General features: G+C 36.6%; 4 protein-coding genes across 6 annotated transcripts in view; 1 reads left to right on the forward strand and 3 right to left on the reverse strand.

The window, feature by feature from the left end:
• Window positions 1–5,048: 5,048 nt before the first annotated feature.
• On the reverse strand, window positions 5,049–6,516 carry LOC131427037 (sex-determining region Y protein-like). Its single transcript, XM_058589918.1, has 2 exons — window positions 5,671–6,516; window positions 5,049–5,607 (listed from the first exon to the last, which is right to left on the reverse strand). Exons 1-2 carry the CDS (start codon window positions 6,512–6,514, stop codon window positions 5,387–5,389), a joined length of 1,065 nt encoding a protein of 354 aa, XP_058445901.1. The 5' UTR covers window positions 6,515–6,516; the 3' UTR covers window positions 5,049–5,386.
• Window positions 6,517–13,324: 6,808 nt separating this feature from the next.
• Window positions 13,325–30,625, reverse strand: LOC131427039 (titin-like). 3 transcript variants are annotated; one of them, XR_009229232.1, is made up of 3 exons: window positions 30,314–30,625; window positions 13,982–15,638; window positions 13,325–13,839 (listed from the first exon to the last, which is right to left on the reverse strand). XR_009229232.1 is itself a non-coding variant. In XM_058589920.1 (3 exons), the coding sequence occupies exons 2-3, from the start codon at window positions 15,634–15,636 to the stop codon at window positions 13,787–13,789; spliced, it is 1,611 nt and encodes a 536-aa protein (XP_058445903.1). In that variant the 5' UTR covers window positions 15,637–15,638; window positions 30,314–30,625; the 3' UTR covers window positions 13,325–13,786. The 3 variants fall into 3 exon arrangements, 2 of the variants coding, with proteins under 2 accessions (XP_058445903.1, XP_058445904.1); XM_058589920.1 differs by having other exon boundaries at window positions 14,079–15,638; XM_058589921.1 differs by having other exon boundaries at window positions 14,054–15,638.
• Window positions 30,626–49,043: 18,418 nt separating this feature from the next.
• On the reverse strand, window positions 49,044–59,703 carry LOC131427043 (SWI/SNF-related matrix-associated actin-dependent regulator of chromatin subfamily A containing DEAD/H box 1 homolog). Its single transcript, XM_058589925.1, has 8 exons — window positions 59,277–59,703; window positions 57,525–59,023; window positions 57,318–57,464; window positions 57,097–57,254; window positions 50,354–50,501; window positions 49,970–50,284; window positions 49,717–49,900; window positions 49,044–49,653 (listed from the first exon to the last, which is right to left on the reverse strand). The coding sequence occupies exons 1-8, from the start codon at window positions 59,347–59,349 to the stop codon at window positions 49,523–49,525; spliced, it is 2,655 nt and encodes an 884-aa protein (XP_058445908.1). The 5' UTR covers window positions 59,350–59,703; the 3' UTR covers window positions 49,044–49,522.
• A 5,467-nt stretch (window positions 59,704–65,170) lies between these two features.
• Window positions 65,171–71,505, forward strand: part of LOC131427044 (glycoprotein-N-acetylgalactosamine 3-beta-galactosyltransferase 1) — a 21,266-nt gene continuing 14,931 nt past the window's right edge. The window contains exon 1 of the mRNA XM_058589926.1: window positions 65,171–65,470. The gene's annotated coding sequence lies outside the window, so the exon portion shown is untranslated. The remainder of the gene's footprint in view (window positions 65,471–71,505) is intronic.

Consider the following 71,505-nt stretch of genomic DNA (forward strand, 5'->3'; position numbering starts at 1 on the left):
GTTTTCAGATGTTCCACAATTATATTTTAATTTTCAAAACACATATTTTTGTAGGAGGTTGCATATTTTTATGTTCTTAAACTTAATAGTTTATGTACAAATTAATTACAAAATGCAGCATATTCAAATATCAATATCTCAAAAAAGTAGAAATATGGAACCAATTTTACAACGTTTGAAGGTATGATCAAAACACTTAAATTTAAAAAAAAATTAAAAAGTATGTCCTAACATTCCCGAATATATATGTAGCACTAGTATTCATTAACCGTGCAGCTTAAATTCAATATTGATCAAAGTAAGCGATCAAAGAAGCAAAAAATAAATTCAAGCATTGTTGAAATTGGTTCCACATATTTCTACGTTTTTGAAATACCGTATTTTAAATTAATTTGTCCATAAACTATTTAGTTTGCTTGATTGGAGTAGTTTTGATTCTAATTTAGGAAATATTTTACGTTTTTTGTTTCGCCCGTTTAAGTGATGGTATAAAATTTTCAACACACAAGACACCGGAAGTCGGATCCGAATGAAATTGAGATATTTTGTAAGTAATTTGGAATTGGAATTTTACACTGATCATCCTATAATTCCGAAACAGGAAGTCGAATCCATATGAAATTCAGGAGTTTGGTAAAGGACCATATTTTCCTTTACTTAGTACACATATTTTCCTTGTTTTGCACATTTTGCACATTGTTATACTCCTGGTAGTTTTCGGATGAACAAGAACATCCTCATAATTCATCACAATGATCCGATTAATTCAATGTAATTAACACAGAAAAGCAACTCACTGATATCATCGGATCTTGTTAGTTCACTTTGTTACGTTGGTAGACCTATATTCCAATAAGGTTTGGATGAACAAGAGCTTCCAGAGATATTATCACAGTATGCCAATTTGCTGCACATACCGCTCACAAAAGTCACGAGTCACGTGTTTATATCTGATTTCTTTTCTCAAGAGAATTATTGGATATCTACGATATCAACAACATTCTATGAAACCTAACAATTCCGTAAGGCACATTTCACAGTATTCAATTTACTGAAGCACGTTGGATGATTAAGGCGTAAAAAAATTCTAAAAATATTCTTCATCATGAATAAATAAAAGTTGTTGGAATTTGTGGCTCGTTCTGTTTTTCACCTGCACTTCACTATAGACGAATTTTTATACGTCGTTTGGGTTCTATCAGAACTATGTGAAATTTGAAAGTCAAACGGTGATATAACTCATAATCTCATGTCTCTTTATATGATCAATAAAACAGTGTCAACATTTCGCCTTTTGCGTTAGTAACAGAATGAGAAGAAGTAAATAAGCTTGTACGTTATACCCCGTTTAATATTGCGAAATTAATGAAAAGTCCCTCCAAAAAAGCAAGTACGAGATGAATTGTTTTTCTTCAGAACCATCTATAACATTTCTTGAATTATTCTTAGAAAGAAAGAGTGAATTCCAACAAGTATTATGAGATATCAGGTTGAGTATGATTAATTCTTTCTATCACACTATATCAAGAATATATGGTTATAAAAATCATTAATATATGGTTGGTGATTCATTGCATAGGGCGCTGCGCTTATATGGCAGTTTTTCTACCTACCTGAGTTCAAGATGAAAGTGGAATCAGTGGTTTAGATACGACTTGATACGACTCATAATATTGAGGTTCATGTCTAGATTATTCACATGAGTAAAATACAAGTATTTTGTCCAATATATAGCGGAATGAGATGATTTAGATTGCAATCACTAGTTTACCAAGTATTTCCCTTGTTAGGCCATTTTTTTTAGAAACATGTGACCGATGATGAGCAACCATAAGAATCTCATAAGCCAATAGATTTTACGGGTGCCAATTATAAACCCAATTATTATTATTATATAATGGACAAAAAAGTATCCTTTTTACTGAATGTGAGCGAATCGAGCCGAATTATAGGAGTATCTAAGTTTCAAATTCATGATAGTTTTAATTTCTTAGCGTTATTCGGTTACCAAATTTTTGTTTTCTAGATTCTTATTGTAATTCATTTATTATTTCATTAAACGTATCCGACTTATCATTCACCAGATTACTGCTCTACACACTATTGAAGAGTTTAATACGCAGTTATCAATAAGTTTCAAATATTGAACAAAATAGAACAGCAGCGTATCATCTTCATTCCACCCGATATCATTTCACCACAACTCTAAGATGCGCCATCAAATCGTTTCTTGTTATGCAGTAAAGCCATGAACACACCGCCCTTGTTTATGCAACATAATACCGTTTATAGAAATGATGTTGAGGTGTATACGATTAGCTGAAAAAGCTTACCGCTTTGTATACCGTCAGGCGTAATTTTACGAACAAACGGCAATTTCTTACAGATAGATTATACTGATGGTGAGTGTAATCGAAAACCATGTAAGGAAAAGAATTGAGACACAAATTTTACCAGGTGCTGATTTTTTTTACTCAAAGTCTGTGTAATGAGAAAAATAAAATCAACAAAGAGGTGTAATATGTTTAGCTTTATCAATTTTATTGTAAAGTAAGAAGAAGTTCTCTTTCAGTTTCTTTTCTCAATAACGTCAACATTGCGTTTAATTGCTCATGCTATGAGAGATGAGAGTTACCTTCTGTGGAAAAATATCAATTAAATAATTAGGTAGCTTCTCGATGTGATCGTTTGAAAATGTCTACCAGACACAAAAAAAAATGTTTTCCAATAATAATACAGTGGAAACCACATTTTCGAAGAAAATATTCCAAAAAATTTAGATATTTAAAAATTTTTAGTGTTTTTTCGAAGGCATTCTATAACATGTCCTTCGTAATAATATTTTTTTGCAATTTTACAGTTCACAGTCAGGCAACAAGTTAGATGTTACATGATTGGACAACGGGCTGGGAAAAATACGGATGAGTTCCCGACATATTTGGTCGAAGTTTTGGAAAATACTGAGAGGATGGTCAACTAAGGACTGCTCTGTGGTAAGTGGTGCTGTTGAATTTAATAGCTGTATGAAGTCTTCTTTCAATTTTCTGACAAAGTGCAACAAGTTTGGTTGGTTCATCGGCCTTTTGATTGCTTGAAAGCTGCTGATCTGCTAATTAAACAATGTTGAAATGGTTGTTTTTTATTTTTAGAACACTGAGGTAATTACTGATCTTTGTCAAAGAGAACGCTTTATGCGTTTCTAATTTGAATGATCTGATCCGCTTTGCTGAGATTATCATTAGAAATAAAATAATGGTTCGGGGTTAAGGTGCTTCTGTTGTAAGTACCAATGCCAGTGATCTCAATTTTTGATACGACAATGTAGTATATTTTCAAATTTATACCCTGGATAGCAATAAGAGCTCATCTCCTACAGGAAAAGCATCGAGAATATAAAACATTTTTTTCTCGGTTTCAAAGAAAAGAAATTCAATTTAAGGCCCGTGTATTGGAAAATCTTTACTATTTCGCCACTCATGTAACTAGAACTTAGAACTAATACACTGATTAAGGTTGCACATATCGCACGGAAATACTTATCTGTGTTGTGACCGCTTCAAAAAATAATTTTTGATATTTTTTCTTCATTAAGTTTCTTTCGTTAAATACCAAAAAGAAATGGTATATAAATGTGCCACAATAAAAAATCAAATTAAAAAAAAGTACAACATTAACAACAACAAAAACGACGAGGTAGAAATGGACGAAGATGCGAACGGTGATCCATTATCCCCTCAATTCTAGCTGGATAGTAATAAGAACTAGGAATGGGATAAAACCGTTCGTTTTGAAGAACCGCTCAGAGTTTGACTGTTCTACCGAAAGAGCTAGTTTTTTAACCGTACTATCGTTCTTCTGAAGTGTTGAAAATAATATGAGCACAGCAAATTATATTTTGTAGTGAATACTAATTTGTATGTATTTGAACCAATAATCATTTTCTTTTGGGTACATTTAGCGACAGGTAGCGATTGCATGCAACTTCTACATTATTCCTGAGCAGCCGGCGACCGTTCTGAAAAATCAAAAACAAAAAATTATTTAGATATCCGCTCTCCCATTTCACTGACAAATCGTAAGCGATATACTTTTTTGCGAGCAAAGCGCCCTCAGGCGAGTTTTCATCGAATCTCGTTCATAGAAGTAGGGGAAAGAAATATCAGATTCGTGCGCGCCAAAATAGCAGCATTGCGCACCCATACAATCGACATGATATGTTCAATGTGATGCCGTCCGATGTCATAACTGAACTGGAGATTAATTTTTTTCTAAGCTGGCAGAGTCTGGAAAAATGTAGTTAATTGGTATACTCTCTCAAAGACTTCGATTACTTCCATTTTTTTCCGCAAAGAATAGAGAACTGCCATTTTTTAAAAAGAACTTCAGTTCACTCATTCTTCTAGTGGAACAAGTTCCTTTGAGTCGTTTGCGAACGGATTGCCCGTCTCTAAAAAAACACGCATTTTCTCTAATAAAAGGGTCACAACGAGATCTAGTAATAAAAATTACTTATTAATCTTAATAACATACAATGTAATATAACAAGCCGATCCAGTTGAGCTTTTAGGGTTCCGAGTCGTGTCAGATAAATGAAAAATATATATATATATAGAGCAAAGATATAAATAATCATATTTCATGCCTTCAACTACCAACGATTATTTCACGTATCGACAATGATATACTCTCATCGTGTAAGTGGGTCAAAGACAGTAAAATAATAAAACAAGTGAAAAAGTTGAATATGCTATACCTGGCTTCGTAGATGTAAATCGCGATGAATAAATTTCTAAAAATAGAAAGAAAAAAAAAACACTGGAATTCACAAGAATAGAAACCAGTTTAATTTACAAAAAGGCATACAAACTAATGCAGCATTCGTTACCTACAGTTATAAATCCAATCTAACCACAAAAATTCAACACACGACAATCGATAATCCGAAACAACGCGGAAAAGCCTTGAATCGTCAGCGAACCATAGCACAAGCTAACATAACCACCAATGAAGAAATGTCGGCAAATGAGAAGAAACAAAACTACAATGCATTTGTCATGGTTGGCAAATTATGAATTCTACAACCCCTTCAATTTATTGACCATTCGAGCCGTTCGTGAACATGTCTGCTTCAATTGGCGTTGACTAATCTTGCATTGTAGTAAAACAGGTCACATGAGAATTTTATTACACCTTCCGGTTATCAATTAAACCAGTTTGCTGGTTACTAGATCACTAATGGATGACTAATTCCAATCATCGGTAAACAATTCCGCTGATGTGTCAAATGAACATACTTCAAAAATACCTATCCGCTAGTTAGCTTACGATCTTAATCTAATAATTGTTGCGTGTTGATTCCGCTTTCCATGCAGTCTTTCCAGATAATTTAATGCCATTTCCATGGACCGCCTCGGTGGAATCCAGGGCCGGGAAAATGATGGTCGTGGTCGTCGTTGTCATCGTGATCGTGACCTCGATGATCATGATCATGGTTATGATTGTGACCATCGCCATGGTTATGCCAGTGAACCCACGGTGGAGGCATTCCAAAATGATTTCCTTGATCATGATCCTGGAAATCAAATTTGGGATGCCACGATCCGGATCCTGTAAATAGATTGAGTAGTGCTGTGATATTTAATTCTTGTTATGAAATAGCCCCGTGCTTACCCGATCCGTAGTCGCCTTTCCAATTGTTTTTGCTGAATGGAATGGTTGTTTGAAGATTTACTTCATGTCCAGTACTTTTTTCGATTATCAAAGTACCATGATTAAAAATTTGATCAGGTTGAATTTGAACATCCTGAGTGTCATTTATGACACCGAGCTCAGGCTTGAAATCATTAATTGATTCTTTGCTTTGTTGAGACTCATTTGATTGGGAAATGTCTTCCTTCCCGTAGCTTGCTGAAGCATGATCGTTAACTTGGTGAATGTCCTGGTCTTCTTCTTGTTGCTGATGTGAATCGTTTTTGTCTTTCTCATTAGAAAAATCGGAATCATTTTCATCATACACACGAATCGTAGTATCTTCCTTAGAATGGCTGTCACTGAAATCACCGGTTTCTTGTTCTTTTTGCTGTTCGTCACTATTCTGACTATTTTCATTACTCTGGTCCAGTTCGTCAGACACATCCTTTGTAACACCTGATTGTTTAACATTACCTCTCGAATCTACTTGTGTTTCACGAACGTCCGCCTGTTCTTCAAAATCTTCCTTCTGTTTGGGAGATGCCAATGCTGAAGGGGATCTTGTACTAGCCGCCACTTGTGCCGCAGGCAATGGTTTCACGGAAGCCGTAACTTCCTTATCATCGAGTAGCACATCCTGATTCAAATCCAGTAGAAAGTCAATCGTTTTGGTTGCTTGTGGCGCTGGTGCCGCTGACGTCAATGCCAGCGCTCCTAGCCACAGGACACATATAAACTTCATAACTGCGAACCGATTCAGAACTGAACGCACTGAGCTCACTTTCTGACTTGTACAAACGCGTAAACACGATCGACTGAGCATTCGAACTATATTGGTTAGTTTATATACGGCGCGTATGTGCACCTAAGGAATGGCTAGTGTTGTTTCTAGTCTAGTTTAACTATTCATTGATTGGTTGACGATTCAGATGAGCTAGTAGGAAGTAGAAGTCATTGCAATTATTCGTTGCACAAAACGAACGCATGTCTTAATAGGTGCGAAATTAGATTTTCATTTGGAAAATTATTTCTGCACGCTTCTTCCCGCGCTAAAAAGCTCACCTCAATCAAGAAGCAACAAATTAAGCATCTATGCTCTCCGTGTTCGGTAGTGAAATTTTTCAGCACTCGCATAAAACCACCGAACCCCCATGGTTGTATTAATTTAAGCTTAGAACATCAACTATTTAGCGATTCCTTGGAAATTATTCTGTGGCTGGTTTTTCCATCGATGATAGATTTGTTCGAATATTCAAATGAGTAAATTCTTGTTCTAGCTTCTCGAGCAGTCAAACCAAGTAATCTGATTCACTTGATATAATATGTTAGTTTGAGTACTTTATATATATACTTAATGTTTAATGCGTTTCAAGCAATTGTCAGATAAATAAAATTTGTCATTAGTTTGGTTCACTTGCAGTCTGTACACTAGATAACTAGAAGGTCGTAGCATAGATCTTAAAATAATTTTTTCATAATTTAGTCCATTTTGACAGTTTTTACAATACCAACATAAGCAAATACTCTCTCGTCGACTGTATAAGCTATCAGAAGAGGCTTGTTAAATGATTAGCAAATCCCAACCAGTAATTGACACGATGATAAAAGTTCAACTGTTACATTTTGTCCAGGATAACTCGTTGAAAATCTTCAACACTACAGCCTCGATAAGTAAAAAAATATTTAGCTCTTCTCTATGAAACATTTTTCCCAGTGGGAAAGGTTCTTTTTGGTGTTTGGAATCGGAAACCAGGGCAAGTTTAACCGAGGTCAGTTTGTATGAGCATCAACTAACTAGACAATTCTGTACATTTTCTACGTTTTGTGTATGATCACTTTATAGGACGGTTATAAATTTTAAATACTCATTGTCCTATAATTCGGAAACCGCAAGTTGGATCTCAGTCAAATTCAAAAATAGACTATGAGATTGAAACTCCTTTTATTTAAATCAAAGTTTGTGAAAATTGGTATAGCCATCTTTGAGAAATCAAAATGAGGTGAAGGTAGTATTCGAACACAATTTCTGCGGTTTCCGCAGATTTCAGTACCGGGAACTGGTACTAAAATATGTTCCGGTATTACAGCGCGATAAGTTTAAAACTTTCAGTTTCAATTTTTAATTTTTTCACAAGTGATGTCAAAACGAGGTGCATTTTTTTATGAAACCTACTAGTAAAATCATATACTCAATTTCGTATAGTGTGCAGGGTTGCCACATTTAAATTAATATTTCACAAAATCTGTAAATTTGAATCGGAGAAACAAAATGATTTTTTTTTACCTTTTTTTATATATATAAAAAATAGGTATGGAATTCGCTCAAATTTTCGAAAAATTTTCCGAGGCCCGGAGGGCCGAATGTCATATACCAATCGATTCAGCTCGTCGAACTGAGCAAATGTCTGTGTGTGTGTGTGTGTGTGTGTGTATGTGTGTGTGTCTGTATGTGTGTTGTCAACTAAGAGGTCGAGATCTCAGAGATGGCTGGACCGATTTTGATCAAACTAGTCGCAAATGGAAGGTCTCCCCGTCACCCAAAACGCTATTGAATGGTTTTGAGATAGGATGTTTACTTTTTGAGTTATACGGAGTTTTGTGTCAAAATTTTCAGTTTTTTGACACTATCTGTCACAATTGACCTTGAAAACAGAATATGTTTTTAGACTTAGATTCCGCACGGTAATAGCTATCCAACAAGCCATAGTTTGTTAAAATCCGTCCATTTTTAACGGAGATATCAATATTTTTGTGTCAACGACTTTTCCCCTTATTCCAGCAGTAGAAGTTTTGAGCACTGTATGACAAAGAAATGCTTGGGAGCAACGGAAAACACGATTTTTATACTGTGACATACAATTATTTCTAAGTGCCCAAAAGACTGTGTACAGCATCCTTTTTCATGACAATTTGCCTTGGACCGATTTTAGCACGGTTCGTTTTTGGCAACATAATCGTTCGAATATGGCATTTATAAACCAGATGATATCAGCATTTTCGAGTTGAAAGTAATTCCATAATTATATTGATTTAAACTACTTACAGCAATAAAAGCTGGAAGAACATAACTTCCATATACCATACGACTCAGTTCGTCGAGATCAGCAAATGCGTGTATGACAAATAATTTCACTCAATTTTTTCGGAGATGTCTAAACCGTTTTCTACAAACTCAGATCCATATGAAAACTAGTATACTTCCAAATTTGGATCCGACTTCTGATTTCGGAACCACAGGATGACATGTGAAACGAAATTAAAATAATGCAATTCATTTTTCTCGTAGATGGCTGAACCGATCTAAGATTCAAATGAAATCTAAGAATCATCTATGATTCAAATGAGAGGTCTTAAAATCCTATAAATATTAGTCAGATCCGATTTCTGGTTTAGGAGATACAGGGTGATTAGTATAAAAATGTTCAATTCACATAAATTAATCAGGTTTATCGGGTTTGCTAATTTGGATAGTCGATTACCAAATGAATTTATTTCAGTTTAAGCGGTATTCTTTTTTGGATTCGGAATGTACCCCCAAATTTTAATTCGCACTACAATTTCTCAAAGATGTCTACACACTCCTCAGGTGAATTCATCTGATTTCGGCTACACCGATCTTAGAACTCCGGATCCAGTTTCGAATCGTTTCTCAAAGTTTAATCATTTTTTCAAAAAGGCCAAATCGAACTTCAAAAACAGAAATTCAAATTAAAGGACTTAAGGTCCCATACAAAATTGGTGAATTTTATCCGATTCTGGAATTACAGATGATGATTTTTTTAAATTCATGCCGATATAGAAGATGTAAATTGTTTGGCGTATTAATTTATGGCCATTCGAATCATTTTGGGTTATGCTAGTTCCTGAATACCAGCTCTGGAAGTACCATAAAAAATGACGAAAAATTCTAAAGTGGAACTTACTTCGACATCTCATGGAATGTTCAATCGAATGTCACACGTTAAGATTGAAATTCGATACGATTTGCAGATTCGAAATTACAGGGTAATTAGTGATTGAAATCTCAATTTGCCGTTTGAAACGACGATAATTAAAATAATGTCATGAGAACTAAAACACCTAAGAATATCCATGCAAAAAAACACATGCGGATTGATAAAAAAAGGTATCATCTCACTGCTAGGTGGATTAATCACGTTTTTTCAAATCAAATCGAGGGATCGGTTGTAGCGTGATGGATTAGTCGATGCCTTTCATGCAGCCCAGCTGGGTCCGATTCCCAATCCCGAACTTAGGGTTAGAAAGTTTTTCTGGCCCGAAGAGGCGAATGACCTGACCTCTATAATCGAAACAAAAAAAAATCGAAACTAGAGCCGAGTACATAACATTATTATTTCAAAAAAATGTAATTCTGGCTCTTCATCAAAAATGTTCATTTATTCCGCCTGGTCTCCTAGTGGTGCTGACACATAACTGAAGCCAAAATGGTTCGGCGGTTAAAGTCGCATAAGTGATTTTTTCATTTACTAGACTATGTAAAAATACCGCAAAAAAAACACACAAAAGTAAATGCTTCCATACTTTCATACTAGCTATCCCAGAAAATTCCAATCCGAAAATTTAATACAATGTGGAAAGTTAGATGAAGAAAGTATTCTTTCTGAATTGAACACGGAGAAATACAATTATTTGATATTCAGAATATTTTAAATGTCAGCAAAACTGATGTGAACTTCATCATCTTTCATTTTTCATTCATACATATTCAATTTCAATGTTATATTAGGGCAATTGTATGATTCTATGGAACGAAATTTTCTGTAAAACTGCTATTTCGGTGTAATGACCTTCGGTGAAATGACCATGACCCCATCATAAGTGGAAACAATTTAAAAAAATTATCAAAAGTGACCTTTCTACAAACAACAAACGTGCACTGCCCACATGAAACGAAACCCGGTGAAGAGTAGGATGCATTCTACGCGCGGCTAGAGCGAACTTACGACAGCTGTCCACGGCGGGATATAAAACTCCTAATCGGCGACATGAACGCTCAAGTAGGCTGGGAGGCAATGTAAAGGTCTGTGATCGGGCTGGGTAACAAATGACAACGGCCTACGATGCGCGAACTTTGCAGCCTTCCGAAGAATGGTAATCCGAAGAATCTTTTCCCCCGCAAAGATATCCACAAAGCCACCTGGAGAATAACATACCTGATCAACATACGGAAAATCAAATCGACCACATTCTCATCGACGGTCGATTCTTCTCCGACGTCATAAGTTTCCGCATTTATCGCAGTGCCAACATTGATTCTGACCACTCGCGGTTTAAATGCGATCAAGACTTTCGACGGTGCGTAACACCCGAAGCGCACGAACGCCCAGACTCAATCTTGAACAGCTACCTAGCGTTCGTATTGCCGAGGAATACGCGCATCAGCTAGAGCTTGTGCTACCAACGAAAGAGCAGCTTGGTAGCGGCGACTCTAGAAGATGACTGAAGGAATATAAGGTCCGTCATATGTCGCACTGCTGAGACCATACTAGGTACAAGGTTATCGAATTGATTGAATGACTGGTTTGATGGCGAATGCCAGCAGTTGGTCCAAGAGAAAAACACAGCAAGGGCAAGGATACTGCAATACCGCACGAGAGCAAACGAGGAACGATACAAACAGGCGCGGAACAGACAGAACTCGTTTTTTCGGAGAACACCCACGCACACACCTTTACATTGACTTCAAAGCGGCATACGACACAATCGATCGAGAACAGTTATGGCAGATTATGTACGAAGACGGTTTTCCAGATAAACTGACCCGATTGGTCAAAGCAACGATGGACAGAGTGTTGTGCTACGTCCGAGTATCTGGGACGCTCTCGAGTCCCTTCAATTCTCGGAAAGGGCTACGGCATGGTGATGGACTCTCTTGTATCTTGTTCAATATTGCTTTGAAAGGTGTAATTCGAAGAGTGAGTATCGACACGAGTGCAACGATCTTCCGAAAGTCCCAGCAGCTTTTCGCCGCTGACGACGTTGATATTGTGACACGCAACTTTGAGAAGATGGTGGAAACATACATCGGACTGGTCAAAATGCCTCAATTACAAAATACATGAGCTAAATATAGCTCTTTTCTTTCGGCACATTAGTAATAAGTGTTTTGCAAGTAGCATTTATGCTACAGTTGAACTGTTTAAGTTTCGCCTTAGTGCATAGCAATTTAAATTGAACTGCTTAGTGCCCAGTTCATTTTAACCTGCTCTGCACTAAGGCAAAACGTAAAGAAAAGTATGAAGAAAAATTATGACTTTATCTACTGGCATCTATTTGGGAAACCAACCTGTAGCGAAATGTAAAATAGGAATGGATCTAGGCTTAGATTTCTTCTTCAAACTTTGGGAAGCATTATAATTCAATTCAAGCAAAACTGTGTAAGCCTTTTTAAACACTTCAGCTATCACTAATAGTACTGTTGCTGTACCGTTTAATTCTACTATGTCACGTCATTACACTCTCACAAAGTAACTATTTTCACAGTCACTATTTTCACAAAAGTGTATCAAAGGTAATAATACAGATACGTATTTCGGAATGTTATTTACATCCTTCTTCAGTGTATCGGTTTTAAAAGTTTAATAAGTTATTAAACCGATACAGTTTGATACACTTTTGTGAAAATAGTGACTGTGAAAATAGTGACTTTGTGAGAGTGTAATGACGTGACATAGTAGAATTAAACGGTACAACAACAGTACTATTAGTGACAATAATTTCCTAACAGCTCAAACTGAAATCTAGTGACTTCAGCTATATTATCCAGGGTTTTTACATATGGTAAATATTATAAACAATATATGTTAGCCTGATTTTAGAATACTGCGAAGAACGTCGCATTATTATCGAAAAAAAAAAACTACAAGACAATAACGTCAAAAGAAATCCTGTCAATCAAATGATGCACTAACGAGAATTGTCAATTGATCGATTTAACTATGTTCAGAAACCAATTGAAACCAAGACTCAAACCAAACCATGGAAATAATGAATAGTACATAAGTAACATCGTCCCATGGTTTGTGGTTGAATGCATAGGGCCATGGTCTTACATACAAGCCAGTTGTCGTATTTTTGAGTCTTGACCTGGAAGAATTCTTAGTGTCATTAGGATTGTAGCACCAGCCATGTAATGGTCCTGTACAATATGAATCGGCTACGAAGTATTTTGATTCAGAAGGTCAAATTCTACAAAAAGAATGTAATACCACGGCATCTTCATCATCGTAAAATATTGTCAAACAATTATCTGTAGTCTACATTTGTTCGACGAATAAATAAATTAATAAAAGTCGTGTGCACTAAATAAAATTAAATATTTGCTATTTACAAAACTTGTTTTGTAACTCTCGATAAGTCGCCCAAGTTCCGCCTTCTACGTTTTAGCTACATATTATTTATTATGCACATTGCTATAGCTTGAATTTGTTCGACAAATTTGTTACATATAAGTTACTGTCATCAAAGTTTAATAACTTCAGATGCTTGTGTCGTTGAATTTATAATTTTGATTAAAAGTCATCTATCAAAATAATCTTCAAAGAAGGACCGTTGAGGACACGTTGTGTGGTTTTCAGTGTCAAAACTTATAATAAAAGCAAAATACTGAACATCTTATTCATTATCGAGCTGTATTTCGTTTCACTTAAATTAGCCTAAACAGAATGTTACATGATAATTCGTATTGGCCGTATAGATTGATAGTACGAATGCATTTAATCCGCCAGTAAGACCCAATCAACATAATATAGTAACAACTTACAGTTTTCAAGATCTAAATTGGCCTTATTTCATCCAATAAATGTGCTTTTTATGATACACTTTGTTTCAAAAAAGGTATTATGTTGTAGTGTTACTACTTTGTTTTGATCGGGCCATTCATGACATCAAAAACTCAAATGCACTTAGCTTATTACGTAGGATCAACTTAACCTAAGAGCCTAAAAGGTAAGCCTTAAAACGAAGATCAATCCCGTCTACAGGATCAACAACGTGTCTATTGGCAAACTTATTAGAATTACATTCAGCAATAGGTTAATAATTTTGCCAAGAGTTCCCAAATGCTCCTTGATGGTTACGCTTTATGCTGTTCTTGTTGTAGACGCTTCCGATACCCTCGAATGTTAGCTGTAAAGAAGATAAGGCGTTAGAGTACTCTGTTTAAGGCATTTTTGCTTGCAAAATGCGGGTTAGCAGACTAGTCAAGTCCCACGAAATTAGCAAACAATCAAAGTATTCTAATGTTACACTATCAATAAACAATGTTCACCTCTTAGGATTACTTGTTAGCAAGAAAATAAACAGCAAGGATACCACAATCGAATCAATTCTTCTCATTTACATTGTATTTTGTTTTTTGTTCGAACCTGGCAACTTCTTTTTTCCCTTGCTTTTGCTTTCGGGTTTGACTGGGACTGGGGTAGTTTCAGCAGTAGGCGTTTCGATTATTTTTTCTTGTTCGACTGTCAACTTCTTAACTTCTTCGGATGATTTAGCGGCAGAACTGTCACCGTCACTCTTATCTTCAACTTGTTTCGTTGGGACTTCACTTTTGGTGCTAGCTTTGATTGAACTCCCATCGACCTGTTCAGCAGGTTCAGCTTTAACTTTAGTTTCCGTTACAGGATTTTCCACAATGGGTTCCGATAATTTTTGAGTATCTGGAATTTTTTCAACGGTAGCCACGGCTGCAATCGGAGCTGCTTTTACCACAACCACTGGAGCTACGTTTTGTTCAACTTTTGAAACATCCTCAACTTTTACCTCTGGCTTTGCTTCAACAATGAACACTTTGGGTTCCTCTTTGTCTGATTTGACGCTGTCACGCTTATCAACGGCCGATTCTGAAAGAACTATATCCAATTTGGCCGGATTGTCAGCCAACTTTTCTGTTTGTTGTTCTGTAGATTTGACAACGGGTGTCTGTTTTACGGAATCAATGTCTTTTAGTTCTACTGGTTCGGGCTCATTCGCTTTTACAACTGATTTCGTTTCTTTATTTTCTTCGATAACTTTTGGTTCCTCAACAATTGTTTTAGCTGGCTCGGGCTGCTCTACAGTTTTAATTATGGCTTCTTCAATCTTTGGTTCATCCTCAACCACTGCAACTGGAATTGTCTTATAAGCAGGCTCTGCTTCAACTTTCGTATATTCCTTGGGTAATTCTTCAACAATTGGAACAATTTTCTCGTCAGTAGCACTTCTCAATTCCTCCTTGACCTCCGTATCCTGATTGATCACTTGATCGCTCTTCAACGATTCTTCGACTGCTTTAGCAAAGGTAAGAACAGGAACTGATTCAATTGGTTTTTCGGGAATAGCACTATCTTCTTGGCGTGAAGTAGATTCATCCGATATTTTACTATCGTCTCCTGCAGTATCGGTCACAACCGGAACAACTTTCTCCTCCTGCTTTTCTTCCGGTTTAGTTTCCACCGGTTGTGAAACAATTGCTACTTTCTTGGGAACTGACGCGTCAATAACCGAGGATGCATCAACAGTTTGATCAACAATTACTGGAGTAGATTTTTCAACTTCGGGATCACTTTCTGCTTTCTTTACTACATAGACAGCTGTTTTTGGGACAACAGCTGCTATCACCGGCTCTGCTTTGATGTCTGCAACTTTGACAGTTTCTATTGGTTTTTCCTTTTGTTCATGAATTTCTGTAATCTCTAGAGTGGCCGGTATCTTGGAAGTTGTCGGTACAGCTTTAACTTCAACATTGATTACGATCTTCTCAGTCTCCAAAACTTCTTCGTCTTTCTGTTCGGTCACCTTCTTTGTGGGCCCTGCAGCCACAACGGGGACCGGGTTCTGTTCCACTACTGGTGCGATTTCGGCCTTCACTGAGTCTTGCGGCATCGGAAAAGCCAGCGAGACAGCGATCACCGTCGCTAGCACCGCAATTCGGAGAAGTTGCATAGCTGAAATGAAAAGATATAGTTCATCAATTGCGAAAAGATTATTGCTTTTTTTTCAATGTATATGTGCAATTGTTATCAAATGTAATTTGTATTGAATATAATTTAAAAACCAAAAAAGAAGAACCATACCAGTACTCCGCTTAGCTTTTACATTAAGCCCATTAACTTGAATTTTTAATTGCAATAGAATTTGGATAATAAATACTACGCATGCGTTCATATAATTCTCGACGATTACACAATAATCGTGCTACTCAGGGTTAAAACAAAAATGTTTATGTATCGACTAAAAACAAATAAATCAATTTACCAGCGAAGCAAATCTGTTTTTCTATGGTTTGGTTGATTAACGGACGTACTTTGTGATTCAATGATTCACGGTTCAAATCGCGGCAGCCACTTTCAGTATTTTTTTTTATTTCAATGAATTTCACGTCATGGAGTTTCACAATTACATAATATTACAATTACATAATATTATGTACGTGAATTTGCATGAACTGCGACTCTTCATTTATGTGCATCTTATAAGATGTATTTGAAACTTTGATGCACAATAAATAAATGAATAAAGTTTCACGAAATCGATTAACGTTACGACGCTATGGCAGATTATGCACGAATATGCTTTTCCGGATAAACTGACGGGATTGGTCGAAGCAACGAAGTGTTAATGTGTTACGTTCAAGTATCTCGGACGGTACTTGATTTTGATTTTGCGACACATAGCTTTGAGATGACAATGAAAAAATACATCAGACAGAAAGAAAACCAAAGCTAGAATCGAGGTGGCTATAAATGCGTCGAAAACAAAATACACCAGGGAAAGAACCTCTAGGAAGCGAATCGGCTGCGGTCAAAATTATGAAATAGTGAAATATTGCTTTGACAATGAGTAAACATGGTTTTCAATAAAGTCACATGGCAAAATATTATGAAATTTGCAGATTACATGGAACCACAATCCATAAGAACCCAATTGGTAAAATCAGTAAATTTTACAAGAATGACCTATATCGATGTCAAACATATTGCGCCTTTACATTACATTGTTTCAGCACTTAAAATTATGACAGAATGAATTCATTATAGGCCTACTGTAGTTTTTCTTCTGCTTTTTTACATACTAATATTTCTATCATGGAAAAGTTTACTCAATGACGTGCTCGAGAACTGTCAACAAAATTGAGACAAAATCTGATTAATTATCCCAAGTACAATTTAAGATCGGTTATGAACTACCATCAACACTTGTAACTGGAAATACCGGACTCCATGAGGAATCAGTTCAAGGGCACCAGGTTGTCAGATAGTCGTTAAACATAATCTAAATCTGCTACGGAAAGAACCAAATTCAAATTCTGATTAGCTGTTCCCATTTAAAATGATACCAAAAAAACAGGGCTACGTTGAGCGCCCGGATGTCATTTATTTTATTTTGACCACGTTCTGTTTTTTTTTTAATTTTAAATCTGCCTGCTTATGCCCACAAAATGGTCTACTAACGACATTCTGGTGCGTCAAGCGAGACATTAAAACTATTCAATAGCGACCCTCATTTTACGAATAAGATGTGTTGCCGGGTTATTACTGAAGTTCAAAGTCTTTCTGATGGTCAAAGCAACCCAGCGATTGAAAATGGACGATTGCAAGATCTTTTGTGTATTTTTAGAGGCGTGTCCAAATCGAGAATCTCACAGTTAATGGATAAAACATCTTAATTCATGAACCACTGACCCGCGATTCCAAACGGCCTTGAAGGACGCCTCTGTTGATGACGTTTTACTGCGACTCGACATTCGGCCTAATAATACCTTTGTTTATCATTTCGACTGCAGCAGCTGTATGCTTCTTTAAATGGTAAGCAACCAAGTTGTTAACTTTTTCTTACATTTGCCTTTTTTGTTGTTGCATACCGACTCGACACTGGGAGAAGCAAGCGAGAGCCGAATTCGCGATGCATAAGCATTATCATCTATGTTATATCATGCCGGCTCATCACATCACGGACAATATGTTGGCGTGATGAGATTGATAGCCCAAATCAGGGGCGACCGCTTTCGACGAGGAACTGTCTTAGATTCGGATAATTTTCGGTTATTGAATTAATTCAAGAAACGTGCGGCGACAAGAAGATGGTAATTGTTAGATTTCGGAAAATTGTTCGTGATATTTATTTTCTGAAAACAAATCGATTTTATAACAGAACCTTATACATTACATATAGACAGACATGTAGTAGAAGATAATTCTCTTATTTTATCAGTGTTTTCGAACAAAACAATTACTCCTTACAGGAAGCTTAAAATTATTTTTTTCAATTCACTAGTATAATAATAAATTAATGGTATCATGAACTCACTCACTACTGTTTTTGCCTTTCTCAATAATCACTGTGAAACCCGACTTTTGAATCGAATTTTGATTTTCATATACCATTTGACTTAATTCATCGAGTACGCAAAATCTTTGTGTGTGTGTGTGTGTGTGTGTGTGTGTGTGTGTGTGTGTGTGTGTGTGTGTGTGTATGTGTGTATGTAAAAAAAATGTGTTCTTGATTTTCTCGGAGATGGCTGGACTGATTTTCACAAACTTAGATTCCAATGAAAGGTCTCTTGGTCCCATAGGTTGCTATTTAATTTTACCCGGTTCGAGAGTAACGGGATAAAACATGAAAAAAAGAAGAAAAAGTGAATTCAGTTTTCTCAGAGACCGCTTAACCGATATTCTTCAACTTAGATTCAAATAAAAGGCCATGTAGTCCCATAGGTTACTATTAAATTCCGTTTAGATCGGACTTCCGGTTTCGGAGTTCTGTAGTGCAAAATGAAGTACTTAGTGGTTCCGGAACAACAGGTTGAGATGTGTTAAAAATTTTAAATCGTCATTCAGAGCGGAAATGCAAAAAACGACGAATTCCTTTTAACTTGGGTCAAATCGGTTAAAAACTTTTTAGTTCTTATTCAATATACAAAGAAAAGTCTTTTGAAGAATCCCTCAGTAATATTAATGAAAACATGAGACGTTCACGGCATACAGCAATCATATAATCATTAGCGTGCCCTGATGCTCAGTTATCTAGTCTGTAAATATATGCACAGCAAGGTTCTTTTGAAAAAAAAACTCAATAGATCAGGTACCGCAAATCCATATTCAATAAACCTCTGTTATCCTCGATCTTATTGTTGTATTTTGATTTTGATGCTGAGTTTTAGACCAATAAATCAAAAATTTCAGTTACCATAGGAAACATTCGAACAAAAAAAAATCTCAGTTACCTCGGGTGTGCCTCGAAGCAGCCTAAAATTATCACTCGCCGACGATTTCAAATTATTTCAACTCAGCAAAGATACTGTTGCATCGTCATTTTTGAAAAAATAAAAGAAAATAATATCAGGAATACTGTAACTTAATTAGTTTGTTATAAATAAACAATTGAAGTTTAAACATTTGAAGTGGAGCCTCGCCTTTCTAAAGTTATTGTAGCGTTGAATACTGAATTTTATAAATAAACGTATTTTTCTGTAAATTTCTTTTACTATAATTTTTTTACTTTATGATAAAAAAAGAACCGAAATTTTCATTTTAAAATTCCCGCGCTTGTCCAATCGGTGAACTTTTATTCTCTCAACGTTGGCAACACTTTTATACACATTCTGTCAAATTTTGACGCATATCGTACGATTAGTTTTTGTTTGGCGTCTGTACAAAGAAGTTGAAAAATTTTCGTGTGGCGATTTTTATAATGGATGGTTTCGGCTCGCCTTCGAAGCGCCATTCGGTCGATTGTTGTGCGGTTCCGACGTCATATTCATAGATCCACACATCATCACCAGTTATGATGCATTCGATGAATGTGGGTTCATTATCTGCGTTGGAAATCATCTCTTTGGCCACATCAACACGACGCTGTTTTTGAATGAAATTCAGCTTTTTTGGCACCAGCCTAGAAGCGACGCGTTTCAAACCCAAAACATCAGTTAAAATGTGTTCGGCTGATCCATAAGAGATGCCCAACAATACAGCAATCTCTCTAATCGGTACAGAACGATTTTGCAATACGATTTGCTTCGCCGATTCAATGTTTTCTTCAGTAACAGATGTTGTTGGGCGGCCAGGGATCTCATCATGATCCAAGCTTGTACGACCACCTTTGAAGCGTTTATACCACTCGTATGCCTGTGTTTTTCCTAGACACGATTCACCAAAGGCCTTTACTAACATTTTCAACGTTTCGGAACACTTAAATTCGTTTGCAACACAAAATTTGATGCACGCACGTTGTTTTAAATTTTCATCCATTATAAAAATCGCCACACGAAAATTTTTCAACTTCTTTGTATAGACGCCAAACAAAAACTAATCGTAATATGCGTCAAAATTTGACTGAATGTGTATAAAAGTGTTGCCAACGTTGAGAGAATGAAAGTTTACCGATTGGACAAGCGCGGGAATTTTGAAATGAAAATTCCGGTTCTTTTTTTGATCATAAGGTATATTGCTGCATTAAAAGCTATTAGTGATTACTTGAAAATTTTAGACATATTTAAAAATTCCGAAAATCGATATATCACGACTTACTCTATCGATTTCGGTTCCGGATATATAGCGATATAAATGGAGTAAGCTGCTTTGTATCACACTTTTTCTATGCTCTCAATTTTCTCAAAGATGAATTAAACGATTATAACAACCTTAAACTCGTTTGGAAGTTTGTATTCATTCATCAAGTTTGAAAATCAAATGGCTAACGCGGTCTTTACCAGAGAAAAAAAACGTAACCGGTAAACTACACATATATGCAATTCAATTGATGGTAAAACCAATTCAACAATCTTGAGCTCGTTTGAAAGCAACTATTGAGTTCGATAAAGATGAAGATCTAAGATCAAATAACTGACACTTCCTCTTCCGCAGATATCAGAATAATAGTATAAGTGATGGAACCGGCTTAACACACTTTTTCTATACGCTCCATTTCGTTGGATATGGCTGAACAATAAACAATCATAAACTCAATGGAGAAAATGTCAGATATGTGCAACTTAGTTCAGAAAATCCGTTCAAGTGTATTGGAATGTAAAAACCGGATGAAAACATTGAGTGTAAAAGCCGGACACAGATTTCGAGATGCAAAAATCGTTTAAAAACATTCTTTTTTTGCAGGAAACTGACAAATATTTTTGAATGCAAAAAACGGCACACAAACTTAACCGAATCTTCATAAGCAAATGATTTTATCCGGTTCGGTTCAACTAGAAGACAAATGTTTTATGAATACGCGAAAACTAAAAATTTTCATTTCAAATTTTCTTTAGTCGGAAGCTAAAATTTCCACCAGTTGATGGTTTTCGCGAGATCACGAAGGTCTTAGGGCTCAATGTTAATTTTGAATTTGAAAAAATATAAACAAATCTTGTTCTTATATTTGAAAACATAAATAAAAAAATAAATTCAAAAAGAATCCTTTACTCTTTCTGTTTAACCTAAACTTCTGAAAACGGCCAAACTTAGTAGGTTAGTTACACTTAGATTAGAATTTTTCAAAAATCAGTGCCATTCAACCGATACACTCTTCAAAATCTCTGAAACCAAATGCATTTCAAGAATCGAATGATATATTATATGCAGTAGAAATTTGGCAGAACATTTTACTTTGTTCTTCCGAAAATCCCTTGTAATGTACACAGCTAGAAAAACTCGTGTACATTTTCGCTTTTTGAGAACGACATATTCGATCGTCAAATATGTCTCATTTTTATAGCTGATTTAACTCATATTTATGTCATTCGGACATATTTTTAAGTGCTGAAGCATGTGCGCTTACACGCCTGTTTGAAATCATTCACGTAAAATTCAGTCATTTTAAGCATTACGTTCTTATGAGTTATGTTATATGTGGATTTGCGTCACCTATAAATTTCATATTTTTTTGCTGTGTAGTCTGGGACAGATTTATTTAGACTCTAGCAAACCAAAGTCTTAATATTACCACAGAGATGATTTCAAGGTGTGTAAGAAATGTAACGGTTGTTTGGCAAAGTGATCACAAATTAGCAAATAACCCACAGAAGCGCTTCGTGCAGCCTAGAGATCGTTTAAGGGCTCTTGTGTTCGAGCTGGCATACTATTCATTCATTATTCATTTGCTGTAAGCTCTGGAGTCAAGGAAGTCATTTAGGACCGTTTATATTCTAACTCTGTCTCATAGACCTCAACTTCACTATGATATGGTTTTATCGAGCATTCGCTAATGACTTCAAGCTATATCATCTGATAAAAGATAATGTGAAGATATGTGATTTTGGTAAGCTCAATTGGATGCTTTTGCGAAATGGTGTTATATACTCAAAATGATACTGAGTGCTTCGTTATGAGCTTCTCCTGAAAGCGCTCAACAATTATACATGACTACCAGAGCTAGAAGAAGTAATTTTCAATGATTCAAAATGACGATAAAAAATGTCACTCTTAGCTTCGCTTGGAAAATATGAGAACCAGATTCATGTCCAGTCAACGACATAAGCGGAACAGTAGTTTCAAAATTGTGTTCTTATTTACCCTTTCAGACATTTCCGATTTCCAGTGCAAACGGTATACTGTGTAGTGTTGATATTCATCCGAAGCTTCTGTAGTAGTTTTGGTTTCCAAATTGGTTCTGGGGTGTAATTACTTAGATTTGTCATATTTTAGACACTTTTTATAGCCAAATGTCACGAATTTTCATTATATAGATGAAAAAATAAGAATTGAAATTTGACTGATACTCCCTGCAGACGTTATTTTGGTTTCGTCTTATCGTAAGGAAACGAGTGACGTCAAGACTTATATTATCTTTTTTTTACAATGAAAGACGAAAATACTTCGTCTCTCTTCGTTTGTGTTGGAAGCGATCATTCACAAATACGACGGTAAAACAACGAATATGAGGCTGTATTGGATACTTTCATTGAGAAAACTCTGATGACTACAATCTCTCGCAAAACGTGAATCCTTTGTAAAGAAAGCAGGAGCTATTCTTGACCACACACTTGATTTCCAAAATCACGTCGATTACGTAATTGTGATTTTGTTGACATACATTGCTTGAAAGCTCTTTATTGTGCAACTAGTACGATCAACTCTTGACATCAAATTGACATCGATCTTGTCGAAGCCATTGAACGTAAATTTAACAGATTCACACTCCCCAATCTACCATGGAGAGATCCATTCAAGCTTCAGAGTTATGAGGATCGCTGCCGGATAATTGTTTTGGAATTGCTTTCTGTTCGAAAGAATGTCACAAGGTTGTTTTCATCGCGGTTCTGATATGCGTATCGACTGTTCTGATCTCCTATGGACATAATTGTACTCCGAGAAAGTAAATTCCATAGCAGACAGTGATCTAAATTAAGTTCTTATGTGCGGTTTTTGCATTTTACCAGTTTTTAAACTATTTTTGGCATCAGCTACGCAGCCTTAGCATACCGCGTGGCAACGATAAAAGCGAGATAAACAATGAAATCGTGCTGCTAATTGATATATCATATTGCTCTTAAATCGCCGACTCCACATGAAAAGCAGGTCATTGAAGCCAGAACTTTATCGGGAACAACACGTCGGTAAGCTTTGAATCCGCTCATAAATCTAGGAACAGATAATCAAATTTGAAGCTTATTTAAATATTTGATTTATTCTCAAAAGATGATCGCGAAACATACATGGTTACATATTGATAGAAGAAATACTGAATCGAGTGTAAAAAATTGATCCACTAAAAGCGCCTGACGTTAGCCGTAAAATGAGCGTCACACTCAAACCTGAACTTCGAAAATACGAATGATTGGTTCATGCATACATCTAAAGTAAAAAAATACTCTATTATGCCAGCTCACTAACCAACTGAATCATGAAAAATTCTCAGCATTTTTTCCTAAAGCTTTAGTCAGTGGCGAGCATTCTTAGTAGCTTTAATTAGCATATGGTAGTCAAACTGGTTTAGTAGAGAACAGCATTGATCTATACAATCGTTTGTATACAAAAACACAATAATAATAACCCGTTTACTAAACACTAATCAGAGCGAAGTCTGAAGTCTGAAATGAAAACTAGTGAATGAATACAAGAGATACGGACAGAGAGACCGGCAATCGAGGGTCCAAACAGTTAGGTACAAAGTACTATGGGGCTCATTCACCGTCTCTTGTTCTCCATGAGAAATCTCCCGTGCCCGACTTTTAGTAATACATGTGCTACAACATCAATAAAGTGCAAACTGCATTCAAAGCTGATGTTGACCGAAAATTCAATGTTTTCGTATGCGACGTTCAGGTGGTTGTTGGGTGAATGAAGGTTCAGATTTTGATTGACGTCGGTTTTCAGGTCTATGGATGAATAAGTGATTGAATTTGGAAACAGACAACAACTTGAGCTAAAATGTATGTTACGAGTTTTCTAAGTAGTATTTTGATTAGCAATTCAGTTGAAGTTGTTCCTTTTGTTGTATCAGTCTGAGCAAAAACTTTGTGACAAAAAGTTAATGTTTTCGGCTCAGAATATGTCGGATATCAGAAACTTGTTGGACCAGTCTCAACTCTACAACGTTGAATTCACGTTTTTTGACAAGAAACGTGTTTCTTTATCGATACAACAAAAAAATTCTCCGCAGAAAACAGTCACATATACGTGCGGCTCGATTCAAGGAGGAGCATCATCAGAGACTGAACAGAAATGTCTACAGTCAACTTGGCAATGGTCAATGTTAGCATCAACTAACTACTGCTATTACAAACAATATTGAGTGATACATTGACCAATGATTACAGTCATTTGATCCTGGCAGTTTGATGCGATAGATGAAGAAAATAATTGTTCTGTGTAAATCACTTTACTTGACTTGGACTAGTCAAACCACAATCGAAGATTGGCTTATGATTTCAAGAAGTGCCAATATCCCAAATACTAATAGAATTTCAAGCGTGGCGGTTTTCACGAAATGAAACGAGATTAAGAAATGTTTCGATTAGCATTTGAATGACATTTTGCGGAAGCTACAGCATAGAAATAGTGTTTAAAAATGATGTGTAACCTTTTCATTAAATTCATAGGATTTTCTTGGCGAATTTAATAAACGTTTTCTTCGCGCTTCGAAACTTTACGTTGTCAAAATGAAACTATCAAAACAGAACCGTTTCAGAAAAATGCATATTTTTGCCGCAATTTATCAAAAACACAAAATCGCGTGCGTTGAGAAATTCGTATATAGACATACATTTTTCATGTTATCAATTCGAAAGCCATCTTTTCTGGTTACAATTTTTAGAAAATCGAAATATTCTTGAGTAGAGAAGAAATTTACAAATACGTTTTCAAAAAAATGTAGATGAAGATTTTTATTCCGTTGGTCCATAACAGTGAAAAAGTTGTCGCTATTTTAGGTATTAGTGATATTTAAGGATATGTATTTCTATGGAAGATTCTTTCAAAATGCACAAAAACATCGCGATTAATACAACGTAGTAAACGATTTCTTCGTTAATAAATCGTTAATGAACGTAAAAATAAATTTCGGTTGCTGCCGCCTTCTACGTTAGTAACAGAATGAGAGGGTGCGAAATGATTTGTATGTCAGAGTAGTCATCACAACACAATTTTGGGTGCAACACGCAAAGTTTCTGTTTCGTTGTATGTGAAAATGACAAGTTTGTTTTTGTTTTATGCCGATGGAATTCTAGTGTAATTCAAACGCCAAGACAATAAAGTTATCATTTACACTTAAGGAAATCGTGTGGGAAGTGTTAAAATTGTTATAGTTGGAATATTTCTATAACAGACAGGAGAGCTTTGTTATCGTTCCAGAACGTTATGGATTTTGAAAGATCGCAACAAATAGTGGAGCAGATGGGGGTAGTGAGCTCCTTATTTCCAACGTATAAGAATTCTGAAAATTGCACGAAGATTTTGAAATATTTTGTTTGAGCCTGTATATTTGTTATCTGTGCTTATACTAGAAGAAGTTTAGTTAAAGCCATGATTAATATGTACAGATTGAATTTTCCGGAATGGATGAGATCATGTGATTGATATTGTAACAACGCGGTTTTTCAGTTATATCGCAGTTGTTCTTCAATTTGAGCCGAATAAAGAACTATTTGTAATATGTGTAATACGAAATGTTAAAAATGGCAAATGTTTTGAGTCAAAAAGAAGTTGGATGTGTAATTTTTATTTTTTTAAAAAGAAGTTGGATGTGTAATTTTTAGCTGTAAGACTTGAATTTAGACAGTTACGGTAGATATTTACAATTTCATATGGGTGGGAAAACCCTGTTTTAATCCACCTAGTTGTGTAATGATGCCTTTCTCACATCAATCATACTATCATATGTAATACTGTGGTATTTTTGAAAATAATTTTGTTCGATTCTTGAAGGAATAACCGGAATCTACTGATAAAGATTACAGATTGGAGCAGTTTTGGTGTTGATTTAGAATTTTTTACGTTGTTTGTTTCGCCTCTTTAAGTGATGGTATAAAATTTTAAACACACTTCACCCTATAATTCCGGAACAGGAAAGAATTCCGTATTGGACCACAGGACCTTTCATTTGAATCTAGGTTTGTGAAAAGTCAAGTCATGACTGAGAAAAGCGAGTGAGATCCATTTGGGAAAATATGACCACTATTTCCAGCTCCCGTCACCATGATAGCCGGAATCAGTTTTTTGGCCGTCTACTGATAATGACTATCGAATGGAGAAGTTTTGAGACCACCTAAGAAAATTTTTCAAGTGCTTGTTTCGCCCATTTAAGTAATTATTACCCTATAATTCTGAAACCGGAAATTGGATCCAGATGAAATTCAATAGCAACCTATGGGACTACAAGGCCTTTAGTTTAAATCGAGCGTAATTGGTAGTGTAATTGGTAAAATCATTTCCCCGGTTAGGAATTAGCTACGGGTTCGAGTTCCATATCTGCGGTAAAATTTTCGCGGTTTTCATTACATCATTGTGTTCATATGTCAGTTTTCCATATGTTTCCCCATTAAATACTGATCATATTAAAACTAGCTCAAGACGGCTCTACGTCTTAACAAAGACTAAAACAAATCGTTGATTTCTGGAATTTTTTCTTCCAAAGAAATATTTGATTTTTATGCTTTATTTTATTAGTAGAATCTTACTCTCTTACATGTGTTGATGAAACACTACGTTATGATGAAAAAAAGTGCCGCCGATACCAAAAAATGGCTTGATGAGTGTTATCCAGACTCTGCACCGGGCGAAGCAACAATTCGTAAGTGGTTTGCAAAATTTCGTACTGGTCATATGAGCACCGAAGACGATGAACGCAGTGGACGTCCAAAAGAGGCTGTTACCGATGAAAACGTGAAAAAAATCCACAAAATGATTTTCAATGACCGTAAAGTGAAGTTGATCGAGATAGCTGACACCCTAAAGATATCAAAGGAACGTGTTGGACATATTATTCAAGAATATTTGGATATGAGAAAGCCTTGTGCAAAATGGGTGCCGCGTGAGCTCACAATCGGTCAAAAACAACAACGGAAAACCATGCTGAAATTGAACGAATTGGGCTTCGAATTGCTCCCTCATCCACCGTATTCTCCAGATTTGGCCCCAAAGACTTTTTCCTGTTCTCAGACCTCAAGAGAATGCTCGCTGATAAAAAATTTAGAAGCAATGAAGAGGTAATCGCTGAAACTGAGGCCTATTTTGAGGCAAAGGACAAATCGTACTACAAAAATGGTATCGAAAAGTTGGAAGATCGCTGTATCGCCTCTGATGGCAATTATGTTGAATAATAAAAACGAATTTTGGCAAAAAAATGTGTGTTTCTATTAAACGATACGAACTTTTCAGCCGAACTGTTAACATATTGTTTGTAGGAGCAAAGCTTTTTTTTAAAGACATTGTCAAGATGCTCCGTTTCAGTGTTATCTTGGAAAAAAAACATAATCAAATCGAAAGCAACATTCGAACAATAAGAGTCGTTCGTTAGTATTTTGAAATCAAAATGTTTTAGCACTCAAAGTTGTGCTGGCACTCTTTACACAGCTATTTCAGATGTTTTATGGATGCAGCGATCATTTGCCTATTTGTGTGTATAGCAAAAAATGTCCACGATAATCGTTTTTTCCGCCACCTGTGGAGCCCACGCTGTAGTAGGATTTTTTGTGTGCAAGTGATATTAAAATTCATCCATTATTCATTGAGCTATGCCTACGCAAAAAAAATGATATTTACACATGTAATTTAATGATAGGGGAGAGTGTTCGGTTACCGGCACCCTTTTTTTAAGCTTATAACTTCTGACTAAGTGCACATTATGCGGACATATGTATATCAATGGAAGGCTAAATTCCCTAGCTAACAACTGAATAATAAACTAATTTGATTCATTTGATTGAAAAAAAATTGTTATCAATTCAGTAAAGCGATAAATTTTAGATATTTTTAAAAAAGGTGTTCGGTTACCGGCACCCCGAGAAATTTCATTAAAAATGGAAATATATAAGTAAAGACTGCAGTTATTAAAAAAAAACACAATTTATTCTTTTTGGAAGAGTTTTTGACAAAAGTCTTCATTGTCTGATGGTGACTTCGCCTTGGCTCTCTTGGCCAATAATTTGGATGGTTTCGACTTTGGTGTTGATTAGGCCGGTCTTCCATCGGCTTCGCGGAATTGAATACGTCGAATTTATTGGCTTCTTATCCACTAAGCAACGTTCAATGGCATTAATCAGTGCATTAAAGTTTATTTTCCTTGACTTTAACGATTTGTTTGAAGTCGCCATGGCTAACAGAACCAGAGAATCAAAGTTTTTACTTATATGACGGATGTATTGAAGCCGTCAAGTAGTCCACGTATTGCAGATACCAGGTAATACAATAAGTTTAGCTAGCAAAAATGAAAAGATCGCGCCAATTTTCAAAAGTCTGTAATTTCTAACGAATGTCTGCAAACGATCGAAGTTTCAAAAATCTGTAAAAAGTCTTTAGGCGAAAAAAGGTTTAACCAGGATATATGATAATTCACAGATCGATTTCACCTCATAAATATTCAATCCCTTTTCGATTGATGCTTTTCAATTCTTGATACTGTAAAAAAGTCATAAAAAATTTTTGTGTTGATTTTCACGCAATTAAAATTTGTTTTAAGCGCAGCTAAAAGTACAAGCGTTTGTTTGCTTTGGTATTCGGCACAAAAAGAACGTGCTGCTATTACACACACATGACATTTGTCGGAATGACGCTATCAGCTTTCCGTCAAAAGTTACGGTGGGGTGCCGGCAACCGAACATCTTTCCCTAATTTGAAATTTGACATCAATTGAATAAAAAATTTGGTTAAAAAACCATCATTGATGTAAAAGTAAATTAGAATGCCATGGTTTTCCAATGAATTATACAACATATTTTAATTTACGCTTAGTTTTGCTTTTAAAGTGAAGATCTGAGGAGTAACTTAATATAAAATTTCCTGTTCCAAATATGTGCATGAAAATAGATGTAAATATTTTTATCTGTGTAGTCTATAGACTAGGATTTTGCAGGCGGTGTGGTTCTGTGTTGCGGAACGAGAAATGCTCGAAATTAATCGGAAATTATGCAGAAAAGTTACGTAGATGGTACAAGTTTTTTCTGGTCCTTATTTTTCGAATATGCCTTGTATACTTTTTCCAGGGTTTCATTGGATTTTAAGTATAGCTTCGAAAGAAGAAACATTGTCTTCGGTAATTTCTCAGTGATTCCATGAAGGTTTCGTCAACTTATCCAAGGAACACTTACCGTGTTTTCTTTGATAATAGCCAATAAATCATCTATCCATATCAGTTTTAAAGAGTAATTGCAAGTCAACGATGTCCAATCGAATTTTAATTTTTACACCAGGCGAAGAAAACAACTTATCTATTTCGTTCACCGTAATGAATAGCAGCATGTACCTAAACATCCAGAATTTAAGAATTTTAAGAATCCATCAAGACCAGGACCTATACGTAGTTTAGAGACTTTTTCTTGAAAGAACTCGTTAAAAACACAAGCCTAGCTTGATTGTAACAAAATAATTTGACTAGAGCGATTCAAGGTTCAGGTATCGATTCGCACTTCGTATCCGTTAGTAAGTTAGTATGTAAGATCCTTTCTTCCATCACATATTACAAGTAGGTTTATAACGTTCCCTACAAGAAATCGCAGAATTGCAGAAGCAAAAGATGTCTTAATGGTACAAAATCAAATCATGTATATAATCGAGCCGTGAAAGTCACCACTTGTGACATAACACTCAAATTAAATATTAACAATTTAAATTTAAATCATATTGCAATAATCAATACACTAAAAAAATTAGACCCCCGGAAAGATGATCTTTAGATTAATATTGAGAAGATATGGGCAATAGCGCATGTAACTAAAGTAATTTCAATGCTTGGCTTTGATGGAACCTGATGCTTTTCACCTCGACTAAGAAAGTACCTTATGCAATAAAAAAAACTTTGACAATCCGATTTATTTATATATTTAATTATGAGTTGTTATCAACTGTTACTGTAAGGATCTTATCTCGGGCATATATAGCAATTAATAATGAATAAGTTATATCCGTGCAATTCAAAGAAATATTGTTCGTGAAAAGCAACTTAAAATGTCAAACATTCAAACAGTCCTTACCGCAGCGAAGAATCCTCGTTTCAGCGTGCAAACTAATATACTATGTTGCCAATATACTGTCGATGCTACCGGTCTCGTTTGTTTTTGACTCACGTATTCTTTTTCGATCAAATTTTTCTAGTCACGCTCACGAAGTTCCGAAGATTGGTCTTATTTGTCCCTTCATTCACAGCTTCGCCGTATTTCTAAATCACTCAAATATCACTTAATCCAATCAAGTGAATCACTTTAGAACAACAAAAAATCGGGAAATTTTCACGCGCACCTACCGTTCGGAAAGGCACCAGACAGCTCTTAACTTAGCGATCAGCTTTGTTCGACTAAACTTGGAGATTGTCTTGAGCTCACTTTTATAGATACTCACCTTGACAGCAGACTCGGCTGCTGGCGATTGTCCGAGAGACCACAGCACTGTTGCTGCTGTTGGTTGTTTCTTCAGTACCAGCGCCGAGCCAAGTATCGGGAGAACACAGACTGTTGGCACGTTCACAGGATAATGCTGCATGTGCTGTAAGGTTCATTTTTGGGCTCATCTGCGAAAATTGACATTTCGATTGAATGAGAAGAAACAACCCGAATATTAGTGATTCAATAATTAGCTTATGGAATATGGTAATCTACTTATGAAGTGGATTACTGTTTGTTACTATCCTCAATGTGATTTCCTCACAGTTATCAGTATGAGTTATTGCTCCGTTGAATCGATCATAAAAGTTGATTTTAGAAATAAAACCATCCTTTATAACACTGCAGAAGTTTTAAAAAAGATTAGAACGATATCTGAACATATTTGTGTTGCATTTTATTAGATGGTTAAAGTACGAAGCTTCCTTTGCTATCACTTGTCACAATCAATAATAATTTCATTAAATTTAGCAACTGTCCCGTTACAATCACATAGTATTTATATTGTGGTCGTTCTACGTGATTCTCTAAACTACCGAAAGCCAATACTTAAAAGAACGGTGTGTTCCACAGCCATAATTTTAGCACCATCGTCCTAAATGAGAAATGAACGCTAAACCTCAATATCACATTTCGTGTGTGACATCTGTTTCCACCTAATGAGCTCTCCATTCCAGATAAATAGGTTATAAAAATAATGTACCAGGAGAAAACATTTTAGCGAATAGCCTAAACAGAACTGGATTCAATATAGAGTGTTAGAACACAACGATCTAGCAGGAACGCAGTGTCATTGTAAATGAAAATTTTTAATTAGAAAGGAGGCCATCGCCAGTCGAAATTTACGGGAACAATATTCAAAATGAGCCCAAGCGCTGTTCCATTGGCAGATCATTCTGTTTGGTACTTGTTTAGCACAATTTTGCGATGTTAATTGATGTAAATGATAGATAAGACCCTATTTGTTGTCATAGGACAGACATAGAGATTATTACAAATGATTTCCTATGCTCTTCAGGAAACAATAAATTGATTCTGAAATTAATACATAGTACTCAACAGTGAAAGAAATAAGAAAATGATTATTATAAACTACTTTAATAAACTTTTTCCACATTTATAATTTTACTACCACATACTTTTCTCGTCTTGAAAATGCCATACAAATTTAGTCAGTTGTGTAAACTCGTCGTTATTGTTTGTACGAGTATGATGTATGATATGAAACTAACGACCTCAAGTAGCAATACAACTGCTTTATTGAAACAGTCTGCCCTCACATTGATCTACCCTCGGTTGATCAATCATTACTCAATGAACATAATCAGCTAGATGAAGGAGCCAAAACGAACTAGATTCTACTTCGCATATAAGATCAAGATACGTTATGTTTAGGAAACTCAATCTGCTTCAAAGGATTATATTTTATGGGTCAGTCACAATGAAAGTTGTTGAGATAGAAATTGGTCCCAAAAATGTTCGGTTTACTGTTTAACTAGTGAACGAATTGTATAAAGACTGACATGTGAAACAGTGAAATGGAAATTTGCGGAAAAGTTACCGCAGGGACGAGACCTAAACCCGTTACTGCTTCTGTCCGGCGAAATCTGAAAAACCATAAAAAACAACAAACAAATCTCAAAATAAGTTTCTGGAAGAATACAGTCTAAGTTATCGACTGGTGATTCGATATGTGGACTGATCTCTTGCGGTAAGGATGCCGTAGTGTTTCTTCCCAAGGAGCACGCTAAATGGCTGTCCTGTATATTCATACTAATTGTGCAACTTATCAAGTTAGTTTATGTTACTATGCTGGTAACTGCTGTGTTATTAAAAAAGCGCATTTTTCTGTGTTGTGCAAAATATCTTGACACTCAGTGACACTCACTAAAATAATAATCAAAAACAAAGTTACGCTCATAGATAAATGACTTATAATGAATAGATTGAGAAACTTATTTGAAAAAAAAATCTCATGTAGTTCAAATCAGCGAAAAAACAATTGTAAAACTCGAACAAATTACTACGTAGTGTAACCAAGAAAAATGTAGAAAAGATTTGTTTTACATTTCTCATTCTTTATAAAGACTATGCAATCACTGTGAAAACTCTACAATCGATGTATGTATGTCCGTGTGTAAGTGACAAATAATGTTATTCTCTCAGAGATGGCTGAACCGATTTTCATGAACTCAGATTCAAATGAAAGATCTTAGGGTCCCATAGGCTGCTATTGAATTTCATCCCGATCCGGTTCTGGAATTACAGAGTGATATTCACAAAAAAATGGAAAAAATAGTTACTCACTTTTCTCAGAGATAGCTGAACCGAGTTTCACACACTTGAATTCAAACAAAAGGTCTTATTGTCCCATAGTTTGCTATTGATTTTTCTTATTTGACTTCAGATTCTGGATTTGCAGAGTAATATGGGCAAATTTATAAGAATCAATTTTCTCGGAAATTTCTTAACCGATTTTCACAAACTAAAATGCAAATGAAAGGTTTTAACATTCTATCAAAAGTCCTAGAAATGTTGCTCCTGATATGACTTCCGGTTCTGGCATTACAACGCAATAAATGAAAACTGTTCAATTATCGAGTATTTTTTTCACAAGTGATGGCAAAATGAGGTGTAAATTTTTATCAGACTTACTGGTGAACTGGTCTAGTTGGCAGATCTTTTCAGTTGGTGGATATATAAACGTACTTCGGGATTACTAGTCCCCGGTTTCCGGTTCCGAAAGCACCGATAGTAGTGAAGAAAAATTCCAAACACGCAACTGACTCCGATTATTCAGCAAAGGCTAAACCAATTTTCACAAATTTTGATTCAAATTGAAGCTCTCATTGTCTTGAAAGATACTGTTCAATTTCATTCAGATCCGGTTTCTGGTTTCGAAGTTATAGGGCGATGAGAGTCAAAACTTTCCAACGAAATGAAGATGCAAATTTTCATACAAAATGACGATGCAAAACCGGTACCCATCGGTACCTGCTGATACGGAAAAGGAAAACACCATCGCCTTTGCCAACGAAGCACACGGTATACTTTGTTTAATTTCATATAGCGTGCAAGGTTGCCACAGTGAAATCTGAATTTTTCAAGAGAAAATCTGTAAATCTGTATCGGGATCAAAATTCGGTATTGCTAATCTGTATATGAAAATGATAAGAAACTTAATCGCAACTAAATGAGTTATTAAATCGAATCTGAAAATGACAGCTACTTTTTGTTTAGAGGTTGCATATTGTAAGGTAATTGTATATCATTTCTTTTTATTACCTTGCATTATGACCAACCATCTTATCAGAAGAATTTTTTGAAAACATAAACAATTACGCTAAAATAATTTCAATAAAAATTAATATAGCTAAACAGTCGTTGACAGATGGAACCATTGGTAGTGTTTACCATCCTTGATATTCTCTTTCATTTAATTTGTATCCACTTGTTAATATTATCCCAAAATCATGATAACGATTCTATTCTATAAAAGAATAGAAAGTTTATGCAATCACTTGAAAAATTGATTAGTGAAAAATTGGCCTCATCGAGCTGAGCAAAGTATGTGTGTGAGTATGAGTATGTGTCACTCATTTTTCTCGGAAATGGCTTGACCGATTTTCACAAATTTCAAATCAAAAATCTCATAGTCCCGTAGAATGCTTTCCATTTCATTATCCTTTCATAGAGTAAAGTGTGTTTAAAACTGCACATCATTTAGAGCAGGGGTTCCCAATCTATTTTGGGTTATGGACTCCTTTACTAAGATTAAATTAGGCCTCAGACCCCCATCAACAAATTCCTTTGAAAATTCCATTTATTGCTTTTTTAATATTGATGTAATAATTTCTGCGGATGGTCAAATAAACACAACTTTTTTAGAGTAAATATTTCAAATAACAACTTATTTCAAACAATAGGTGGGCGATTTCTAGACCGTGTCGACCCCCACAGTCAGTTTTCGTTTACGTCGACCCCCCAAAAAGGATATCGACCCCAAGGGGTCTATATCGACCACTTTGAGAACCCCAGATTTAAAACGATGAGGGTAAAATTCTTCTAGGTTTGGCTCAAAACTGATTTAATTTGTAGGCTACATTAGTAACTTATTTCGGCTATACAGGTTCTCAGTTCCCGGTTTCGGAAGTTCCGCAAATAGTGGTCAAAAACTCTAAAACGAAACTCACTCAATTTTCTAAGAAATGGTTTGATCTATTTTCACAAACTTTGGCTCCAATGGAAGGTTGCTGTTGAATTTCATTTGGCTCCGACTTCTGGTTCCGGAACTGTAGGGTAAAGTTTTTTTTTAACTTTAAACTGTCATTTAGCACGATAAAGAAAACTAAAGAAAAAATCGTATTAATTAGACATAACTGTTAGAAATTGAAAAGGTTAAAAAGGTTATGGTGTTTATACACAAAGAAAGTTTCTAGTTTTATTAAAGTTTGTAAAAAGAATTCTTGAAAGTTTAGGTGATATGAGAAAGTTTAATATACAACTCGGCCAACCAACCCCAATGAATGTTTTGAGAAGCAATCACGATTAACAAAAATAAAATTAAAGCTACACTAGAAACCTATATGCCATTTTGTACAGTTTTGAATTCTAATTCCAATGACACCACGTTTTTGGTAATTGGATGTAAATTGATCCGCGTTACACCTATCATTTTACACAAACATACATTTACCCTCCAGTGTCGAAAAAGACAAAAACGCGCTCCTGTACAAACGACAACACAAAAGCACATGAAATTACGTCGGTATATGGGTGGCCTAATACTCTACCAAAATCACTATAGATATCGCCACTACGCATAATAGCCTTTTAAGAAAAAGCAATTCAGTCAACCAGCCCCGGTCTCCCCTACATCATCTATGACGATACTTAAAAAGAGATGCCAGATATTTTCATAGAAAATCTGTATTGATTCGTATAAAATATCTGTATTTATCTGTATTCGCTAATAAAATGAAATTTCTACAATGCAATTATGTTAAAAGGTTATGGTTATAGAGTGGTAGATTAAATTTCATATCTTATATTATATTCATCGACGAAATTTTATAGTTTTTTCCTATCAACAACAATTGAATTATGGTGCTATATACTTGTCTAATTTGAAAATGTTCACTTCATAAGTTGAGATGAATTTCCAAAACCCAATATGCAACGTTAAGTCAGGTAATACAACTGTCAGTCTGACAATAATGTTTCATGATGCCAAGACTTGTCTAACTTTTAAGTTCAATTTAGTTACAAATTTTAATATAAATGGATTTCAGTGTTCTTAATTAAATATCTGCACAAAAAATATATATTTTAAAAAGTGATTTGTACGTTGATTCCTATACGTTTATCTCGTCATTGCAATCAAATACTAATAGATAGCTCAAATACTAATAGATAGTTTAATTTTTTCCTTAATACTTTTGGTGAAATCTGTATAAATCTGTATTAAATTTAAGAAATCTGTACTCTGTATTAAATCTGTATGCGCATGTAAAAATCTGTATTATACAGATAAATCTGTATAAATGGCATCTTTGCTTAAAACTAACATGTTATGTGTGAGTCTGTCTATGTAGAAAAGTCACATTATTTATTCTTATGTGCGAAGTATTCTACATTAACAGGTTAAAATGCGATGTATTATGAAAATTGAAATGTTTTCAGAGAAACAGATTTTATAAATGTTTAAATTTTTGGAAGTTTGACTTCTTTATGGTGCATTTGCAATGTTGTGATTAGAGAAATTGGCCGAGCTAACTTCAAATTATGTGTGTATTTCTGAATCCGAATTCAGAAAAATAATATCTCGACTGTGGCACATCTGTTGATACCAGTATCACGATTCGAGATCTTCGAGCAATATTTCGAACGGATATTTGCGGTTGAATCAAGCTTGAAGACAAGCTTTGTCCTGCCGCAGATTCTTTTCATTAAAATTTATGACATTCTTCCTGGGCGAGCACATTTTTTTTACAACAAATATTCTTAATTAAGCAAACCAAGCAAGACAAATTAGCGGCGACCGATATAAAGGAAGAGAGAGTAAAATGCGCCCCTTTAGAAAATGGCGCTATAATTTAACTACAAAAGAAAAGTCGAGAATATTTTAATGATCTTTTAATTTTAATCAATATTGTTTCTGTGATTTTCAACAAATTTGAATAGAAATAATTGTTACATAGAGTTTTGTCCTTCTGTTTGGCATAATCTCATTTGTAATGACATAGTAAGTTAATTCAAATTAAGGAGTAATGGCAACCGTTGAATTGATTATTGGCTCCTGTTTTAAATAGTATTGCCTTGCAAAACAAACAGCTTTCAGTTTCATTTCAATTTCTTCGAAAACTCTCCTTTAGCTTTTAAGAAATGCCAGGGATGCGTTAGACCTCCGGGGTGCGTCGTACCCTATCTACCCCTATAGCATATTGCAAGAATTCACCCGCAAGAAAAATAAGAGAATAAAACCAAACCCGAAAGGGAAAAAATCGGCAAAATGAAATGGAATCGATAAATTCTAGCTTCAACAGTTGTGGAGACCTGTGGCTTGGACTTTTTCAGGAGCACAAGAACAGTTCGGATCGAAAAAAAAAAATTAATTGGACTGTCATTCGAGTTTGGCAAAGATGGGTGAATTTAACTGGGATTCGTTTCCATATTCAACCAGTTCATACAAAATTAGCTCACGATAAACCGGATAGTTACCGGTGCCTTTCTTTTTGCATAGCGGTTAAGCTTTCTTTGGTTTTGGGGTCCAATTCTAGTCTCGCTTTCAGAAGTCAGTGACCTTTATTGGAGTACGAAATAACTTCTTCGGATTCGCCTTTCAGGGATATCGAGATCATAGATATCAAAAGTGCTTTTCTGAACAGATGTTATCTAGAAGCGAAAAAACATATAAGGCAAAGTAATATTAAATGTTGTTCCAAGTTATTCAATCAGTTCTCATGTTGTTTCGATAACTGCAAATGAGCTCACTTTGAAGATGAATTTCCAAGGACTCAATGTTTGCTGAGAGTTAGTCATAACAGTAACCGAAAAAGACTCTGATCCATCCTACTGATACAAACGCTCAAAAAAGAAGTTAATTAATTGCAATTTTTGTATTGATTGAAATTTGTTTACTGAACATATTTTTTTTGTGAAAATGAAATAAATAATTTTACAACAATCAATTGTTGACGTAATATATTTTTTTTAAATTGAATATCAATTAAAGTTCTCGCTCCAACAGTTATTAGGGCAACTGTATCATCTCACTAGTAGGGTTACCGTATTACTTGGCTTCTGCTCTACGTTGAAAATCGAGTTGAGCTACCCAAAATCAGGTAGAAACAATTTGGGTACAACCCAAATTTTAGGTTACTATTTTTCAGTTCATAATGGGTAGTAACTAATTCATGATCTACTTAAACTTTGATTTGATCGTAAAAAAATAGGCAGCGAGCATTGCCAAATACTTTGGGTAATCTTCCATTTACCTAAATATTGCGATCGTGACTCGTTAGTCAGGTTTATGTAATATGCTAATAATCTAAAAATGCGAAAGTGCACTTTAGTTGATTTTAGGTAGGTTTCTGCCCAAATATTTTCCTTCAAAGACTGGTCGTCACATGGTGAGATAACTAAGTCCTCACAAGTTCCTATCTCATGCCTCCCCGTGTGTCTATGATGACATTTGGTCAATAGAACGGCGTCGACTGGGTGCTATCGCCTTCTGCGTTAGTAGCAGAATGAGAGGGTGCGAAATGGCTTGTAGGTTGAAGCCCATCCTAAAGTGCAATGCATATCATATTATATTACAACGTATAATTCTGTTGTTTATTACAGGGTCCGGCACTCGAAGTGTAACCAACTTCAGACCGCTCGCGCAGCTGACGCACGGGCATCAGCTCTCTAGAAATTTGCTAAATGACAGTTCGGAGTTGTATTGTTTACAAGCGCAAGAAAGCATTTTGCCAAAAGTGAACGCGAAAAAAAATCAGTGATGGATTTAAAACGTAATAGTGTGATTGCTTTATATTTAGATGGAAAATCACAACCAGCGATTGTTCGTGAGCTCAAACTTTTTAAAGTGAATAAAGTTTTTGTTTATCGCACCATAACTCGTTACAATAATACTGGTAGCATCGCAAAACGTCATGGAGGTGGTCATCAAAAGACTGCAACGTCACGTGAAATGGTTCAAAAAGTGAAGAAGCGACTTGAACGAAATCCTCGACGAAGTGCCAATCAAATGGCAAAAGAACTGAAAATATCCGACCGTAGCATCCGCCGCATACTGAAAAATGATCTGAAGGTCAAGCCTTACAAGATCCAAAAGGCGCATGATCTCACACCGAAGCAGCAACAAGTTAGACTTGAGAGAGCGAAGGAGTTGCTTCGTTTGGCCGAAAGCGGTAAATTTCCGAACATTGTATTTTCTGACGAGAAAATTTTTCCTATTGAGCAATTCGTAAACTCTCAAAACGATAGGGTTTACTTGACCGACCGTTCATACGAGAATTTGAGTCATCGATTGGCCACCAGCACCCGCAACAGATAATGGTTTGGGCCGCTGTAACCGCAGATGGGCGCTCTCCAATCGTTTTCATCGAGCCTGGCGTCAAGGTAAATGCGACATATTATCGGGAAAGTATTCTGGAGGTTGCTTTGAAGCCGTGGGCAGACAAACATTTCGGTGGCAGACCATGGACGTTTCAGCAGGACTCGGCACCGTCTCACAAAGCTCGAGTGAACCAAGAATGGCTGAAAAACAACGTTCCGAACTTCATCACGTCCACACAATGGCTCTCGAATTCACCAGATGCGAATCCAGTGGATTATTCTCTTTGGGCCATTTTGGAGAGCAAAGTCCGAACTAAAAGATACACCAGTCTCGAGGAGCTGAAAAAAGTTATTGTCCGCGAGTGGGCCAAAATACACCTGCAAGTCACATTCGGGCAGCTTGCGATTCGTTTTTTGACCGTCTCAAGGCCATAGTCAAGGCAAAAGGTGGTCATATCGAGCAAAAGTGAATTGATTCTGAATTTTGTATTATTTTTACACATTTTGTACTTTGAATTAAGTAAAAGTAATTTTCCAAACTGAATTTATGGCCTTTTTAATTGGTTACACTTCGAGTGCCGGACCCTGTACATCATTTATTATATATTGAAATGAATTATATTACATTGTATTATATATAATTATTATTATCATTACTATTATTATTATTATTATTATTATTATTATTATTATTATTATTATTATTGTTATTATTATTATTATTATCGTCTTATATTATATTATATTATAGTATATTGTATCAGGTGTACAACATTGCTTCCGCCGGTTTTTTTCCAAAGTTAAAAGCTTCATTGCGAAAAAGTGCTTACAGATGTATTATTCAAAGTATTGTTCGTCGCTAGCGACAACTTTCTCCCGTCTTCCCGGCAATTTTCGGATCCAGGCTCGAAAAACGGAGTCCTCTTTTGACGCTATCCATGAAGCAATCAATTTTTCCAACTCTTCGAAGGATTGAAAATGTTGATCTGCCAGGCCGTGTGCCATCGAACGGAATAGGTGGAAGTCAGAAGGGGCGACATCTGGGGAATACAGCGTGTGGGGCAAGACTGCCCATATCAGCGTTTCGTGTTGAAGGATGACTTTGTCATGTCGCTCTTGATATTGTGGCCGCTTTTCTTTTAGCGCGCGACTAAGGCGCATCAGTTGCGTTCGGATATCCTGTGATGGTTTCACCCGGTTTTAAGAGCTCGCAGTAAATCACACCGAGCTGATCCCACCAAAATACAAATCAACACCTTAGCGCCGTGAATATTCGGTTTTGCCTTCGACGAAGTAGCATGCTCGGGCTTTCCTCATGATTTTCTGCGTTTAGGATTTTCGTATCGAACCACCGCACAGTGATGCCAAGGTGGCAGAAATCCAAAAAATAAATTTATTTTTTTCCTGCACTATATTAATTTTTTTGAATTCTCAGATAAACGAAGGGTTACAGTTTAAAGTATAAAAGTTATTGAATAAGAAATAATCTCTCCATATCCTCTCAACGATAGGGTATTACAAACTTTTTTTTCATCCCTCCATACAAAATATATGGCGCAATGATGATGTTTTGCGATTAGAGTTTTATATAGGTAGGAAAGGGCTGCCACTGTTCAATAGTATTTGATTTTATAGCATTTTTTTCTCTACTTTTCAAAAACCACTATGCGATCCTGCACATCTCTGCACTTTAAAGGCAATTAAAATCACAAAGACAAGGGCTATACTTTTCTAAATAAAGTCGGTGCGAGTAAAATTTAAGTAAACGGCTATATGATAAATAAAATCAGAACATTTATAACATACATAACATAAAACACCTTTAGAAATGTCGTTATATAAATCTATATATAATATCAGGCGTTGGAATAAATTAGTAGCGTTTTTGCCTCTCTCATATAGAAAGGTTATGCAATCACTGTGAAAACCGACTTTTGAACCGAGGCCCGGAGGACCGAGTGTCATATACCATTCGACTCAGTTCGTCGAGTACGCAAAATGTCTGTGTGTGTGTGTGTGTGTGTGTATGTGTGTGTATGTGTATATGTAACGTTTTTTTGCACTAACTTTTCTCGGAGATGGCTGAACCGATTTTCACAAACTTAGATTCAAATGAAAGGTCTTGTGGTCCCATACAAAATTCCTGAATATTATTTGGATCCGACTTCCGGTTCCGGAATTATGGGGTAAAATGTGCAAAAAATTGTGAAAATAAGTGCACTGACTTTTCTTAGAGATGGGTGAACCGATTTTCACAAAATTAGATTCAAATGAAAAGTCTTGTGGTCCCATAGAAAATTCCTGAATATTATTAGGATCCGACTTCCGGTTCCGGAATTATGGGGTAAAATGTGCATAAAATTGTGAAAATAAGTGCACTAACTTTTCTCAGAGATGGCTGAACCGATTTTCACAAACTTAGGTTCAAATAAAAGGTCTTGAGGTCCCTAAAAAATTCCTGAATATTATTTGGATTCGACTTCCGGTTCGGGAGTTAAAATGTAAAATGTAAAATGTGTCAAAAAAAGAAAATATGTGTTCTAACTTTTCTCATAGATGGCGCGACCGATTTTCACAAACTTAGATTCAAATGAAAGGTCCTGTGGTCCCATACGTAATTCCTGAATTTCGTGCGGATCCGACTGCCAGATCCGGAAATATAGAGTAAAGTGGGTTAAAATTGTATACCATCACTGAAAATGGAGAAAAACCTTAAAAAAATTTCTAAATCGACCTCAAATCTTTTCCAATTGATAGTTTTTGTCAGTAGACGGTCAAACAAACCGATTTCGGTTATTCTTTCAAGAATCACAGTATTATATATGATAGTATGATTGATATGAGAAAGGCATCATTACACCACTAGGTGGATTAAAACAGGTTTTTCTGCTAAGTTTCATGATTTTTAGTTGGAGTATCATGCAGTACGGTTTTTTTTTTTCAAAGTATAGTCCATCGTTATGTACCACTTTCTGTCATCTTTCTGGTAAGACTCGAATACCACGTTTGAAAAATTCCTTTTTCTCAGATTCGACAAATGAATCGATCCAATTTTTGGTGGTGTCGTAGTTTTTGAAACTGACCTGACAAGTTATGTGCCTTGGATTGGAGCAAATGGCAACCGTATGGAGCAATGTCTGATAAAAATGGCGACTGGGGCCGAACTTTTCATTGCAGCGATTACAAAATAAAAGCTTTTACAACTTTCGAAACATGGAGTCTTGCATTGTCATGAAGCAAAAATACTATGCCATGAAGATCTTCAAATTGCGTCTGCTTTTCATGCAATGCTCTGTCCAAACGCAACAAGTGTAATATGTATATGGAACCAGTGACGGTGCCACCTAATTTGAGTAGCTCATAATAAATAGCGCCCAGTTGATCCCACCACATGCACTTTTTCTGCTGTCCGGAACTTTCTTGTAGTCCATATAAAAAATTCCCAAATTTGAACCACTAAAACCACTTTATGCATGTTTGCTCAGCGTCATTTTTCATTTTACATAGTTTAATAAGATACTTTAACATAATAAAAATCCACTATTATTAATAAAGCGATAATATTCAACCAAATTTTAATTTGTACTTGTGTTCGTGTTCTTTCATAAAGTCGAAAAACTTAAAAAAAATTCTAAATGCAGAGCATTTTTAAAAAATTGATATTTTTGTTGAAAACAGTAAAAAAAAACTTTTTAAATTGTTACTATCCCATCTTTAATCACAGTGCAATAAACTACATCAGTTGTATGTTACAACATATCAGAAAATAAAAATATTAAGACAAGCCTTTCTGGAGAAAATTGATGATTTCAAGATATAAGGAAAAAAAATTTTCTCTCGGTGTATACATTTTCCACACAGGTTTAATCATTATATGAAGAATAGGTGAATACTCCTAATCAATCACGAAATAAATAAAAATACACAAGTTAATTTATTAAAAAAAGTCATCATTTTCCGGTCCATAGCGAACGGTGCATCATGTCACTTTTAGGTGGATCGAATATTTTTTCATACATTGCCAAGATAGAAATATATACGAAGACCTCAAATTATTAATAAAAAATCATCCAACTGACGTTTATCGACGTATTTAAGGTTTTTGCCAACTTTTGTATGGAGTGGCATCACTGTGCACCGGTTACGATTCGATGTAAAAACCCCTTACGATTTTGTCTTTGAAGCAGTTGCTCACATACAAATAGACGGCGCTCGATGTCCCTCGGTTTCAACTCGTACGGCACCCAGTTTCCTTTTTTCTGAATCATACCCAGGGCCTTGAGACGTCTTGAAATGGTTTGCTGACTCACTCCCAACGATTCGGCAAGCTCTTCTTGGGTTTGGCGCGAATCTTCATCAAGCAATTCTTCTAGTTGTTCATCTTTGAAGGTTTTTTCTCTTCCACCACCATGTTTGTCTTCGACATCGAAATCACCATTTTCAAAACGTTGAAACCACTCCCGACACGTTCTTTTACTCAGAGCAGCATCACCGAAAGTTTCTGAGAGCATTCGATGCGCTTCAGTTGCTTTTTTTCGAATTGTAACAGAAAAGTAAAACTTTCCGCAAATGGCGAGAATTGGGCACATAAACAGACATTTTCGAGCGTGAGTAATACGAAAACAAGAACAACTATCACTGAAACGGCGATTCGTTAGGCACTGTACACACTCACTTTAAAGGCATTATCATCTATGTATTATAACCAGCCTCAGCCGGTACAGCCACCTATCGGAAAACGGCGGAAGCAAAGTTGTACACCTGATATTGTATTGTATTATTTCATAATATACAGTATTATGTTATTGTATTATAATAATTATGTTTTATGTATTGCATTATGATGTATTATATTATAATATATTACATTATATTTTATTATACTATATTGTATGATGCACAATTATGACTGGATGATGGAGTAGATTGCCAACCTGAGTCACGTGGGGGAAACTTTGTTTTTCTCCCTGAAGGTCTGAAATGAGTAAGACGCACCCTTCTAAACCATCAGGCGGGTTTAAGCTGGTATAGCGAAATTCTTTATTATATGGCTGGAAGGTGCCGGGTCCTCAAACCCCATTTTGGCCTTCTTAGCAGCAGTTTTTTAATGCTATCTGATAATCAAATTTGGATCTACTGTAAGTCTACCCGCATACACTGGTAATGCCTTGAACTGATGGTGGCTTCACACATACATACATACATACATATATACAATTACTTTCCTTCAAAGACTGCTGAAGTCTTTCCACATCATCAAGTTGAGTTTTTAGTATATCCCTCTTGGGTATATCATGGTTTTAAGACGGAATATGCAAATAACTTTAAAAAATTTATTTTTTTAAGGAACCTTCAGAAGAAAACTTGAATTAAGGAACTTTAAAATGAATATAAATATTTTCGGAATTGTTGTGGAAATTCCGAGACTTTTATAGTCCAAATTTCAAAGAACAGTTCATAATTGTGTTAGTTCAATTAGATCTAATATATACGCAGAAAAATCCTGTTTTTTTTTTCAAAACAACAAAACGATTAGTTGTTTATCAAACCAAAAAAAAAAATAGTTGTTTCAAATCGAGATATTGCAGATTCATGTCGGTCACACTAGAATATGACTGTTCGAAAGAAAAGTTTAGAATGTTGCTTTGAAGACCATATCATTGAGCGATAAAAATTGACTCAACATATTATAAATTCTGTGTAATTTTGAGAGTGGTAATAGTATTTGAAGAGTTCGTAAACGGGTAGCCGGAATTAAACTGTATTTTAGTATGCAATATGTATGAACAATTTCGTTTAAGCTGTGCTCAGATTCCGAATATTTTTTTTTATAATTCCACACGGCTTAAACCAAACAAGCTTAAAAATTACCGAGGCAGTGAGTAGAATCTACTTTCTGAAAAATTTAACTCTATTTCTCCTTATAAGTACACGAGGAACTTTTGACAATCAGCTGCTTACTTAAGAGTACATCACGCTTAGAAAAAGTTACTCAGAGTTTAAGTACTAGTTACTCGGTTTCAAATGATACATGGACGTCACGTCAAAAATTGAGTTGTTAACGTCCCTCTCAGCAGGCGGTTCTATTTTGTTGGTCGTTGAGCGCTTGTTGAACGACATACTGCACGAAATATTCGTTCAGTTTGCTGGAACGGTTCGTTGTTGTTTTTTCTCTTGCAAAAATAGTGTGAAAATTAGGTGTTACCTTCATATAGAAAGACAATTTGTTGTTATTCTACGTGAAGTAGAAGTATTGTGCAAGTATGTAGTGATAGTTTTTTTAAAAAAGTGGGAATAACTTCAGATATTCTCCAGTAAAACTAGTCCAACGGGGCTGCAACTCCTCATATTAAAAATGGCTCAACAATGGACCTCTGTCTGCCGGGTTTGATGAACGAAAAAAAAGGCATTCGGTTTAACGATCTGTTTTAAAATCGGCAAACGAAGGTCCCGTGTTGGCCTCTCGTTGAACGATTGATTGGACGTTCATTGGACCAATGATCCAATGTATTGGACCAACGAAGAACCTCCGTTGAACATTTTTGCCTTTCTCATATAGAAAGGCTAAACAATCACTGCAAAAACCGAATTTCGATTAGATTGTCACATACCATTCGCCTCAGCTCAACGACCTGAGCAAATGTCTGTGTGTGTGTGCATCCTTTCTCGGAGATGCCAGGTGAGATAACTTACCATAGCAAATAGGAGTGGCACCTCAACATTTTTAAATATTCGATCAATTGGGTTCTGTGATATCACCAATTGTTCTGAGTTAATTTACTTATCTTACTCTTTCAGTCGTAGACCACGCGAGTCTCTGCTGTATACATGAGGCGTCTCCATTCAACTCGATTCATGACTGTTCACCGCCACCCTCGCTAGCTGCGAAGGGTCCGCCGGTCGTCCTTAACTCGATTGATCCATCTTGGCCGCTGCGCGCCTCTTCTTATACCGGTCGGATCATTATCGAGGATTTTTTTAACCGGGTTGTTCTCCGACATTCTAACAATATGCCCGGCCCACTTCAGACTTAATACGTCCAGAACAGTATAGGACCGTGATAGAATAAATTTTTTTTTAACAATTGAATTCTACTATAAGTATATATACTTATAGTAGAATTCAATGGTAAAATTTTTTTTATTCTATCATAAATATTCTATTAAACACTCAAACCCTGTTAATTAGTCAGTATAGGACCATTGTGTGACATTAGAAGTGGAAGTGGACAGTATTTGAGGCAGCCTATTGATCCTACCTGTTGTCACAAATGGAGTGCTCCGTATTCCACATGAGCAAATTGATTGCTAAGTCATGTATTTTTTTTGCTAACGGCGACATCTTCTGATTTCATCAACGCGCATCTCCAGCGTATTGGAATCGCGGAGAGCGGTCTCTGCGCTTGTGGCGACGGTTATCAGGGCCCGAGGTAGACCACCCGAAGTTCCAGTCCGAGATGTGTTGGCTAGTCGGGATATCTCTTATATGCTTCTTATATACCAGTACCTCAAACACATTAATATACAAGTGTAATCTGTCATAACTCGCTCAGAAAGTGTAATCTCCACCTATAGGTTCGACACTAACATCCGCCCGATTCTCTCGATCACCGTCCCTGTCCACCATCTTCATTGGAACTAACCAGATCTTTTTTTGTCACTAGCTTTTCGTTCCCCCTTTCTCCTTCTCTTCACCATCTCGATGGCAACTAATTAGATCTCTGTAGTTTTCAGACATTTTGTTTCCATACCCCCTATTCACCTCAGTTTCCACAATATTTACTTTCTTTTTTTTCATTCTCTTCGTAACATCACCATCACCGCCTACGGTCCTACGCTCCAGTCGATAACCAGTATGCGGGCCACCCGCCGAGCCTGGGGGTGTTTCCCGCGGACCCACACGAACCGAAAGGAAGCGGCCATAGATAGCGCCATCAAGTCATGCAATATTCAGTTCACCGACCACTGCCGAACGCCAGATGAAAGCTGGATTTTCGAAAATTCGAGACGACGTAATTTAATGATACTATTCTAGTTTTAAGTTAGTCGTTAATTAAGATTAAAAAAAAACTTTTGGCATCTTAGAGCTTAAGCAGTGTGCCTAAAAATATATTATACTATTGAATAAAAAATAAAAATTTTCTGATTTCTAACAACTTCTGGGACATCAAACGTATGATAGGCAGTGAAAAACAGTCCCAAAATCTTCTGGAAGTCTACTTTCACAAACGTCTCGTCATCCATCATAAGACAACACGGTTTTGTCAACATCTGTATGTAGAGCTTCCGTGAACGTGATTTTACAACCATATTCTGCCGCTCATTGCGATTCGATACATGCTGAACTTTGTACGCGTCTTGCAAGAAAATTTTACTCATATGCTCTTTTTTCGACACATCTCTTACTCAACTTTTTTCATTTCTCTTGAAAGTTTGAACTAACTGAAAGTTTCTAGTTTAACATATGAATGTACGTTGTTTGGGACCTATATTAGAATGCTGTTCAGATGTGTGTAATATCATATTACACACTTTGTTTCTCGCTGAATTTCTGCAAAATAATTGCCGAGATTTGTAGTTCCGAGTACTCGGTAATCTTTTCTGAAAATGATAAAATTACAATCCCCAATTTGACAAACATCAGTCATTACTGAAATTATCAGTAAAAAGTTTTATGGGGGTCCTTTAGAAGTTTAAATTAAACAAAGAATTCGTGTTTTAATTGCCAACATTCAATTGGAGATCAAGATTCATTTTATTTCCGTATAAACATACAACAAAAATGCGTTACATTACTTATGCTTCGAGCAGGTACAATTGTAAAATATGTCATTCGGGCTAAACGTCGATTGTCGAATATTGACATGTCTTTGAAGATCTTCGAAATATCATGTAATGACTTCCCGACAGTAAAAGCAGAATCTGGAAGAATCGTTCTATAAATAATTAACAATAATGTGTAGATATTAAACTTACTGGATAGATCATAGATTCTCACGTCTTCCTTTTGGCCTAATTCCATTTTTTCTAATGACCACTGGAAATTTTCTCCGAAATATTTCGTCATAAAATAACTGCGTGGTACCAAGCGAAAATGTAAAACGAAGATGACAGTTGTCTAGCCGAATTTCAGCAAAAGCTAACACATGTTTCGAAATTTCGGCAAACGCATTTGCTGATTTCGGGATAACTGTTAATCACCGATTAGTTCAGCACAAGATTTTGCCAAATATCGGAAAAAGATGCACTTTTCGAAAAATTAGTAAATCTACTAAACGAATCTAGAAAAACATAATATTGATTACTGAGCAATCAACAAAATTGTGCGTTGTCGATCTGTATCGGCATTTTACTTTACCGAGCTCAAGAATCGGGCTTAAGTGCGTATGTACAGAAGATATGATTAGCTGGTTATGAAGACTGCATGGATATGTAAGAAATAAATTTATCGCGACAAAGCACTTCATATGATCGTCCGGGCGCCAGAGAACCAGAAGCCAACCTCTAACCGGAAGCGCACTCACTGGTTCACAAGGTTGACAACTACAGAAGCACTTGAGATGAGTTTATTTCATTGCGAAGGGGCGGATAGTTATGTTACTATTGCAAGTTTCTTTATTTTGCTTTATATTCGCAATGTAGTTAACAATTCCATCCGCGTCTACATAAATCATAATCCCATACTTACCATGCCGGTGCGGTGTTCAGCAGCAGTTCAGAACTCAACTCACCAAAAAATTATGTAAGGAATCGACAAATTGATATATTCGAACATAAAAATGCTTCATATTCAAAAATATAACTATTTATAACTTATCTGCTTATGATATAAGGTTTTCTTACAATTGAATTAAATAGTTGTATCTTGATTCTAACGAGAGTATGCCTCACTGGAACTGTATGCAATTGTACTCTAGAAAGCAGAAGTGAGTTTTCACGAATCTCATCTGCCAACAGGGTAGCCCTAATCGAAATACACGAGTTCAACTTAAAACTAAATATATTCTAATAGTTTTGTATAATAGTAACAAAACACTTGTGCAGTGCTCATATTCTCATTTCCGTATTTTGTTTCGTATCGGTCGTGGATGGAGAATTATTCAGTTTTAACCAATGTTTACGTTTCATGCGTGTAGTGCAAATTCGAATCGGTAGAGTTTTACAATGTAAGACAAACGAAAAGATTTCAGTAGCTGACATCTCTCGAGTCAGCTCCACAACGAAAATCATTAACAAATACAGTTTAAAATTCAGCTTCTTCGCGTTGTTTTTGAGGTGAGTCATTCTTGAGAATGGTTTCTGCTTTATTCTCGTCCATACCTAGAGCCATCGTCAATAAACGAACCATGCACTTATGTTCTTTCTTGTCTGCGCCTGTAGAGGACGGGATTTTAAGTCAAACAGGGAAATACATAGAAATCGAAATCCAAGTCATACCTTCTTCTGTAACATCTCTCTCGAGTTGCAATTTTTCCTGAGCGATCATCAGCATACCTTCTTCGATCGTTCCCTCCGAAATTAGCTTGTAAATCGTCACTGGCTTTGTTTGGCCCATTCGGTGGCTTCTGTCCTCTGCTTGTTTGTCGTTGTACGGATTGAAGTCTATGTCATGGATGATAACCTGTTGTTCGAGTAGTAAATTTGAGAAATTTGTAAATTATTTTCTCGCGTAAAATAAATCTGAACTCACAGTATCTGCCGCGGTAAGATTAATGCCCAAACCTCCAGCCCGAGTGGAAAGAAGAAAAATGAAGATATTGGAATCTTGGGTGTACTGATCGATTAATTCCTGCCGTTCAGTGACTGCTGTTTGACCGTCCAGCCGTAAGTATCCATACTTGCGTATAGCCAGGTACATTTCAATGATATCCAGCATCATTACAAACTGGCTGAAGATCAGCACTCGATGCCCATCGCTCTTAAGCTTCGGTAGAAGCTCATCCAGTTGGCGGAACTTACCCGAAGCTTCCACTAACTTGTTAGGTATCTGGAGGTCAAACAAACTCTGCGAACCCAAGTATACAGATATATAAGTATTGATTGACGGTTCCGGTTATGGCATATCTTGACTTACTGTGTATTTTTCCTTAAGCTGATACAGTTTAAAGTCGGACAGGTACGCGATGTCTTGGAATACTTCGTCGATGTTGTTTCCCTTGTAGTCTGAGTCACCGGCAAGTTTACGTGCGATCTTCCGAACGTCGTCATCGGAAAAGTAATACCTGGGAATAAATGAAAAATATAAACACGCATTCCAAATGAGTTTGTTTCTTTTTTATTATAAATAATAAAAAACAATTTCAAAACTTCGAATTTACGAAACGCCTGAAACGTTCCTTACCTCCTGTTTCCCAACCCTCTCAGTGGCCATGGGCTTTATTATTTATCAATATTGTAAGAATTATGCAATTTATAACTAAATTTTCAGCTGAACGAGAACGAGCCTTAAATAACTAAAAAATAGGTTTTCCTAACACTTCAGGAAGAAAAACTAATAACGCTTATATTCTTTGTTTCCTCTTCGAATTGACTGTACATAACAGTTTTTGTAGTACTGTTATGCCACTCTGTAGTTCAACAAAAACCACTAAGCAGACATAAAGTTGCTGCTACTTGCATTGGAATAAGTGAATCTACAACAGAAAAAATAGGAAGAAATTTTGTTTGCTGTGTTTTTGGTCTCGTTAACCCCACCTTATCTATTTATTTATTTATTCATTCAGCTATAATCAACGTACACAATATGCTCCTAATGACAAAATTTCTAATAAACAAAAAAAAGTAAATGGATAATGTTACATCCATAACTTGAGGATGTGAATACGAATAAAATGGACAAACTTCTTTCACATTTTTTTCCACATATAGATAACGATTCGTATTAGTTAATTGTGTGAATTTTGCAACTTTTACTGCTTAGATTCCAGAATTGTAATTGTACATCTATACTAAAGAATACTATTTTCAAAACACTTATTGCACTGAAGTGCCATAGTGCTGATAATATTTCTGATGGAGAAATAATTAAATTGTTGCGTTTAGTACAACTCGAGATACTCGTAAGTCTCTTCTATCAATTTTTTTAGGGTGGAAGGTGTTGCAAACAGAGTGGCCACTTTTACGCGTTCTTTCAGCGTTGAAATATCTTCCGCTCGGATCGCATAACCAAGAAAATCTAGATATTTTTCGGCAAACTTACATTTCTCCAAAATAATAATCAGACCAAAGGATTTCAATTTTTCAAATACCGTTCGTACATGCATGTAGTGTTTCTCCAGTGAACGTGGTGCTATACTGATGTCATCTACGAACACTATCACGAAAATCACGGTAATCCCCCACAAATCTTCATTTTCCATTTTTTGGAGAAGCACAATGCAAGGGGCTTGCTCAACAGCAGCTGGAGGGTAGGAAAATACCCAGATCCATAATTACCTGACACTCTAATTTGGCTGCATCCACCTTATCCGGTGCGATTTTCGACACGGTGCCATTCAATCAGACGACGGTTTTTCAAGTCTATCAAAATACCTAAAGCAGCAGGAAAATCTGTGCCGATAATTGTTGTGGTAAACGTTGTCGGAATCTTGTATCCACTAGCTGCATGTGAATGTAAATTAAAAGGAACCGCACCGTGTTTCATGTCCTTATTGGAGGCTGGAATGATGGAAACATCGGAACCAATATCGATTAAATATTTGATGTTTCGTAAAGAACGGCGTGCTTTCTGGAATAGCGTTTACTCCCGCCGTTTAGTTTTTTTAATGTAATCTGCAAGGTTCGAGGCGACTGGTTCTTGAAGTAGAAATGCTTCCGGAAATGCTGCGCTCTGACTTTAATCGGTGGATTTCTGCGGTCAGCGTTGCGAACCTGACTTTGTGGATGAGTTATCGATGCTACTAGTTGTGGCGATATGTGACGAAGCTGTTTCTTTTACCGTTTCGTCGGACATTTCAGAGAACTCTCACATCGTTCCATCGCTGATGGCGAGAACTGCTTTAACATTTGAAGGCATTCGTTGCAGGAAAAACATTTTCAGTAGATCGTACGTGACGTCCAATCCGGCATCCAGTTCCGGCATTTTTGCTAAGAGATGCAGCCTCGGTAGCTGCGAAGAGTTCGCATGTCGTCCTCAATTTGATCGATCCATCTTGCCCGCTGCGCGCCTCTTCTTATACCGGTCGGATCATTATCGAGAATCATTTTAACCGGGTTGTTCTCCGACATTCTAACAACATGCCCGGCCCACCGTAACCGCCCGACCTTGGCCGTTTGGACGAGGGTTGATCCTCCCAGCACCTGGTGCAGTTCATGGTTCATTCGCCTTCTCCACGTACCGTCTTCCATCCGCACTCCGCCGAAGATGGTTCGCAACATCTTCCGTTCAAAAACACTTAGTGCGCGTGGATCCTCTGCAAGTATTGTCCAGGACTCGTGCCCGTAGAGGATAACCGGTCTAATCAGCTCAGTTTTGTAGATAGTTAACTTCGTACGACGGCGAATTTTGCTCGATCGAAGCGTCCTGCGCAGTCCAAAGTAAGCACTATTTCCTGACAATATGCGTCTCTGAATTTCTCTGATGGTGTCATTATCGGCAGTCACCAGTGAGCCCAAATACACGAACTCGTCGACCATTCGGATTTCATCACCGCCAATCAGAACTCTTAATGGGTGGCTGACATTAGATTCTCTCGAGCCCCTGCCTTTCATGAACTTTGTCTTTGACACATTGATATCTAGTCCGATCCGCTTGGCCTCAGCTTTTAGTCCGATGTACGTATCTTCCATCTTCTCAAAGTTGCGTGACTTTCTGAAAATCGTACCACTCGTGTCTATCCTCGCTCTTTTTATCACACCCTCCAAAGCAATGTTGAATAGCAGACACGAAAGGCCATCACTTTGCCGTAGCCCTCTAGAGTTTCGAAGGGACTCGAGTTTATCCCCGATACTCGAACAACGCACGTCACAACGTATCAGTTTGTCCGGAAATCCGTAGTCGTGCATGATTTTCCATAGCTGATCTCGATCGATTGTCTCGTAGGCTGATTTGAAATCGATGAATAAGTGATGTGTGGGCATATTGTATTCGCGGCACTTTTGCAACACCTGGCTTATGGCGAACACTTGGTCCGTGGCAGCGCATTCGCCCATAAATCCTGCCTGATATTGTCCCACGAAGTACCACGAGTACCTTGTAGGCGGCGTTCAGCAGAATTATCGCGCGGTAATTGCAGCAATCCAGCTTGTTGCCCTTGTCCAATAAAATCTCGTCCTCCCAAATCTTGGTAACGACCCAGTGCAGTGCTTTCACTAGTGCATTACCACCGTGTTTTAGTAGCTCGCTTGGTAGTTGGTCAACATCAGCGGCCTTATTATTTTTCAACCGGTTTACCACCTCCTCGACTTCTTGGAGGTCTGGGACCGGCAGTCTATCGTCCTCCGCACGCGTTCCCAAGTTTGTTACCGCGCCGCCACTTTCGTATTCCACCACATCGCCATTGAGGTGTTCGTCGAAATACTGCCACCACCTCTCGATCACCTCACAGTCGTTCGTGAGAAGATCCCCGTTGGTGTCCTTGCACATATCGGCCTGTGGCACATGGCCTCTGCGCGAACGGTTCACCTTCTCGTAGAACTTCCTTGTGTCATTAGCACGGAACAGCTGTTCCATCGCTGATGCAGTGCTACCTATGGCAGAACGGATGTCTCTCCAACCATCTTCAAGAGTAGCTGCACCACGCTGCTCTTCCGTTGGTAGTGCCACTGCCAACTGCTGCGCGTTATCTTGAGCTACTCCAGCATCCCGGAGCCGCGTGATGTTAAACCGCGACGTTCGGTTTCGACGTTTGGTAGCCACCGTCGAAGTTTTGAGCGGATGTATACAGCAACCAAGTAGTGGTCCGAATCTATATTCGCACTGCGGTAGATGCGAACATTGTTGATGTCCGAGAAAATTTTTCCGTCGATCAAAACGTGGTCGATTTGGTTTTCGGTCTGTTTGTCAGGTGATCTCCAGGTAGCTTTGTGGATATCCTTGCGGGGAAGGAAGGTGCTTCTGACTACCATTCCTCGGGAAGCCGCAAAGTTGACACATCGTTGGCCGTTATTATTCGATGCGGCATGCAGGCTGTTCGGCCCGATTACCGGTCGGTACATTGCCTCGCTTCCTACCCGGGCATTCATGTCACCGATGACCATTTTTATGTCTCTGCGTGGGCAGCCGTCATAGGCTTGTTCCAGCTGCGCGTAGAACGCTTCTTTCTCTTCGTCGGGTTTCACTTCGTGTGGGCAGTGCACGTTAATGATGTTGTAATTGAAAAAACGACCTTTAATTCTCAATTTATACATCCTAGCGTTGATTGGTTGCCACCCAATCACTCGTTGATGCGTCTTGCCCAGCACTACGAAGCCAGTTCTCAGCTCGTTCGTTGTGCCACAGCTTTGGGAGAAGGTAGCCGCTCGATGTCCGCTTTTCCATACCTTCTGTCCCGTCCAACAAAGCTCCTGCAGCGCTACGACGTCGAAGTTGCGAGGATTTAGTTCGTCGTATATTATCCTGTCGCAGCCGGCGGAACCTAGCGACTTGCAGTTCCATGTTCCAAGTTTCCAATCGTAGTCCTTATTTCGTCGCGTGGGTCTATGCCGATATTATTTGTAATAAATATTTTACGGGCGGCTTATTAGGCCTACGCCAACCCCCTGTCTCGCCGGAGGATCATCGTGCTTGCTCTGTTTGCTATTTGCTAACATACTCTATAATGACGTTTACCGTAACAGATCTTTCACCAGAAAAGAATCTACTAGAAAGAACCAGTCGCACGAAAATAATTTTCCAGAACTAGCTAACGTCCATAAAATTTCAGGAACGTAATTTTAAAGGTAATTCTGCTTATTTCAAGTTAGTGTGAAAACATGGAGTCTGGGTCTGAAATCATTTAGCTAAATTTATTTAAATTCAAATATAGTTTTCTTGAATTAAGTATTAGTTTCCACATATAGTTTATAGTAAAAAGCTAACCTTTCGTCGTTATTTCGTTACTTGGAATCTTATCGATAATTCACTCGAACTCGAACAAAATGTGTGAATTGCATATTCGGTCCAAATATTTCGGTGATATTAGCTGAAATAGCATTACTTTTTATTTTTTGAAATTCTGCCCTAGCCCAACATTATGTTCGTCATAGATGATTCAGGTTGAGACGGCCGAATGTCGTTTGCTCGTATTACCCAAAGCTAGGGGCTATCCCTCAGCTAAGTCCGAACGAGCGGCAGCGAGGTCGGACAGCAGGTCATTAAAAATGATGAGGCGTAGCCACATTAGACCTTTCAAAATCACAGTTAATTGAAACAAATTCTATTAAGCAGCATGTTAATCTGTTATGCCAAATGATAATTATGCAAAATAACCATTATACCGAATGGCGTTATACCCCGTTCCTGGGCAATAAATTTCTGGGGAAAAAGCTTTGGCTTTTTTTTTTCTGGAGAATGCTTTCCTGGGAAATAATATTCTGGAATAATATACACTCTGGGGAATGATTCATTCTGCAAGAAATTTTCCGACGAAATGGTTTCTGGGAAACGGTTCTCGGGGAAATGTTATAGAATTCTCTAACACAAAATAAGGTAAATCCCTAAAAGTTCCAATCGTGTACGTGCCAAGGATTGAGATATTAATTTTGTTTTGATAACTTCGTATTTGTTTTTATTGGAAAGATTTGTAACAAACTGTGAACTATGCTTCGGCTTGGGAGGATCACATCGTGGGATCGTGTTTCCAGAAATTCGGTAACTGTACTGTAACTCCGGCGGCGAATGCCGCTGTTTGTTGAGGATCGTTTCCGTTATTGTCCTCACGCATTTTTATTATTACGCGACGATTACGTTTTCGAATCCAATTAATCGCGTCGGGTTCACCAATGTTGGAAAGTTCCGCCAGACGTGAAATGAAAGACGAGCGCGACATACTAAGTAACTCGGTTATTCGAGTTCTCATTTGTAACTGTGCAAATCTACTTTTCTTCTTGTTCATTGCAAAACGACAAGGATGAGAGGTAAGATGAGATAGGAATCTCAGCTCTCATGTAGATAGCAGAAACCGTAATAAAGAACAGTCTTAACTGAAAGCTTGTACTGGATAGACGTGTATCAAGTGTAAGTCGTCCGAAAGCCCTGTTAGTCGTTACCGGACGTATGAGCGTTACCACATATCCTAATATACTAAATTCTCAGTATGAAACTCAGTATGAACGAGACTACAAAGTCTAGGTACCCTAGTATCTTGTTCATGATGCGTTGAAATGTCCGCCGTCTTCGGAATATCTGCTTCCTCCACAGGAATGTGGTGGCATGCTCGTTCTAGGTCCAGAATATCGTCTGTGCGAAACACATTTCAGTTTTACTGGAACTGTGGCAGTGCGAAGAGCGGTTGACATGGTTGAACGATGAAGGGCGGGTACCGGAACGAACCGATTGAAACGAAGATGAGGTTGAGTTACCAGACCGGACCGAACAAAACCGGGGTCCAAATATTACGAAAATACGCACTTGTACGATACTTTCGAAATCACGTCGGGGTCACCAACTATGGATGGTCCGTTACCATCGGATTAGCACGAAAAGAAACGAACCATTCACGGGATTATATTTCTGGGTTTTGTGAGAAAAGCGTCATTTGTTTCGCTCGAGATTATTATAACTCTCAACTCTCTCTGCAAGTGCGTGCACAACTCGGAGAGCGCATGATAGGGATGATCATAAACTATACCCCATAAGATTTCAGAGTCAGAACGGATTCGGTATCATTACGTACTCACCTCAACAGTAACGGATGGTTCGCCAGTTTCCGCATATCCATCATGATCGACATGCCGCTGATTTCGGTACTAGACTTGATAACACCGGTGACAGTTTGGTACTCATTCACCAGCGAATGGTATTTTTCCTTTTGAGAGTCTAGCATAGGAGTTTTGACCTATAACGACAAATAAAAATAATTAAGCAAACAAATACGAAAAAAGTTCATCAGTCGCATTACAATTTTCTCCGTTTTTGGAGGCAGAAAGCTCAATACATCTTTCTTCAAACGTCGCAGAATGAATGGTTTCATAATCTGTTTTGCACGTTCAATTTGATTCTTCTCAAACGTTGTTTGATCTTCTCCGTTTTCCGATTTAGATCCTTTCTGTAAGTATATCAGAACATTTCAAAGTCAAATCTTCTCATTCCTTTAAACGAGACTCACAATTCTACCCTGGAACAAAGTTTTGATATCTTCCACCTTGCCACCGAACAGTTTTGGCATGACGAAACACAACAGGGACATCAGTTCTAGCAGGTTATTTTGCAGTGGTGTGCCAGTAAGCAGAATTCGTCTTGCGGCCTGAATGCGCAGCAAGTTCTCGTACCTTTGGGTGGTCATGTTTTTCAACATGTGTGCTTCGTCGAATATCACATATTGGAACGGTGTCACTCGCCACATTTTTTTCTCCTCGCCGGAAGCACCCATCATGTGGTAGGTAGTTAGCACAACATCGACATCGGAAATTCCATTCTTCGCCCAGTCAATTCGGATCATTCGTCGCTCTTCCTGACTACCGTAGTACTTCATAACGATCAGTTCTGGGCACCATTTCCGTAGCTCATTATCCCAATTGTCTAAAGTTGACGATGGAACAACGATAAGCTGCGGTTGGTGATTCAAGTCGTTCTCCTTCAAATGTGCTAAGAAAGCGATGACTTGTATCGTCTTCCCTAGACCCATTTCATCGGCAAGGATTCCATTCATATCATTCCGATGCATCACGATCAACCAGTTCAATCCAACCATTTGATATTCCGCCAATTTGAAACCTTCTGGAATGTTTGACGGTTGGTCCATTAGCCCACCGCCTACGGCAATGGCAGCCTCAAGTTTTTGGACCATTTTTCGACATTTATTCATAATAGTCACCAGACTGTTCCTTCGTGACAAATATTCCTGAGTGTGGTTTAGGATGTCGGTCTTGAGATACTTGTGCGATTTTAGTTTGTCCACTAAATCTTCCCAACTGTTGAACGGTCGTAGTTCTGTGAGCATTTCAACTTTTCTGGTGGAAAGAGTTTTCACAGCAGAAAGCTCATTCACCGTCGCTTTGTTGAGGAAGTCGAAAACCCCTCTGCGATCTTTTGACATTGTATAGTTGGAATTGTCATCTTCGCTGTCATCGTCACTCTCGAAGACACGTTCTGGAGGTCGATCAGAATCGTCATCACTATCACTACCGGCATTGGCACGTTGTACGCGACGTTTCTTTGCTGGATTCGCACTCTGATTGGTCCTATTCAACAGAGCAGCCTTCTGTATCATTGCAGCAGCCGCAGGGGAAGTGTCTAAAATACGTTTTTTGGTCGGCATATAACTTTTCAATTCTTCCAACGATAGCTCAACGCTCCATTTATTTCGAACGAGCGCGTCCTGCACAGTCATTGTATCCACATCTGGTCGCACCGCACGCACCCTTTGTAGACAGAGCTCTTTTTCTCTTACCGTCAAAACTGTGGGAGGAACCGTTGTTTGTTCAGCGCCGTTTTGTGTTTGAGTAGTGGGCGCAGTCACGACCCCAACCTTTGGAATGGGAACCGGTGAAACTAACTTAGGCGATATTGCTGAAGAATCGACCGAGGTACTTTCTCCTTCACTTTCACTGTCCGCTAGAGTTTGGATGCGTAATCTGCCCGGCACTAATTCTAGTTTCTGACTACCTGTAATTTAATTTGTTACAAAAACCAATGTTAATTCCAACTACTAAACGCATCTTTAGTTTGTTTACTAATATGTAAAAATCGGTGAACATAACCTAAACGAATCTTCACCCCCAAACATAAACACCTCAATGAAACAGCTGCTAAGTACAAACACAGTCAAACAAAGGTAAAGAAGGTGAACACGAAGAGAGAATAATAGAATAAAGTAAGATGGCAAACATAGGAATGGAAGCAATTTTTGATGAATTACCTTCAGTAGAAATCGCGCTAGCGGCTCCATTTAATGCGCTGTGCGTTGGTTTCCGGTACTGCCGAAGCGACATTTCGTGATAGAAAATTTAGTAGGACACAACTTCAATAAGTCTTTCTGACTGTGGCAACACGTAGCTCACTTGGTACGGGTCAGGGTATTTTTTGTTCCAGGAAAAAACGTGAAGTAGACGCCAAGTCTTGACACGAACTTCGCGACAAAATTCCGGGAAGATAACACAAAATTCTAAAATATATGTTTGACTCGCGGCAATCCCGTCACCCTAAAAAACTTTTTCCCAATTTTTCCTAAAGAACCGGTTAGCCGTGAATGAGAAATCACAAAACTAAAATGATTTCGCAACATAGAGCACTATCAAGTTTAAAAAATGTTGCAGACCGTGTTAAAGTGAACCACAAGAACGATTTCGAAGCGAAGGAAGAAAGTGAAATGAAGCATTGACATACCGTAGAAGGGGTTCGGCGGGTAGGTCGAATCACAAGCATGCAGTAGTAGATCAAGCAAAAATCATAGAATGAAAATTTTTGTGAAAACATCGATTTTAGTTTTTCGTACATGCAAACCTTTTAGCGAATAACGTCCTCCGCCTTCGGCCATCTGACACCGGTATGTGAGCACCAGCCATTTGAAACTATACCGATTACGTTGAGTTGGCGTTGGCGATTATTAGACCTTTCTAGGATTTGACAGGTTAAGCAAGAATTGCACATTATTAATGTAGCTATTATGCAAATATCTACTTTATCGATGGTTACAATTTCAACTGTAAATTACAAATGTCACGTTGCAATAAGAGTGCTTACATAATGTGTTACAAATGAAATTCAAATATTGAAAAGGATATTAGCGGCCCTTACACGAGCATTATTTTTGTCATTTTAAATGATGACTAAGTAATGATGTATTTCAAATTTGATAGAAATCTCGTCATTACAGCACCATTACACGTTCATTAAAATGATATTATTTTTTAGTAATGATATTTTTAATTACTCGTGTGAGGGCCGCTATTTAATTTTCAACATGAAAAATGAATATCACTTTTAATGCTTTTTATGACGTGTTGTTTTTATATTTATTTAGATTTCAACCCTTAAAGACCGCGACTGTCTGCTTTCGTAGCTCGCACCTTCCCCTGGATCTAAACTAAATTTGATACATGACATGACATGTTCGTGGATAAGAATCGTACTTTATCACTAATAGCTTCAAAGTATTTTCACAATTTCACATTACATGTATATAGGTTAACAACGCTTAACGCTTCAAAATGTTAACAGTATGATTGAAGCAAAAAAAGCAAATTTTCGTCGGTGATCCATTTTACTTCTGTACTACTGACACAAATTAATAAATAAAGGTAAATTTAGACTAGCTTGAAATTATAGAGGTACTTAACTACCAAGACATTAATTTAATGCAGCTATTCAAGTTTCTTACACTGTTATTCAAGTTTCATTTCATCAAAATATAGCATTGAATGTCGACATATAGCACGGCGAATGGTTGTTGTAAGATAATGCTCAGTTACATTTTGAATGTAAATTTAATGCACATTGCTTTAAAGTATATAGGATTAGTGTGAATATACATTAACAACGTAAAAATAGAGTTTTAAATGTACAGTGATATAATGCATATGGTTACTTGGGCGGGTTGGCGGTTCATAGGTACATGAAATAAAAAAACCAAATTCTACAGAAGGAATGTCATCCTAGGGCTTTGTTTTGCTTTGCCTAAAACCAGAGTGACGGCAGCTGTTCGTTTGAAAAGACAACTTTGTTCCAATCGAGCAAAGGACCTGACAAATACAAGGTTAAGCTAACGATTGACGATATCTTGTATAGATAGTTCATGGTATTTGTTTATGTGAGTATTTTCAAGACTGAGCGATACACCTGGATTCTTTTTTTATGCTATTCATGGTCCCTGCAGAAATATTGATGACCGATTTGTTTCACTCATTCATATACAATTTTGCTGAATAATTCAATTAATTATACACGTTTTTTCAACTATTCTGTCTGAAATTATATCATCCAGCATTTTGAAGATTTTATGAGTTCTCAAACAATCTAGCTACAATCCTACGCGATATACGTGTGAACGATTTTTTCGATTTAAGATTTCATTCTACCGCTTTCTCCAATCATTAAGTGATCATAGCGAATTAGATGAAATTAGACCTGTGGTGAAGAAAACTGACTTCCGAGACCCGACTCCAAAATTGTTAGTGGTATCATTTTATGTTGCTGCCAATGTGTCTTTTAATACTTGTCCGTAAGTGACACTCCAATTCTCAGCTGTCCGAGCATGGAGAATACACAGACACAAACAATTGTCTTGACTATATTTAAAACACGAGTAAAACACTTCTTTGGTTTCTAGTTTTTGATGTAGAACACTTTTTTGTTTTCAGAATATGGAGATTTAAATTAGAAATTCTTCTACATACAGCGCAGTCAATTTAGTATCGATTAGTAAAATTTATTTACTATTCACAGGCATCAATTTGAATCACAAATACTATGCGTATTCAATGGTATATGAAATTTCAATTGACAGCGAGAGCTCTCTTATTTCGGAAGCTGAAAATTTGAAACGCTATACTGGTTTTCCCTAATAGAGATGGTTGGATTTGAACGAGCAAACGGTTTGGTTTTGAAGGAGTAAGCGGCTTTGTTTTGAAGGAGTAAGTATTGCTCTGATTGGTCTTCCGAAGCAAAAGTAAAACTATGGAAGCACGCAAATCTACAAAAAAAACTGAAGGTATTCCTGATGCTTCCGTCTCCTATGTATAACGTTAGAGGAAGGATGCTACCAGACAACAAGAGCCACGATTGGATGAATGATTTGACAGGTTTGCTATGATCAGATGAAATTTACTCACATTGGAACTGAAAGAATTAAAAACCTGTTTTAATCCACCTAGTGGTGTAATGATGCTTTTCTCATATCAATCATACTATCATATATAATACTGTGGTATTCTACAAAATAATTTTCTTCGATTCCTAAAAACAATAACCGAAATCGGTTTGTTTGACCGTCTGCTGATAAAAAACTATCAATTGGAGAAGATTTGAGGTCGATTTAGAAAACTTTTTACGGTTTTTCGTCCTTTTCAGTGATGGTAAACAATTTTTAACACACTTTACCCTATATTTCCGGATCCGGAAGTCGGATCCAGATGAAATTCAGGAATTACGAATGGGACCACAGGACCTTTCATTTGAACCTAAGTTTATGAAAATCGGTCGCGCCATCTATGAGAAAAGCTAGAAAACATATTTTCATTATTTTGCACTTTTACCCTATAACTCCGGAACCTGAAGTCGGATCCAAATAATATTCAGAAATTTTGTATGGGACTACAAGACCTTTCATTTGAACCCAAGTTTCTGAAAATCGGTTCATCCATCTCTGAAAAAAGTTAGTGCACGTATTTTCACAATTTTTTGCACATTTTACCCCATAATTCCCGAACCGGAAGTCGGATTCAAATAATATTCAGGAATTTTGTATGAGACCACAAGACCTTTCATTTGAATCAAAGTTTGTGAAAATCGGTTCAGCCATCTCCGAGAAAAGTTAGTGCAAAAAAACGTTACATACACACATACGCACATACACACACACAGAGACATTTTGCGTACTCGACGAACTGAGTTGAATGGTATATGACACTCGGCCCTCCGGGCCTCGGTTCAAAAGTCGGTTTTCACAGTGATTGCACAACCTTTCTATATGAGAAAGGCAAAAAGACGAAAAAATGAGAGTTCCTAAGATTATTTTTAAATTTTAATTGCAGACACCAATTTTATAACGAAACAAAACTTTACCGTTTTCACCCAAATCGCAGACTAGTAAAACCATACCACGGCCAAGAATCGTTATTCTGCACATTTGCAAGCGAAACTTTACGCAATAAACATAATTGTATGCGCGCCGAACTTGAACTCAGAGTGTTTATTTTTAATGAATTTTCAGGGTGTCTAGTTTTTAAATGGATTTTTTAGTATTGTCATTAATAAAAGCAATGAAAACATTAAATGCATGCTATGTCATCTTCCCTTAAAACCGAGACCAACGACTTTTGACGGCAATTATTTGCTTCAACAGTTTGAGTCAAAATCATTTAGACATTTCCAATTGGGGTACAGACTAGAGCAATTTGTGAAGTGAAGTTTTTCTTCGTGTTTTTGCAGCGCATTAGAGTTTTAGCTTATGTGATTTTCACTGTTTTGGTTGGGCTTAAGTTGAAAGGTGCGATTAAAAGGTATTTTTAACAATACGCTATTTAATTTCAGTGGTACTTCGTAGAGATTAGTGCGATTTCTCAACTATTGTTTATCTTGGGGTTTATCTTCCGATGAATTGCACATAACTAATGTTGACGTTCCGTTGCATATCTGTGATAATAACCTGATGGAAATGTGAACCATACTTTACCTGAACAACGTGTTGGTTTGGTCATGGAATATTTGATACTTTGGTAATTTAAATACTTAGTACTACCTTCTAGAAAGCACTTTGATTCTTAAGTTTAACAATTAAATTTTTTATCGTGACGTTACAAATGAACAAGCATTCATCCGTCATAGTTCAGCGGTACTGTTTACAAACAAACTTAAACAAAAAACTCTGAATATTATTTTAATCACTCTAAAACACCAGTCAGTCACAGTAGAACGTACATCGAACATGGTCTATATCCTGGCCGTCACCCGACCGATGCCTTACATCCAAACATCTTATCTTCTCTGTCCATCAAACACTAGTCTTCTCGCTCTATACCTATTTATCCGATCAAGCATTGAGTAGGAGAGTCTATTTATAATCGCTTGTCACCTTCTTTAATGGTGACGACTGGCAAATCATCTTTTCTGTTAGTTTTTCATTCATTTGGCTTCTCGAATATATGTTTCCGCTCAGTCATTGCAAAACTGAACTTAGTTATGGCGGCTTTACGTCAAACCAACTAAAAATTAATAAATCGGGAAAAAATCTCTGTTTACAAACAGTACTACTAAACTATCAAAATGTGTTCATCCGATGAGGTTAGTAATGACGGTAAAAAACCTAATAAATTCAGTTTCAGACTAAGGTATATTTTTACACGGGGGTTACGTACCGTGTAAAACAAAACCGTGTTAATTGCGGAAACCGTGCAATAACAAAACCGCGTGAAAAATTGGACGTAATAATTCCAGAAAACCGTAGATTTGATTATTTGTTTGATTTTGTTAAAATGTAAATGTTACTTCATAATAAAAACTGAAATCTAGTCATCCTTGATAAAACATATTGGATGACATGTTTAAATTAGAACACTTAGAAGTTGCGTTGTCTGGTAGGCAAATTAATCTAAATGGTCGTGCGTTTTAAAAATGCATTTTCGGGTTTTCCAAAAGAACGATTATACGTTGATACAAACTAGAACGTTCCACTAAAGACGTGTAATAAGAGACCTTATTGTATTTTTCATTAATCGTACTCACTATGTGACTTCAAATCACATAGAGATAATTGTTTCCGCTGTTCATATTATTTTTGGAAATAAAGTTATCGTGTTTCAGATTGATATGAATGCAAGTTCTATGTTTTATTCTATCAACATATTTTTTACCGTGTGGTTTGGTTTGAAAAATAAAATTTCAAACTTCAAACCTCGTTCGAAATATATTTTTACCTAATAACATGAGGTAGTTGGCAACTCTGGTAGCGATTGAGGAACAGTATTCATAGCTCTAGTACTGCCTTTTATTCGATGTCTAGTCGGATTCCATCGAGCTTCGTACAGTATTTTCTCCTGTCAGATTTTCGTTCGAACGATTCTATCAATGATGATCAGTAATCATCATTTATTTTCCATTGTATTTCTGCTATGAATTTTGCTTGGAGCTGATTACCATCGGTCTGTGTTTCTCCAAGAGTGCAAATTTCTTTAAAAATTTTAGTTATTCATCTAGAATCTCAATTTAAAGTTGTTGATGTCGTTACGGCAGCATTGGGATTGTGACCGTTGCAAAAAATGGTGTTATTTTTGTAGAACTATACCGTTAATGTCGGTTTGAACAACATCCGGTCGTGTTTCTCCAGTTTGATATTACTGATGTAGCTGTGAGATAAATATTCACGTTTGTTAGCGTCGTGCAATTTAGATGATTTGTGTAAGTATATTAGAAAACCCTGAAGAATATTTAATAAAATAGCAATTCTAGTTTAGTGTAAACTACTATGTTCAATTATAGCTAAAAAAAAGTGTTTACTTGCCGAAACATGCACATTGAAATAATTGATAGATGTAGGTTTCAGGTCGTTCGATAATCTGCTGCAAATTGAGAAAACGAAAAACATTGCAATTCGAAGTTAAAAGTTTATCAACATCAAATTTCTGATTTTGTGTTATTTGTAGGTATATTGTTCCGTATTGGAGTAGTGAACAGTTTATTGTAGAATGGCAAGCACACTTCGAATCGTGTAATTGGCGATTGCGTTGTTTTTGTTCGACTGTACATAGAATCATTAAAAGTATATTACAAGCAAAACTAATCATTTGAAAATTGTGATAAGCAGAGCGTTCAAACGAACAATGTGAAACAAAGTTCTAGGAATGTAAGAATATTTCGCCTCGAAACAAAGATACAAACAGAATGAAATGAAAGTGTTTATTTTATTCAGTTTGAATATGCAAATTGTGCAAATTAGCTCAGTGATTCATTATTTAAATTTTCGATGTTACTCGCATTTACATTTAAATAGAAAAGAACTCATACCGAAATGTTGTTTTGATGGAACAAATCTTTATTTAGAATGCAATGCTTTTTTCCACTGTGCTGTTCCTTCAAAAACTTCCGGTGGAAAAGAAAGAATTTTGTCGTGTTTTGTGGTGGCTTGGTGTTGGGACATCGCAAAGAAAGTCAGTGAAAATAAAGTCTATTGAATTGTAAAGGAATATACAAAGCTAAACAAGCTTGAATTTAGTAAACATGACAAATGAAGTAATAAGAAACTTGGTCTTTCATTGACGATTGAGATTTTTATATTTTTCCAAAAAATAGTTACTAACTAATAGTGTTTTTGTTTTCAAAGGTAGCACTACACCGGTGTAGAGGCAGGAAAGGATGCCTTGATTACATCCAAATTTGAGCGAGAATATTCGGTGCTAAAAGGTCTATCCGCACTACATCGACTTGACCGACCCGACACCGATTATTTTCTGATTCGGCTATGGATGACTGCACATGCATACAGCTCAGCCATTGCCGAAGCAAAAAAAAGTCGGGTCGGCTTAGTGCTTAGGATAGAGCAAAAAAAAAACAATCGGCATTGTCTGTCAGAAATTATTTTTTTCTGGCAGATCATGCATAAACCGTTTCCGACAGAGAATTTAGTTTAGTATTTAGTGGTTTTAATTCCGCTTCAATCCAGCGCCAGATAAGTACGGCGCAACTGTTTTTTATTGTTTTTTATTCAATAATACAATAAAACGTTAAAACACACTGCTTAAGCTCTATTTTTAATTGGTTCGACATCTTCTATATCTTTTCTTTATTTTCTATGAGGACTAAAAAAATGGGTGGGTAATGTCAGAGCAGAGAAGCCAGATCTGCAGATTTGTCTGTAAATTTGCAGATTTTGTCCATAGTGCTACTGACATTTTTTGTTGTGCAGACTTTTGCAGACTTTTAATCGAGTTTTTCGCAGACTTTCGTCAAAATTTACAGACTTTTGAAATTGTCGCGACCTTTTTTTTTGTTCGCCAAATCAAATTTTTACTTGGAATCTCTGTGTCAGAGACATAACTGGCGTGAATAGGCAGTGGCGTACCGAGGAAATTTGACGCCCGGGGCAAAATATGAGATGGTTTAGTGAGCGAAGAAAAAGATGACTTGGGCGAACAAAAAGAGCTTAAATATCTTCCCAACCAACAATTATTTCGATTCATGGATTGATTTTGTAAGCACGCTTTCATGTAACAGACAGACGTCAGTTAGCTGGATGACGATGAGTCAATTCAGTTTGGCGTCAATCGTGTTCGTGTCAAAATTTTCGGATTTTTTTCCGCAAAAAAGTGAAGAGATACTAAACAAGGCATTATCGAGCCGTCGCCTTTCCGATAGCGTGAAGAAGGGTATCGGACTTTAGGGCCAGAAAAACTCTATCATTATTACAAATAAACATTTGTATTGTAAAATCAAGTCTGACGATAGTGGAAAGGGTCAATACGATTATCCGAAACGTCGATTTATAATCAGTAAGAGATAAAGCCACGGAGTAATGATTTATTCTCAAAATATAAATTTTATTTCTGTGGACGTAAGAATATGGTTTCGATTTATTCGGAATCTGCCAAAGCAATTCCGTCAATGTAATTTCGACAGCTGCCGGGATCTAGGTTTCTGTAAGCTCTCGGAATTGCTACCAAACGAGTCTTTGCTCGGAAGTAATTTTGGCAGTTTGCAATAACGTAGGTCGAATTCTGTCATTCTGTGCTATTTTTACAAATTCTTTTTAAAAGATTCATTTAACTTGCGTTAATCAATCAAAATGTTATAAATACACATAGAAGATTTGGTTTTGAATCCACCATTACTAGTTTTACAAGGTTTTACGAACAAAAATTGGTCATACAACAGTGGGTCATTTAAACAACATTTAGAAAAATAACATCATGCCTCTTTGTTAATTTCAATTCGAACAGAAATAAGAAAACATATTTTCTCAAACTGTCTTTTCATCGAACGCTAATTTCCGGGTCGTCCGTTTGATTTTTTCAATTAGGTTTTGAACACTACCATTACTTATTTTTCACAGAATATCGATTTGCCTTTAATGCATTTACTCGACGATTGACATTCGCGTCTTCCTTGACAATTTCCTAATAATTTTCCATTCGGCGAATATTTCTATATTTCTGAGTGAACAGCTTATTGTGTTTGAAAACCTTTGTCAGTTACCTTATGTTGTAACAAGTCTGTTTTGACGCAGGTTTCTTCAGTCTGTATCATGCAATAAAACATCGTCAGCATTTTCATGTACTACTTCCGTTGGTCGGCTTCGTTTGCATATAGTCACGATCCTTATAACTCGACAAGCCGGTTTTTCAGTTCAATGCACGATTGTAGACGACATTTCCAGCTCGACTGAGACATTTCGAAAGAAGTGATTGTATATTCGCTTGAAACAGACGGTCACTCTTCTTCCAGTTTTTGTGATATCCGACATTCGATTTACGCTCGATCCTGTCTTCCTGACAACAGACAAACGATTTCGGAGCACTTTTATTTCGTTGGTATCAGTATAGTAGGCCACATTAAATAATTGGTTAAGTTGGCGTGCGAGCAGTTCGAGTTTTCGCGATGCACGAGCCAAATTTTAACATGTTGTTCCTTTTGTTCCAATGCCTTTTTCACTCCGGTTTTTTAGTTCAACGTACAATTGTAGACGACATTCCCAGCTCGATTGCGACATTTAGAACGAAGAGGTTGTATTTTCGCTTGAAACAGATGGTCACTCTTTTCCAAGTTTTTGTGATATTCGACATTCGATTTACGCTCGATCCTGTCAATAGACAAACAATTTCTGAGCACTTTCATTTCGTTGGAGACAGTAAATTAGGCCACATTCTAAAAATTGCTACAATTGGCGTGCGAGTAGTTTGAGTTTTCGTTATGCGCAAGCTAAATTTTAACGTGTTGTTCCATGCAAAATCTTCCAAAATCTTCCAGTAGACATAATAAGGTTTGTTTTTGAATAAACGACAATGAAAAAAAAAACGATTAGGTAAAGTTGACCAAGTTTTGATCGTAAGGAGAAAGACATTGACTATTGTCAACAATGTGTGCATAAACACTAGTTTCTTAGCCTTTTTACTGATTTTGTCGAATAAAATATACTGAAAAGCTTATCAGAAGTTTATCTTAAGAATTGATATTTAAGAAAAGTTGAAATCTTAGTCGATAATTCTTCCAATTTTCTGAAAACTAATTGTAAAAAATATTTCGGTTTCTGCTTCCACATACTCTATTAGCAACTAACACATTTCCATATAAAATTCCGAAAGCAGGTTTTGTTTCGAAATAAAATACCATACCATACCATCTATAAGCATTCCAACGAAATAAAACTTTTGTTTCGATAAATAAAAAGCATTGGATACGGCAGGCTGTCGTAAACCTTTTTTTGTTGACTGCTTTTTGAAGAATAAAATATTTATTTTATTTCGTATAGCGCAATCAAATACAGATGCAATGGGGCAGTGTATCTAAACTTTTTACTAAGTGATTTTCAACCAAAAATTAAAAATGTATGCAATTTCCAATAAGTTTTCAGCATTGTTGGAAAACTAGTCAAAATTCAGGCTTTAAATGTATGTGAGAATAAAAAATTGAAAAAGTTCAAAGCTCAGTTGTGCACGCGACTTTGATAAATTGGTTTCATAGAACACTTAAATTCGACTGAGTTAGCACACTGATAAAATGTAGATTTGTTTATCGGCTATGCAGTCAATAATGGATTAAAACGATTATTTTTATTTTAACACCCAACGTTTCGACGCTACTGGTTTGCGTCTTCTTCAGGGGAAGTACGCGTCGAAACGTTGGATGTTAAAACAAAAATAATCGTTTTAATCCATTATTGACTGCATAGCCGATAAACAAATCTACATTCAAATAGAATCCAGTCGAAAGTGTCCCAAATTAACACTGATAAAAATTGGTTTGACCGATCCATATGTAAATAACACTTCAATTTAGTGTGCTTTTTCATTTCAATCCAAAATCAAAGCGATTTGTTTTAAGATTTCATGTGCAAATTCACTAAGACTGAAGATTAGTTTCTTTTTCACTAAGCTTAGATGTGTTTTTCCGTTGGATGTAATGTGTTTTGCTATTGAACCGACCTACATGTGTTAAACACTTCATTTCCAGTGGAAATGAGCACAGCACAAATGTATGTGAAAAACACTTGGTTCGGTCAACCGTGATTCAATTGAAAACAATGTGACAGAATCTAGTGGTAACGATATATTTTATCGCGTTGATGCTCATTTCATATAAATGTAGTATGATTTCCTCTAATTACCAACAATTTTTATACTCATTTTATGAGTCAAGTGTTTGTTTTGTGGTGCTTTACAATAACGTAATTTTATATTATTAGCATAAGATTTAGCATTAGCAATTTGAACTGCTCTGCACTGACGAGTCTAAGACGAAACGTAAAGAAAAGTAAAAACGGTTATGTGACCTAAGCACAAACATAGGCTAACCCCTAAATGACAATTATCAATATTTTGCCAAGAAACAATTCAAATTTTATTTTGTCGTGAATACGACTTACTTCACTATGGGGTGCCTTTTCAAAATTTACCCTCTGAGAGAGTGATAAGTTTTTGATCGCGAATATCTCTTGTTGTATCTAACGAATCAACATAATTTTTGCTACATGCCATCGGAAATATGATCACAATTTTATGATAAAATATTCAGTTGTGTGACATAATCTCAAATAATTCAAAATTAAACTTTTCTGAAATGTTTGGTATAAACGAGTATCAAAGAGAATAATTCATAAGGCGCGTTTGCCTTTCTCGTATTTTTAAAGCTCATAGCTCAGTGATCTGTGAAAGGATTTATATAATCTAACTATAAATAGAATCGAATTTTTTCAACTTAAACGTGTAAAGAAAAAGCATTGAAGTATTTCAATAGTACACTATTGAAAAACCTGTCTCATTTGACCTATGTCAACACCAGCCAATCAGAACGCGTTCTGAGGAAGAGAATAAAATATCTGCTGCTGTACAACAAATCGTTCGAGAAAATGTTCCGAACAGTGTTTAATATCGTAGTGAGTTCCACAATTTGGTCCTTCTGAAAGGCAGGAATGAATCCCGTACAGCATCCGGATAGTTTCTTTCAATTAAATAAAAACTAATCGATCGATTAATCGAGTAATCGATTATTAACCCAGATAATCGAGTAATATTTAATCGATTGGCTTAAAATTAATATTCGATTATTAAGCTAATCGAATACTAAAAAAAAATCCCATAGTAATAATCGAATAAATAATCGAGTAATCGATTAATAACCCAGATAATCGATAAAAATTTCAATCGAATAATTTCAAAATTATACTCGATTATTAAATAATCGAGTAATTCGAAATTTCCGACATCCCTAACTGCGAGCAGATG

This window comes from Malaya genurostris, chromosome 2 (genome assembly GCF_030247185.1).
Source record: "Malaya genurostris strain Urasoe2022 chromosome 2, Malgen_1.1, whole genome shotgun sequence".
In the NCBI taxonomy this organism is placed as follows: Eukaryota; Metazoa; Arthropoda; class Insecta; order Diptera; family Culicidae; genus Malaya; species Malaya genurostris.

What these genes read in the sequence shown, in the direction of transcription:
- LOC131427037 (XM_058589918.1), bottom strand. Translation starts at nt 6,514, where the DNA reads ATGCTCAGTCGATCGTGTTTACGCGTTTGTACAAGTCAGAAAGTGAGC. An exon ending in GAAAGGCGACTACGGATCGG is followed by an intron (nt 5,608 to 5,670) that starts GTAAGCACGGGG and finishes ATCTATTTACAG; the next exon opens with GATCCGGATCGTGGCATCCC.
- LOC131427039 (XM_058589920.1), bottom strand. Translation starts at nt 15,636, where the DNA reads ATGCAACTTCTCCGAATTGCGGTGCTAGCGACGGTGATCGCTGTCTCG. An exon ending in GGGAAAAAAGAAGTTGCCAG is followed by an intron (nt 13,840 to 14,078) that starts GTTCGAACAAAA and finishes TCTTCTTTACAG; the next exon opens with CTAACATTCGAGGGTATCGG.
- LOC131427043 (XM_058589925.1), bottom strand. Translation starts at nt 59,349, where the DNA reads ATGTCGCTTCGGCAGTACCGGAAACCAACGCACAGCGCATTAAATGGA. An exon ending in ATCTTACCGCGGCAGATACT is followed by an intron (nt 49,901 to 49,969) that starts GTGAGTTCAGAT and finishes CTCGAACAACAG; the next exon opens with GTTATCATCCATGACATAGA. An exon ending in GAGAGATGTTACAGAAGAAG is followed by an intron (nt 49,654 to 49,716) that starts GTATGACTTGGA and finishes CGTCCTCTACAG; the next exon opens with GCGCAGACAAGAAAGAACAT.